At 31.5% G+C, this 72,089-nt stretch overlaps 5 protein-coding genes, 1 long non-coding RNA gene and 1 pseudogene across 8 annotated transcripts; 3 read left to right on the top strand and 4 right to left on the bottom strand.

Moving 5' to 3' along the window:
- The first annotated feature begins 2,232 nt into the window (after positions 1–2,232).
- Positions 2,233–8,920, top strand: LOC100805369 (phosphoribosylaminoimidazole-succinocarboxamide synthase, chloroplastic). Its single transcript, XM_003519140.4, has 12 exons — positions 2,233–2,653; positions 2,747–2,848; positions 3,273–3,402; positions 4,077–4,169; positions 4,245–4,333; positions 5,174–5,254; positions 6,977–7,066; positions 7,165–7,254; positions 7,515–7,565; positions 7,648–7,694; positions 8,583–8,640; positions 8,710–8,920. Exons 1-12 carry the CDS (start codon positions 2,327–2,329, stop codon positions 8,767–8,769), a joined length of 1,218 nt encoding a protein of 405 aa, XP_003519188.1. The 5' UTR covers positions 2,233–2,326; the 3' UTR covers positions 8,770–8,920.
- A 3,139-nt stretch (positions 8,921–12,059) lies between these two features.
- Positions 12,060–26,550, top strand: LOC100809440 (chaperone protein dnaJ 1, mitochondrial). 3 transcript variants are annotated; one of them, XM_041008044.1, is made up of 20 exons: positions 12,060–12,267; positions 12,365–12,473; positions 12,574–12,660; positions 12,774–12,865; positions 15,036–15,119; positions 15,271–15,309; positions 15,528–15,638; positions 15,908–15,949; positions 16,044–16,131; positions 16,831–16,895; positions 17,056–17,118; positions 17,220–17,292; positions 17,673–17,764; positions 18,849–18,920; positions 20,273–20,329; positions 20,760–20,808; positions 20,917–20,986; positions 23,455–23,544; positions 25,665–25,869; positions 26,269–26,550. In XM_041008044.1, exons 1-19 carry the CDS (start codon positions 12,241–12,243, stop codon positions 25,762–25,764), a joined length of 1,410 nt encoding a protein of 469 aa, XP_040863978.1. In that variant the 5' UTR covers positions 12,060–12,240; the 3' UTR covers positions 25,765–25,869; positions 26,269–26,550. The 3 variants fall into 3 exon arrangements, with proteins under 3 accessions (XP_040863978.1, XP_014624216.1, XP_040863980.1); XM_014768730.2 differs by having other exon boundaries at positions 25,629–25,869; XM_041008046.1 differs by lacking the exon at positions 20,273–20,329.
- A 665-nt stretch (positions 26,551–27,215) lies between these two features.
- On the bottom strand, positions 27,216–29,112 carry LOC100804831 (purine permease 1). Its single transcript, XM_003519139.5, has 2 exons — positions 28,429–29,112; positions 27,216–27,713 (listed from the first exon to the last, which is right to left on the bottom strand). The coding sequence occupies exons 1-2, from the start codon at positions 29,110–29,112 to the stop codon at positions 27,363–27,365; spliced, it is 1,035 nt and encodes a 344-aa protein (XP_003519187.1). The 3' UTR covers positions 27,216–27,362.
- Positions 29,113–29,273: 161 nt separating this feature from the next.
- Positions 29,274–30,118, top strand: LOC106796449 (uncharacterized). Its single transcript, XR_001385433.3, has 2 exons — positions 29,274–29,406; positions 29,831–30,118. It is a non-coding gene; the product is annotated as an uncharacterized lncRNA (long non-coding RNA).
- A 4,934-nt stretch (positions 30,119–35,052) lies between these two features.
- Positions 35,053–37,957, bottom strand: LOC121174293 (2-oxoglutarate-dependent dioxygenase 19-like; annotated as a pseudogene).
- A 6,646-nt stretch (positions 37,958–44,603) lies between these two features.
- LOC100804301 (2-oxoglutarate-dependent dioxygenase 19) lies at positions 44,604–51,443 on the bottom strand. The gene is made up of 4 exons (XM_003519138.5): positions 51,091–51,443; positions 50,692–50,927; positions 45,658–45,985; positions 44,604–44,942 (listed from the first exon to the last, which is right to left on the bottom strand). Exons 1-4 carry the CDS (start codon positions 51,304–51,306, stop codon positions 44,700–44,702), a joined length of 1,023 nt encoding a protein of 340 aa, XP_003519186.1. The 5' UTR covers positions 51,307–51,443; the 3' UTR covers positions 44,604–44,699.
- A 16,741-nt stretch (positions 51,444–68,184) lies between these two features.
- LOC100807828 (RING-H2 finger protein ATL11) lies at positions 68,185–69,978 on the bottom strand. Its single transcript, XM_003518196.5, has one exon. The coding sequence runs from the start codon at positions 69,523–69,525 to the stop codon at positions 68,401–68,403; it is 1,125 nt and encodes a 374-aa protein (XP_003518244.1). The 5' UTR covers positions 69,526–69,978; the 3' UTR covers positions 68,185–68,400.
- Positions 69,979–72,089: the final 2,111 nt, after the last annotated feature.

Below are 72,089 nucleotides of genomic sequence, written 5' to 3'. Positions count from 1 at the left end.
ACGATGTTCATGAGGAATGTCATATGAGTGTAATGTGAACTAAACAATTAAAAAAAAATTTGTAGGGTGAAAAAAAGGAGAGATATTGAATATAATTTGAAAAAAAAACATAAGAGATACAAGTGTAATTTACTAAATAAATAAAATATATTTTTTTAGTTGTTTAACAAGTGCCTTTTGCAATTGTACACAAAAAAAACAAACAAGTGGCATGGTTTGTATGATGTAGATATAACGGATCGTATTTATATCTAATTTTGAGAGAAACAATTTTTAAGGTCCAATAAGAATTTATAACCTTCTACTCCACACTCATACACACCTTACTTTTAGAAGAGGAAAGAACGAGAAAGAAGAAAGCTAGGAGGTGAATGAGAAGGAAGAAATGATACCACACCCATATCTAGGATTACATTACGAGTGTATTTTCATTTTTAAGGTCCAATAAGAATTTATACCCTGCTAGTCCACATTCATACACACCCTACTCTTAGAAGAGGAAAAAGTGAGAAGGAGGAAAGCTAGGAGGTGAACGAAGAGGCGAATGAGAAGATAGAAACGATACCACACCCATACTTGCTTGGCTTTGAGACAAGAAATGAAAATATGCCAAGAGGATTCAATTTCATTGGGACAAAAAACACAACCAGGAGGACAATGGATACCTTTTTGTTGCAATCTTTCACGTGTGGGCAAACAACATCTAAGAACTCTCCAAACAAAATGCTTGATCTCTGGTGAAACTTGTAACTTCCAAATATCAAGCCAATTCCCATCTATCTTGAGATGCTCGGTGTCGAGGATATATATATCATTCATGATATTGTGATAAACGGATTTGACACTATTTGATCCATCATTGTCATGCCTCCATAGGAGTCATCATGGTCCAAGAACAACAAAGGGATTTTCTGATCAATTGTTTATTCCATTCTTGACTGTCTTGATTAATGAGGTTGACAACTGTTGAATTTTCAAGACCTGTAGGGGAAGAAATAGCAAAAAGACTTGTTGACTACAACCATATCTAAGATTACATTATGACTTGCATAAGCTTTTGTCCTTTTCATCTTTGTTTTTTAAATTAAATTTCATTTTTAAAAAATCATTATGTTCAAAATAATATCATATTTATCATAAATCCAAAATATAAATTATATATTAAAAGTATTCATTCATTATTAATTTTAATTATTAAAAAATAAACAAACAAACATGTATTGCTCCAATATCCCAAAATAGACGTTAAGAATGCACTGATCATAGAATATATACATTAAAAATATTGACAATACATTTTTTTTCACATACTCGTGTTGGCATTCCTTAAAATTTATTTAAAATAATATTTAAGTCTATGTAATAAAAAATATAATTATTTATTTTATATAACCTAAAATTTAAAATAAATAAATATTTTTGAACATATAAATTATATTTTAAATTTATGATAAATAATATATATATTATAATACAATATTATTTATAATTATTAATAATTTTAAAAATATATTAAAATTCAATTTAAAAATAATAAAAGATAGATTGAGAAATAAAATACTAAAAAATTTATAAAAAAATCTCTCATTATTATTTTTTAGAAACTCCCTATCGAAAAATATCTCACAAAGACATCATTTTTTTAATTTATATACAGAGAGAATTATAAAAATATAGTAAAATTAATTAAATAAGGATATATTATACTCATTTTATATAAAAAAAGTTATATACTCACACAATTTTATAACTTTCAACCAATCTCAATTAATAATAGACAATATAATAAAAATATTAAAAATGAATCCCTATCGCTTCACATATTAAAAAAGATGTCTTTTAGCTATATGTTAATTGGATTGCAGTCTTGTAGATTCCTTCACATCTCACAATTTCATTATATTATTTTAGGTAAATAGTGTTGAAAGTATATGAAAAATTAAATTTATATTTTTAAATATGTAAAAAATATATTAAATTAATCCTAATTTTAAGGATAATTTAATGATAAATTAATTTATAAATTTTACAACTTAATATCAAATTAATAATATAACTTTGGGTCAAATTAATAATATTATAAATTAATAACATAATTAATTTATCACTTTTTACACAATTCACACTTTGTTAAACGAATTTTACTATTTATTGTATTATTTCTTATCAGACAATTTCATTTTATTATATTAATTATATTATACAAGTCAAGTTGTTCTAAATTTTTACCCCTTGGCAAAACGCAGCGTAACGATAGCGAACACAACACAACACACAGAACGCAGTGAGAGTAAAGAGAAGCAGTTTCGGTCTCACTCAGTAAACAATGGGCGACTTCACGGTTGCGTTAAACCCTCCCAAAACCTTCCGCGCCGATATTCTCCTATCCACCACCAACAACCGCACTTCCCCGGCGGCGCGTGGCTTTCAAACCGTACTCGCGTTCAAACCACCGCGCGCTTTTCGAGGAATCCGCGCTTCGGTGATGCCAAGAGAGGGTCAACAAGCGTCTCTCGGAGACGCCCTTGTCAACACTCCGCGCCGAAGCGACTTCGTTGAGGCCATCAGAAGAACCGCCGCACTCTCCAGCTGCCTCTCAGAAACGAGCCTCCACGCCACCGTTCCCGGCCTCGAGTCCAAAACCCGCGGCAAAGTGTGAAACGATTATTTATTTATTTATTTGTTCGTTTATTTATTGGTATAATGTGTCATTTTGATTGAGAAGTTGTTTGTTATGCGTTGGCAGGTTCGAGATATATACGACGCTGGGGATTACCTCGTTTTGGTGACCACTGATCGGCAGAGTGCGTTTGATCGGATTCTTGCTTCCATTCCTTTCAAAGGCCAGGTTTGTGATTCGATTCAATTGTTTAGTTAGGTTATGTTTAACAAAATTAACTGAAAATTTAACTTATTTAAATTACAAGTTTTTAGTAAAACTAATGTTAAAGCATCTCAAAAGTGTAAAATGACCCAAAAAACAAGAAATAAAATCGTGATTTATTTAAAAAGGTTAATTAGGATATTTGATGAATATACTAAAGATAAAAAGGAAGAAAATATATATAGTTAGCGTTTCAAAAAATGCTAGAAGCTATTAAAAAAAAATTATTTACCAAATAGTCAAACAAACTTTTTAACTAATAAAAAAAGCTAGAAACTAGCTGAAATGACATGTCTAACATAGCCTTAGATTGATGATGGTTATAGAGGAACACACCCTCACTAACTGTTGGCATTCGATAATCTGATATTTTGCCTCCCAATTGCAGGTTCTCAATCAGACGAGTTTGTGGTGGTTTGAAAGAACTAAGCATATCGTCTCTAATGCGGTTGTATTGGCTCCAGATAACAATGTTACAATAGCTAGGAAATGTTCAGTTTTCCCAGTTGAGTTTGTTGGTGAGTAAGTTTACTAATTCAATGACTTACTTGATTAATGCTGATTCATTTTCTGTGATTGACACTTTTATTTTCTCTCACTATATAACTTGAATGAGTGTATTGTGTAATTACAGTTTTTCCATTTCCATTTTATTTTGTAATATCATGTCATCTATTGGAGTTAGTGGGGACCTGACCGATCATATGATGTGTCTGAACTCTGAACTTAAATACTGAATCCTCACATGATCAAATTTCTAATTGGAAATGCAAATACTGTTTTTTGAGAAGTGAAAATAACAAATATTTTTGTGCTTTTCTGGTTAATTATTACTGAATGCTTTGATTGATAGCTATAATGATTGTTGATTGATTGGCATATTAAACTGGAGCCACTTAAACATATTCATTCTTTTACTGCTATGAGATACTCCGGTCCTTTTTATAAGAAACAAGTGATAGGAGTTCTTATGCTCAAAAAGGTAACTAGGGAAAAGAATAGGATAACATTGTGGATATGTCCTTGGCTGGCATTTTGTTTAATTATTTTGGAAGAGCATCCATAAGTAATTGACCTAAAAAAATTGCAGTCTCTGTTCATAATTATTTAGTTTATTTTGTGTTTTGGCTGAAGATCCACATATTGGAAAATTGGATTACCATCTGTTGACACTTATGTTATTGGCTTGTAGCTAGAGGGTTTGTCACTGGAAGTACTGATACATCTCTATGGACAGTCTACAATAAAGGCGTTCGGAACTATTGTGGAAATGTCATTCCAGATGGTGAGATTTCTCAATTGTGTCTCGTTCTTAAAATATATTTGTCTCCTTATCTAATAGGATATTAGCACATGACAGGAATGGTAAAAAATCAGAAGTTGCCTAAAAATATACTCACTCCAACAACCAAGGCTGCAGATCATGATGTTCCTATCACTCCAGATGAGGTACGATGTACGATGCCTAGTTTATCATTTGCAACCAGCTTTTTCTCTATGGCTGAAGTTACAACAAAGGATGAGTTTCACAGGCTATGTTCCATGGATACATGTAAAATACTGAGTAAGGGTATGGGATTTAAAAAAAATCTAGGGTACGGCTACAGTAATATAAATTATGCTTATTTGTGTGTTTTTTTTTTATCATTTATATAACATTTTATTTTTTTTATATATGTATATTTTTTTGAAGTTTATATTAACATACTCTTACCTTAGATTTTTGAAAAATCCAATATCTCATACCTGGTACCATACTTGTATTCATGCATGCAACATAGCTAGTTAATTTATCCTAACTTGGAATTGAGGGATAAATATATAGGATAGGTTACTGATTCTCTTATAATATTGTCTTGCACTATCAATTAGTTCCCAGACCTCCTTATAAAAAAAGGGATGCTTGTATTATAAATCGTCAATGCTGTTCTCTTCTCAATATGCTTTATATTGCAGTTTTTAAATTTTTTGTCATTCTGTGAAAATGTCATCCAAGATCAGTGAAGCTCATTCTGCTTAATAGAAATGATAAGCAATATTATGATCATAGATTTACTTGTTAAAGGTGGAGTCTGGAGTGGTGGACTAACCTGGTAAGTTGGTAAAAGGAAGCATGAATATAACTATATAAGCCTAAGATGTTCCCATGATTATTAATAGAATATTTTTGTACTATCCCTTGTTCTTGGAGTTACTAAGGTGTGATGGTGAACTTCCAACAAATTGATTATCATTTCATAATAATTTTTTATTTCACATTCTTACTTTTGTAATGCATTTCCATTGCAGATTATAGACAGGGGACTGATGACTCGAGCTGATTATGTAGAAGTTAGTGAAAAAGCATTATCCTTGTTTGAATATGGGCAGGTAATTATGATGTCCAGGTCATTTTCAAATTTGGGAAATAAAGCACACAATGAAGTCCCTTCTCATTGTAGCCAGTAATATTGCACTTATAAAATATGATATCTTTTTTCTCTTGCACTGAAATAGAAATCATTTTTAAATAATGAGATAGTATATATAAGGCAGCATTATCTTTTATTTGGTTTAAATAGATAATTTGTTAGTGACTCATTTACATACTGAAGAATAAAAAAAAGACTAAGTATTATGGTTTAATTTTTCAATGATGTTTGTTCTAAAGTTATATGGGTATACTCTTACGCTAACACCAGTAGACAATGTAAAGATTGTTGTGCTCTGGAAGAGAGTTCCACAATGATATACATATTCACATATTTTCTTTTAAGTTAGTTAGTTACACCTTTGGTTATGATATTGGGTGGTTCAACTACCAAGTTGGTTTTGCTTATTCTGTAGGAAATTATTTCTATTTTTTTCTTCACTTATTTGGTTCAGAGTGTTAGATAACCCATATTTAGTGGAATAATTAGTTAGTCTGGGAGTTGGAGGCTGAGATAATTAGAAAAGGAGGCATGTTGCCTAAATGCCTATAAATAATAAAAAGGTTGAGAGGGAGAGAGTGGCATCTTGTGAATTATGAAGAAATTCAGATTGTTGTGGGAGAGTCCAGGCCTCTTGAAAGTCCTGGGAATCATTTGTACTTTTTTCTGTTAATAGAAACCTTTTTTTTGCTTTCTTTAATTCTGATTCTGAACCATAGTGTTATATATTCTACATGAAAGGACCATAATTTCTAAAAGCTTCTATTTTATTTTTAAAAGTAGAAGGTAAAAGGATAATCCCATTACTTAAGCCTTTCTAGATCTCTTAGGAAGCACATAGGGTATAGGGATGCCTGATGCCGGATGTACCATTCTTGAAAATATAGAATATGCTGTATGCAGTGGTATGTTGAATAGTTAGATTGGTCTGGCCCCATGTTTTCTCATTTTTGTTTTTGCCATGCACAGTAGAGAAGAAATAGAAGTTAGAAACAGGAACACCATTCCTTAATTTTAAAATTAGATGGCTTTGTTAACAAAATTTGTGTAAGCTTGTTATCAAGGAAGGAAATGTGTCTCTGTAAAAGATTATTTGGTAAAAAAAACACATTATCCAACTTGTTTTCATCATTTGATGAAGGATCTTTGTTGTCCACAACAAAAGATGTCCAAGGCAAGTTGTCAATTAAAAAATTTGCATGTGTATGATGTAACTTGTTTCAAACTTTCAGTTATCCTTAAGTCAAACCACTTGTAAAAACATTATTCAATCACTGAAGTCATCATCATAATCCAACAGTGCTAATACCAATTCAGTCATTGACATAATTAAGTAATACTACTCTGGAGAAAAGTTTGCAACTTCAAGAGCTGCAGCCCACTCAAACATCTTCCATGATTTCTACCAATCTCACCTGCATACAAATTTCACTTTAAAGTGATGGAGATTTGTGTGTAAATCATCACTGACTAGTGACCAAATCTTGATTATATGATCTGTTCATCCAAGGTGCACAGTGTTCTCAAATCATTTATTTGATACTTGATAGCCTCGCTAGGAACATAGGTGGCTGATCCATCGATCGGTTACTTAATCCTGTGCGCACAATATATATTTTTACGGCTGTTAAGTTATTTCCCCCCTGCTTTGTTTCACTTTTCCATTTGGTTGACTTTGCAGCAAGTGGCTTTGGAGCATGGCCTCATATTGGTAGATACTAAGTATGAGTTTGGGAAGGCAAATGATGGTTCAATTATGTTGATTGATGAGGTTCAATGCTATCCCTGATGGATGATGCATACTGGATTCTCACATGCACTCACAGATTAAGTATATAGACGTGATAAATTTTTCTTTCCAAACTCCAGGTCCATACTCCTGATTCAAGTAGATATTGGATAGCCAATTCTTACCTGGAGCGCTTTCAAAATGGTCTTGAGCCTGAAAATATTGACAAGGTATTTTATGTGTATCAACCTTTGTTTTCTTCATAAAGTGAGTTGTGTTTTTCTCGCTAGTGTACAGATTTAATGCATGTTTGGCATATAGATTATTTTAGGAAAATAATTGCATATTTTTCAAAAGCTCTCTCAAGAGTCAAAATAAGCTTGAACCAAACATGTACTTATTGGATGCATCAGCTTCCATCTTTTAAACTTTTTTTTTAATGAAATATCGATAGTCAGCAATTTGCTAATATTTAAGAATCCATTTTTAGGAGTTTTTGAGGCTGTGGTTTATAAGTCACTGCAACCCTTATGAAGATGAGGTATTTTACATTTTATTACTGCTAATGGATTAACTTATAAGTTGTAAAGATGAATCACATCAAACTGCTGAATTTTATTTAGGTCCTTCCTGATGCTCCTGAAGATCTTGTCTGTGAATTAGCCTGGCGGTATGTCTACTGGCTCTAGTTCCTTTTACACTTGATATATTTTTGCATTGAATCTTTCGAGAAATTAACCTGAATATTATATGGTTATTACTTTATCAGACTTATTACTAATTATAATTAAGTAGTTATGCTCTGATTTTTTTTTTTTTTTGTAATAACCTGGCAGAGATTCAAGTGTCAGATTTGTAACTGTGTTATGTTTAATTCATATGTACAAATTTGGAATAGAAGAATTGTATCGTGTATTGTCCTCTTTTTTTTTTTTCTTAAATAAAAGAAGAAATTCAATTTGGAGGATAAGGGATGCCCGATATTGAGAAAAGGAATCAAATTACAAAGGAAAGAAGAAACCCTTCATTTTTTCCTCTTTGTTTTGTTTTGATTTTCTGAGCATGCTTATGCTTAGCATCTCTAAGCTGCCTAAGCTCTTCCATGCCAAAATGTATTGGTGATGAGTAGTAGTTGATGCCCTCTATGAATACGTGCTTTAAACTGCTGGTTTTATGTTATTTATTTTCTGTTACTAGCTTATATAGCCTATTTCATTCTGAATGATTTATAAGAGGTCGCGATTTATGTTTAAATGCGTTGCCAGAGCACAAGTATGAGAATCTCTCTCTCCACAATATATTGTAGCATTAGGTGATGAAAGGAAAACATTACATTGTTTTCCCATATGTGAAGAAAACTTATGGCATGTTCTTGCTTGTATGCATTAAAATGAATACAGTAATCATCAGTTTTGGTCTCCTACTTCCATGACATGTCTGTCCTATTTATGCTTGTTTACATCGATCTACTTTCTGTAAATTAACTTATGCTTGATTTTGGATACACTATTTTTCATCTTATTCATTTAAATGAGCATCATACTATTCTGCTGGACAGATACATTTTCTTGTATGAGACTATAACAAAATCAAAGTTTGAGGTGCCATCGACTGAGGTAATCCATAAATATTTTTTATTATACTATATAATGCAATCGATACTAATACAACTTTTCTCCTTGCAGGAGCCTATACATGACCGAATTACACGAAATGTTGCATCTGCACTGTCATCCCTAAAGTAGCCTGGGAAATTAGGGCCGTGCTGTAATTCTGTATTTTAATCTTTGTATAAACTATATCAAAAACTTAAATTAATGGAGAACTTCTCCAAGCAATTTTTTATTTTTCCAAAGTATAACATAAAGCAGAAAGGCAAAACAACAGATTCAGAAATTTGACACCTTGTCCTTGTGATTCCTTCTTTTTTTTTTTTTTTTTTTAAGAATAAAGAGCTGTTTCTGGAAGCAGAACCCAATGTGTTCTATGCCTTGTATATTTCCTTGTGACGGTATGGGAAGTAAATATTATCTGTTCTGTACGAGTTGTTATTTGCGCCTGTTACTACATGGTGCAATCTTTACCTTTCCTTTTTCTTTTTCTACCATTGTTTTATAATCCATTTAGCCTTCGGTAGGCAGCGCATATTGAAAATGTTACTTGTGTGTGTGTGTGTTTTATGTTACAATGCTTGTAATTTCAGTTATTAACTTATTATAACTTTTTTTTGCCAATAAAAAAAAATTGGACCCCATTAGCACCGAAGATAGATGTCAAAATGATGGTGCACTGAATAGAAGTATAGAAAATTCTCATCATTTAGATTACCCTAAAATCAATATCTGCTGCCACAACAGTATAGTGTCGATCCCCATCACAGAAACACTGTCATCATTTAGAAATGTCAAAATGATGGTGCACAGAATAGAAGTAATGAACATTCTCATCATTTATATCTGCTGCTACAACAGCATAATGTCGATCCCCTTGACAGAAACATTCATCCAAAATGTTTAATTGCTGGATAACAAAGGAGTACTTATATTGCATGTGATATTATGCAGGTTCTTCATATCATTGTAAGAGTGGCCTCAACTTTATTAGTGCCTTATTGTTTTGGAAAAGGTGGCGGAAATAAATAGTCGTACACGAGAAGACAGGCTAGCACCTTTTTTGGGTATACACAGTTTTTCTCGTTTGATTCGTTTAATTTTTCTTCAAGAACATGGCGTTACACTCGGTTTATGTTACGATTTGTCTCCATGCGTTCGAGGACAGGGATTTCCTCCAGAAAATGAGAAGAAAAAAGAATGGGTTTCCCTCACTACATTCTGACTTCACTCTATTCATTTCCATTCCTTATATCACGTTCTACATTGTGCAATACTTGACACCTGGCTAGCAAACTCGCACAAGACTGAAAAAGAAAATTAAAAAACTTGCAAAACTAATAACATCCGGTTGCACAATTCTGATGCACAGTATCATTCCAACCAATTGGAAGCCTGATATTCCTTGTTGGGCAATTGTTTCATGCCCTCAACATTTTTCTTGTGCACCCAACAAATTATTTTAAATTCTAAAAGTACCCTGCAAATAAACATATGGATTCGTAATTCATAAGAGTAAACTTACGGATTCGTAATCCATAAGATACTTGCGTAATCTGTTTACAGATTCTTAATTTCATAATCCGTAAGTAACATATTCATAATCCGTAAGTAACACCTAATGCGTATGTACATATATAAATTAATTATGATTTAATAATGTATTTTTTTTACACATATAAATTTTAAATAAAAATCATAGGTTTCATAAAAATTTATATATGTAAATAAATTAATTATTAGATTAAAATTATTTGTCACAAAATTTATTATGTAAATTTATATGTGCATTAAATATACATTAAAAATTTTAATGTTATATATAACAACATTAATTATTTTATAATATAATTAATCTATTAAATCAGTTTATTAGATCATTGTGCTAATAACACAAAAGTCATAGGTTTGAGTTCCATATGAGCTATTAATTTTAAATTAATTTAAAAAACATTGTGAATAGGTAAATTTATTAGCACCCTCTTCAACCCATAATAAATTTTGAGTCCTGCATGGCTCCCATAATTTAATTCTTTAATTGAAAAAACACATCCAGGAATGACAGTTTGATAAAGGCTTAATTTTACAATTGGTTTATAATTATAATTAAAAGTTCAATTAAATTTTTTACTTATTAGAAGGTTTAATCGTATCTAATTATTAAAAAAAGTACAATTGTACTCCTCTTGTGACAAAAATAGATATTTTTATATTGATTGTTAATACAATAAGAAATTTTTATATTGGTTAGCAATGCAACCCATACAAAATTTTCTTGTTTGGTGGTGGCATTGGCAAAGGGTGGCTGGGTTTTATTGATTGGCAACAATGGCTTTTGTGAGTTGTTGATAGGTGGTAACATGGCAACGATTAGTGGTGATGACTAGCGTTGTTGACCACTGTCCAAGCACTTGTAAAGGTGGAGGTTGGTCGAGTTCTAGTAATCAGTTGCAGCAAATGATAGTTGGTAGTGGTGGATGGCACTATGGCAGTTGGTGGTGAATGGCGATCGCATGGTGTTGGTAGATTGATGATGAGGGATATTGATATATATTCTGGACGAGATTATGAGAATGAGCCTCCTCTACCCGTAGGAATGAAAGTATGGGAATGTTACACAAAATTATTCTTCACTTTTGTTTAATTGCTAGTATTTTTTTAAATGTATTTAACATGAAAATTCAGCATTATGTAGAATTCTTAGAATGAAATAATAATATATGAAAATGTCCTTATTGTTAGTATTTAGAGTTTAAAAGGTGGATTAAGAGCAAGGAAGGAGACAGATAAGTGATCTTTTAAGAACAAAGAACATTGTATTGTATAGTATCAGACAGTTTGATAAAGATTTTTCTATTGGTAAAAGTGGCAAAACAAAGAGACTCTCAATATTATAGAGTAAGTAATTAATACTTTTGACTCATGATTTCAACTGAGAAGTAATACTTGTTGTATTAGATTCACTTACTTTAAAATTATGAAATACAATGTTTGAAAATAAAAATAAATCATAATATAATAAAAATCATGAAAAAATATTCTCAGTAACAACCAAGAAAAAAGCTTGATATTTGAATTTTCAATTCTTTGTTTACAGGTTGGATTCTCTTGTCACAAAAAAAATCTCAATCTATCACATTTTATTTTTATATGTAATATTTGATATTCTTAATTGCCTATCACCTTCAATTTACTCTTATTTATCTTTATATCTAAATTATATTTCAACATTTTATTTAAAATTATCTATATTTAAAAATAAATTCATATTACAACTTAAGCTATTCACTATAAATCTATAGTATAATCTATAAATTTAAAAATATTTATTTATTATAATATTAACATCAATTATGTTAATTATATAAAAATAAAAACAAAATCCTAAGTTTTTTTAATTTATTTTTACAATGGCTAAAAAAAACGTAGCTGGCACCAAAGCGACCCCGTTACAGCATGTCGTTCCCGAACCTAAACCCAACACGCTAAAACCCCGACTCCCAAAAATCAGAGAGTACGCAGCGCCACCGCACCGGAATCTGTTAGTTAATCGCCGATAACTCTTCATCGCCGTTCCGATAACACCACAAGCCTTTGACGCTGCGAATGAGAAGGTTCGCGTGGTTCACGCCGGTAAGTGCAGGAGGAACGAAAATCCCAAAACAATTCCCAATCTCACCGTTCCTTTCTCTCTAACATCGTTGTCACATTATCTACTCTTCCAATGCAGTATCGGCGCCATTTACTTTCGTCTCTGACTTCAGAATCCCTCGTGGATAAAGGAGAATCAACCTTCACCAAATTCTCGTCGTCTCGCCAATCGTTTTTGCTCGCTCGAGGCACGTTCCAAATTTCTCTTGCTTTTGCTTGATAATTATTATTTTCGTTTTTCTGATATTTTTTTTTACTTATTTGTGGAATTAAATGTTTTATTACCAGCTTTGGTCAATTGCGGGTTCGTCACGAAAACGGAGGAGTCCCGGATTCCGAGAGTACCGTTAAGATATCGTTATTTTCATGCCACAGGTTTTGTTGAGTCGAACCTGAATTATTACATTGTTTCTAGTTGTATATCAGTAATGTTCAGATATATTGAAAGGTTTTCATTTGATTTCTTTTTTCTGCCTGTATTGTTCCAGCATTTTCTTCGTCAGCTGACCGAGACCATTATGGAACTCTTGGTGTTCCTGAAAATGCCAGTCAGGATGAGATAAAGAAGGCATTTCACTCGGTGCGTCATTATTAGGAATCTGTTGTTTTGTATGGCTTACGGCATATGTATTGATTGATCAAAGCTATGCTTGATAGGTAGAGTAATGGTGAAGTCAATTGGAAAAATGCAATGCTTGTTTGGGCAATGGGGTTGATTCAATTTTCATCTTGAATGCTTTTAGTAGGAGAGATGAAATTTCATTCCAATTGCTTGGTACTTGGTGGTGTGACAGCAATCACAAATTAGATGATCCAGACAAGAGTTCTCAGACTAGTAGTTATTCCTGGTCACGACAGCTATTTAGTTTAGTGTTACTAAATCAGGTTTAGCTGTAAGGATAAGGAAGTCATATAGTTAATAAACCTTAACAGTTCGCATGACTTATGTCCGGACTATAAAAGGCATGTATGATGTAATAACTACTAGCCTGAGAACTCTTGAAGGCAAGACTAAATACTTTCTTATAAGGGTAGGTTTACATTAGGGATCATCTTTGAGTTCTTACTTGTTTATGCATTTCATTTATTTTTGCAAAAAAACAAGAGGAAAATGACTTGGAAGTAAAAATTGGAGAAGATGTTATACTCATACCACAATTGGGATCAATATTACAGAACAATATGGAAATTAATGAAGATGTCACACGTGATACAAGGAGAAAAACATTGGGAGTTATTTGTATTTGCAAAGTACCTAAAAAGCTTAAAGAGAAGTTTTATCGTATTGCTGTATGTCTAACTATACTTTGAAGTTGTGAATGTTGGGCTTTAAAGGAATGAGAGAAGAAAATGAAAGTAGTAAAAATAAGTATGTTAAGATGAATGTGTAGCTACACAAAAAAATGATACAAAATCATTGTACACAGATATTATTGTGACAAATTAAAGCCATTCTCATTTTCATTTCGTTATCTCTACTACTGTGCAAGCATCTAATATTCTTACTCTTGTTTGTGCCTTTACGGCTTTACCAAGGTAACCATAGTTCTTGTTGATTTACATTTTGTATGGCTTTATGCATAATCTAATCTGCATTTATCTTGTTGCTGGTCGATCAATTTATTCACATTTTGAATTTCAGAGTGTGGAGTCTTATGCATTCAGAGAGATACAACTAGGAATAATTTTTTAATACCAAAAGTGCTTGTAATGGAGAGATAGTTTCATCTAGATGATAGAATAAGATGCTACATATCTTTTAGTTATGAATTACTATAAGTCACAGTAGCTAATTCTGGGATAAGTTAGAAGTTTGGCTTCTATTCACCTGTAAATTATAAATTAGGGTCCCATTCTTGGAAATGAGATAACCTCCTCTTGTAATCTCTTAATGTAGTCATGTGTCTTCATCATTTTATGGCGCATGCTGTGTGAGTTTCTATATCAGAATATCATGTCTCTTTAATTAGTTAAATCATTAAAGGATATTTTTAGTTTTCTATATTATTTTAATCAATATATAAACTTTTTTCAATCAGCATTATTAAGTACAATGGAATATTTACAAATTGTCATTAAAATTATAATTTTTGTAATTATACTAATGTTAAGATTTTTCAAATAAGTTTTTTAAAATGTATTTCTTTATATTTTTTGTATTAACAGTGAAATAATTTTTCTTCAATATTTTTTAAACTTATATATTTTTTCACAGTTAACTTGCATTTCAAATGCCCATGCAATGCACGTGATGCCTGCCAGTATGGTGGCACATGGCCTTTTTGGTATTTCCCTAACATGTGCTGACTGCTGAGGAATTGAGCAGCTCTGTTCTATTTATGTTTTGATAATTGATTTTGCTTTGATTTGTTTTTTTTTTTCCGTTATATTTATTGAGTAGGATCCCTTATCCTCCAACATCATAATAATTATATTCAATTCATCTTAATGAATTTTTCTTGCATCCGGAAAAGAATTACACAGGGTCGCAAAAACTAATACATGAAGGCTAAAACAATTTCCACTATGTTGTCAAAGGGGTATAACTTGTAGAAATCTTTTTGTTCTGCTATTTAATCTTTAACAACTGTTTTTGGAGCTTAGTGCATACTAAAAACAGTTTATGTGAGCATTTTGGTCTTCAATCATGATATGTTCTGTCATCATACTGCTTTGATAACAATATTCCAAAATCAAATGTCTTCTTTTGGCTAATACTGCATTATGCCACACTTTTATGTATTGTGCAGCTTGCTAAAAAGTACCATCCAGATGCAAATAAGAATAATCCATCTGCTAAGAGGAAATTTCAAGATATAAGAGAAGCTTACGAGGTCTTTATTATCATTTTGTGAAAGTTTAATTTTCCCCCCTTGCATTTTCAGTCATATTTAACCCTCCCTTCTTCTGGCTAGGTTGCTTATGGTTTAAACTGAGTAAATTAACAGTGATATTTTTACATGCCTTGTTGCTATGTAATTTCAGACATTGAGAGACTCTAAAAAGAGAGCAGAGTATGACAAGGTAGTTTTCCCCCCTATGTACTATTAGAATTTCAAATTTGAACCTCTATATATGTTAAAAAATAGAGCAGAGTTACTATATGTTTAAAATTTCTGGAGCATCAGTTGGTTAAAGCTTTTCAAAATTTCTGTAATTCATATCGTTCATTCTTACTTAGGATGTTGAATTAACTAACTTTTCCCATCATTTTTTCCAATGACCGCCCTTTTCAACTGAAGATGCGTACTCGCGGTTCAGAAGACATAGAATATGATCGTGATGATGCAGAAAGGTTTAGAAATGCTTATCGTTCTCATTTTTCTGATTCATTTCATAAAGTATTCTATGAGGTATTTTTTTGCTCTCGTACATACTGTTGTCTTATATTATACATGAATGTTCAAAACTAGTTTTGCTTGATTTAAATTGACCATCCCTGTAAGATTGAATGGTCAAGATCAGTTCCTTTTACCTTGGATTATATGGTGTGACTTGATATGCTCTTTGTCTCTCTCTACACACACTCACACACACACAAACTAACAAATTCTTTACGTTTTTGGATTCATTTCACATAAGTATTTCCTGAGGAAATCTCATAATCTTCTTGATCTAGCAGATATTTGAAGAAGCAACAACTCAATTCTCATCAAATATAGAGGTTAGCTTAACCGTTGTTTCTCTGTTGTTTTTTCACTTTGAAATATGTTCCTACTTTTCCAAACTTAACTATTCACCTATTGCTATGCTGATAGGTGGAGTTGTCTCTTACTTTCTCAGAAGCAGCGAGAGGATGCACCAAACATGTGTCATTTGATGCATTAGTTCCATGCGATCATTGCAGTGAGTAAAGTTATTATATTCTGGGAATTAGGAAAGCCCTGGGTAGAATATTTTTTCTTTACAGGATTGTATATTAGCTATTTCCATTTGTTATTATTGCTTTATGAAATGGCAAAATATTGTCTTCATATAAATAAATTTTGATTGCAAAAGAAGTTTATCACATAATCTTGTGTATGTTCCATTGTAAGAAGAATTTTATTTAGGTGAGAACCCCCATTTTTTATTTGGGAGTGGGGGGGTTGGGGTTAACTGAATATATGTTATTTTTTTATTGAAATTTAACACAATCCTGTTAGATAGGAATCTTACATAGAAAAGTCTTATGATAATAGAAAAGTCTTATGATGAACCCTTTTTTTGAATGATAGAACCTAGGATGGGCTGTGGCTGCATTGACATCAGGGTAGCTTCTCTCTCCCTTTTCCTAGCTCTTGCATTGGAGAGATTAGTGATTGATATAAACATTATTATTACTAATGAAAAGGATAAGGTTTACTAATATTTAGTGCTCGCTAATCTGTGGCTACAACAAGAATTTTTATAAGCTGCAGAACTATTTTGAGGAAATAATCTAAAGTACATATTTCTGGATGTGTAAAGTGTCCCACATGACATCTGTTTATAGTGAAGTGAGCCTTTTCCTTAACATAATGATAACCCCATTTGATGCCAATGACTTTCATTGTATTCATCCAGATGGGCAGGGCTATCCACTTGATGCCATCCCAAAAGTTTGTCCAACATGCAGGGGCTCGGGTCGTGTAAGTGCCTTTAAAGATCAATGTTGATTATTAAAATGACAAAAATATTTTAAAGCAAAATTTCAGCCATTATGAGTCGATTTCCTTTTGTGGCATTAGAGTTACCAGTTATTACTTATTAATATATTCTTTTACTCTTGGTGGTGATGATTTTCCCCAGGTTACAATCCCCCCATTTACGTCAACATGCATTACTTGTAAAGGATCAGGCCGAATCATTAAGGTCTTTTATAAATTCCTTGTCAAGTAATCTTGTGAGGTGGTTGTCTGTTTTTGTGCCATAATCTTTCATAAATTTGTATTTTGTCTATCTATTTTGTGCAGGACTCTTGTCTAACATGTGGAGGATCTGGGGCGGTTGAAGGGGTTAAAGAGGTTAAAGTTACAATACCAGCAGGTTGGTTTTTGATACTTGTGACGATGTCAACTGAAGTCATATTTTGGTTAGAGCTCATCAATGTACCTGAACAAAGTGAAATAAAACTTGGTTGTTATTGTAGTAGTTTCTTGTTCAGATCGGAAATTCTTTACATACAAATTATAATTTTGACCCGTGTTTCACCTTTCATGCTTAAATTTAATTTCATATGGAATAACCTTTGGTTCCTTTTAAGGTGCTAACTTTTATATAGAAGAATATTTTATACATGGAAAGTTTTATCCATGCCGCAGACCTGCCCTACCTTGATTTTGTTTACCTTTTGCAACTCTTTATATTTTATTCAAAGAAGAATTCCCCCCCCATTATTCTTATCATAGTTTTCCATGAATTGGTAGGTGTGGATTCAGGAGATACAATCCATGTGCCAGAAGGTGGGAATGCTGCTGGAAGTGGAGGTCGACCTGGAAGTTTATACATTAAAATAAAGGCAATTTTCTTTCCAAATATTCTCACACTAACATGTGCTACCTGCTGGCCTATGAATCTGTGATTTTAACCAAACTTTGGCATTTTTAATGGGAAATGGTGCTTGTTTGGGAAAAGAAATAGGATAATGGTGAGTTTATAAATAGAGCAATGTAACATTGCAATAACCGTTACATGACCAAAAAGGAAGTTTACTCAATATTTTATAAACTAAATAACTTAATGTTGTTATTATTAGAGTATGCTGTCAGTCTACTGTGAAAACAGTTCTGTAAACTAATTGTAAGGGATGTTAGCTTTTGCTAACAGCACCTATCTTAGAGTTGGTTAGAATCAGTTAGAGTTGGTTAGGTTCTGTTAGTTAGTTACAATCTGTTACAATAACAGAACAGAGGTCTATATATACCTCTTTTGTAACCTTCTGTAATTAACTTTGATAATCAATAAAATCAGCCTTTCTGTTCAACAAGTTTTCTCTTCTCTCTCTCAGTTTATTCAACAGTTATTATGTTTTGTTAAATTGTTATGCTTTCATTGATGACTTTATTTTACCTTACAATTTTATCGTGGACATAGAATGCATAGGTTAATAGTAAATTGTCATTTCACACTGTATAAATATAAATACATGATGCAAGTGATGAAGTAGTTGCAAGATTTCGTTAGTAAGTTTGGATTAATATTATTAAATCCTAAACACCATAACAATTATGCTATCAGTGAAATCTCTTGATATAAATAATCTTACTGAAGTGTATAAGTTTCTGTTTTTTGGTGTTCTCAAGAAAAAAAAATTATAACTCTTCCCTGGATCCTTAGGTTATTTGCTAGGGTCAGGTAAGGGCAACATAATAGAAGATTAGAAGTGCTTCATTTACCTTGATCATGCAATTGTGGAGACAATTTTAACATGTAGTAGCATGTTTCAAAGTATTTGTGTTCCCATCTTGATTATATGCTGCTGTTTAAAAACTGAAACCAGGAAAAAGCTTTCTGCTCTAGTAGTATAATGTGTATGTTGTCATGGCAAATTATGATCTACCTTCTATTCTTATTGGAGCATCATTTTTTTTCTGTTGATATAGGTGACTGAGGATTCAATCTTTGTCAGAGATGGTGCAGATATCTATGTGGATTCCAATATTAGCTTTACACAGGTGAGAGCTAAATATGTTTCACACTTCCATTACTTTTGGATGTTCAACCATCTGATTAAAGAGGGGAAAGACCTTAACACCCTTGTCATTCTGCACACAAATGGGGAGCACACCTTTCTGCTGCTAGGTCTAATGGCAAATCAGCTGCTAGACTTGGGGACACAAATTCCTATTAAAATGATTAATAAGCCCTATGAAGATGATCCATAAATTGCACTACACTATGTTTTCTCCGAAATCTTTTTGTCAAGCTTAGTTTCATGTTTATATGGTTTTATTTGGTTCAAAACAATGGTGTTCTTTCCTGCTATTTGATAACAGTAAGGCCACAATATTTCATTTTACCTGAAGGAAACTCAGATGATAGAGCCATGCACTTAAGAAGTGGGTGTACATGTAGAGATCCAAAAATGCGTTTAAATAAGTTTCCCCTCTCTCTTCGCTGTTTCAACTTGAGGGAACAGATTTTCATATATGTTACAAGTCCAAGTTCCATAGATGGGCCTATTGCTGCTAATGATATTGGCCCTGCTAAGAAAAGGCCCACACGTAACAGGAAGATGCCAATTAGGTTCAATGATCACATAGTTTATAAATAGATTTCTATTTCATGTTGTTGTTTCTAGAACCTGTGAGTCACCAATAATTTGTTAGAATTGCCTTGCTGTCATATCCTTAGCTGGATCCTGTTTAGATCCTCTAGATATTTTCCCTCTATAATCGTTGTAATTTCCAGATCTGGGAAGGAAGGAAGTATTTTGCATTTCTTCTTCTCTATACACATTCTTGAGGAGGCAACTCAGGCCTGATAATACTGAGTATAACATTGAATCTATTTATAAACTATGTGATCATTGAACCTAATTGGCATCTTCCTGTTACGTGTGGACCTTTTCTTAGCAGGGCCAATATCATTAGCAGCAAGTGGCCCATCTATGGAACTTGGACTTGTAACAATATATAACATGGAAGGGATAACTTTAGTTCTTTGTTGGTTAGATTCCTTACAATTTTTTGATGGAGTTGTGTGTCTTGATCAGATTGCTGTAATCATATACTATGTACAGTATTGATTATAATACATATGTTCTTGTATATCTATGCCCTGATAACATACAAAACAGTTCCGTTAATTGATAAAAAAATCTGTAACAGCTATCTCACATTTTACATGTGCTTAATTCTCACACTTTATGCCATTGCATGCATTTTGTCAGAGAAGATTATTTAAAGGGGTCCCATTCTAAGATACTTGCACATACCATCTTTTGCACCTTAATTATCTTGGTGACTGTGAAGTGCACCTAAGTCTGTATCAGTGTTATTAATAGAACAAAGTTTTAACATTACAGGCTATTCTTGGGGGCAAAGTTGAAGTGCCTACTTTATCTGGGAAGATGCAGTTAAAAGTTAGTCAAAATTTACTTTTTCAGTATTAGTCACTTAAGTTTGCAGATCTTAAATAAATGGGCTGCCTTGTTTAAGCTCTCTAATGAAAGCCTATATGGTTAAGATGTTTTAGGTTCATAATTTTTAGGATTCCTTTATATTCACTGAGAAAAAAGAAAAAATAATATTGGTTTCGTAATATCTTTTGTCAAAATGATACCTTTTGTGCTTACCATTGAAATTCATTCTACTGTGTTGTATTTCAAATTTCTGTTCCAAATCATCGAGCTTACTGATTATCTTAGGTGGAAGAAAAACAAGCCTGGCTTGTTCTAGCCATATTGTTCCCCTCAGCAAATTATGACTTTCAATTTGCTATAGAATTATTGTTTAGATGACTGCTTGTTTTGACCCTATTTTATCTAATATTGTGTGATTATGTTCCCTTAGATACCCAAGGGTGTTCAACATGGACAGCTTCTAGTATTAAGAGGCAAAGGTTAAATGAAAAGTTCCCTCTCATTGTCAGTTTTGAACAAGTTTTTGGTCCTTTTCAGTTTTCTCTGGTGGTACTTGAAAAGTATATTTACCATAGTTGTTGATGCAGGACTACCAAAGCATGGATTTCTTGTACATCATGGGGATCAGTATGTACGATTCCGTGTTAACCTTCCCATGTAGGTTCTTGTATTCAACTCTTATTTTAGTTTAACTTCATAGACCTTGTCTTTGAGGAACGTGTTATTTACTATGTTAAAGAAGCAATATAATGTTGCTTTGATTCCAATTCCATATGGATTTTTGTTGATATTGATATTTTGGCATTGTGGAAAATGGATTACATAATTGTCAACTTTCCTATTTCCTTTTAGTTGTTTGTTATTGACATTAGCAGAATTAGTCTTTCCCATTGCCAGAGATTTGATTAAATTACCTTTTATTGCTGTATGCCTGTATCATTTTATTCATATTCTGTGGTTATAAATACGTGTTTATTGTTTTAGACACACAGTTACCTGAACCTAATATGGTATCAGTAGTCTACGAAGTTCTCCTTGCCTAGCCTGACATAATACGGGACAGTAATTGCGCATTTTCTTGGTTCTGCTGCCTCCTTTTACTGTTGTGCCCCCATAAACAGGAGTAAACATTGCCACCAACCCTTCCCTAGTTTTTGAGTCCCCAGTCACTGCTGCATGCAACCGCACACGTGCATCTCCTCTTGGTATGTCTCTCACATGCACCTTTATCTGTTTGGTGTGTGAGCCACTTTCGTACCACTCTTTTTTCCAGTGTCCCGTAGGCACAGTGGCACACCCACCTTTTGGCGACTCTGTTCCACCCACCCCCAGCACACAAACAGGATGCTTTCTGCCTCCACCCTCGATTTGTCTGCTGCCACCATTAGTTTCACGATTGTCTCTCTGTTTCCCTATGAGAAACTAATTGGGGCTGCTGCTGTTCAATTATGGTTCTAGGGACAGGTTTGTCAATTCTAGAATCTCCTCCCGTACTTGTGCTTGTTGCCATTTCTCCTTCAATCACTTATTAGAAGCAACTGCATTCTTAACCTTATATTCAGCCTGCCACTCTGGCTTTAGGTCCCCGAGTCATCCCTTGCTTCATTAAACTCTTCAGCTTCACCTTCTGAATAAAAAATTTCCATTGTCTTGTGCAAAGGTGTCAGGTCTTTTGTAATCCTAATCCCTTACTTGCTTACCATCTTATTATCATTTATCTTTCATATTATACCTTCGTATACTTTTTGGATTCAGTGCTATTTCTTAAATCACAGTTGAAGCATTGTCTCACTCTCATCCAGGTTTGCTATAGGCTACGGTACCTTACACACTAGTGTCTCTTGGGACCTTGTTACCCTGCCTCCTGGGAAAACAACTGTTGGTTATCAATGTGTTTATACAGTCAAAGATTGGACTAGATGGAAATATTAATAGTTTGAGACCTTATCTTAGCTAAATATACTCGGATTTTGTTGGCCTAGATCATGGGAACTCCTTTCCTCGTGGTCAAAATTACCTTTTTTGGCCTTTTGTTGACATTGCTTCTATTCTGATACTGATTGGATAGGTTTTTCAATTTATACAAAATCCACATCAGGATATTGTGTCCTTCTTGTGGAAATCCGATCTCATAGAGAAGTAAGAAACAAAACATGGTTGTCATTATCCAGTGTGGAGGCTGAATATGTGAACTCAGATCACATGTCTTCGACGTTTATTTCAACAAATAAAATTGGGAGATGCCAATGAGATGAAACTGATTTGCAATAACTAGGATGCTTTTCACGTTGCTTCCAACATAGTTTTTCATGAAAGAATCAAACAGATTTATCGTCACTTTGTTAGAGAAAAAGGTTCTTGCAGGAGAAACTACAACTGATCTGTCATTTCCAATGATCAACTAGCTAATGTGTCCACAAAATCCCTTAGAGGGTCTCAAGCTAAATATATTTGTAACAAGCTTGGTGTATATATGCTTCAACACGAGGGACAGTATTAGAAAATAACACATGTAGTTGAAATTAGAGTAGCACATGGAGAATTAGTGTTTCCTAATTAGTGGGGATTTTATTAATTACCTTATATTACTGGTTCAATGTATTCATTATTCTGTAATTATAACACGGTTATTCTTTTAGACACACAATTACGTAAACCTAATAGCATCATCTGAAGGACCCACACAAAAGAGTCCCCTTTCCTCTGCCTCTTTGTGTAGATTGGAGATTTCTGAATTTTTGCTTACTAATTATTATATGAGTTGTCTTTAATTTTAGGTATTTTTTTTTCTTGAGTATTTTTATATGTATATTATAATTTTTTATTCTCATAACTCTAATTTTGCTGTAATGGCTGTGTTTTTTAGGCTGGCAGCTATGTGCCACTATCTAGAATTGATAACTACGTTTTGAACTGCATTCTTGGTACCTTTTAATGCCATTTCACAATTTGTGTTGCTGTTTATGGTTGTTTATCATATTCGTTTTCAAGCGATGCTTTTTGTGTCTGAATAAAAATGGTATTTGTATTAAGTGCTTGCCTTTTTTATCATTTGGTTATTTTTACACTTAAACTCTAGTCTGCATACTGCCAAGTACTCACTTCTGGTCCACTCATCCTTTTAGTGAAATCAATGAACGACAACGTGCTATACTTGAAGAACTTGCAAAGGAGGAAATAAAGGAGGGAAACAACTCTTCATTTGAAGGAAATTGGTATGCACTTTATCTAACTTTATTTTTGGTATAATTAGGGGTGTTCGTGGGTCGATTTTAGTTAAATCCAGGACCCAACCCAATCAAATTTGATCGGTTCGGTTTTCATAAATTTTCTTTTGAAACCCAACCCAATCCAACTCATTCATGAACGGTTTGGTTCGGTTCGGTTCGGGCCAATTGGTTATCCATTTAAATTTGATCTTTTTTCTCTCCTTAGAATTACTATTTTATATCATGATTCATCCAAATATTCAATACAATTAACACAATATTACCAAATGTCTGAAAGTAGTAAAATTGATTCATTTAATACCATCAACATAATATTCTAAAATAGACTAATACAAATTAAAACAAAATATTCTTCAACGAGATTTACTAAAATTATTTGAATCACAACTATTTCCTACAGTTGATTTCTTGCAATAAGTTTTGCTACAATCAGATTTGTTGCAACCAGATCTGCTAAAACAAATGAACAAAATATGATCCATTAATATTATAAACATGACAGAAAATAAATATGAAAAAAAAGGTGAAACAAATAACAATGTACCCAGTGTTATTAAATGGCGGCCATGGCGGCGCCATGGCGGAGTTGCGTTGCGGTTTTCTGAAAAAACGTCACCGAATAGCGGTGGTGTGGCGGGTTAAAGATGGCGGCGCCATGGCGGCCGCCATAGCCATGGCGGCCATGGCGGATGTGGCGGCGAGGCGGAAAATGGCGGATGCAGCTGCAACCTTCGACCTCGAAGCTCCAACACAGCGCGACGACCCACGACCCCTGCAACCCGCCACAACCTCGGAACCACCCACACCTGCAACCAGCGACGACCCACGGCGGCGACGAGCATGGCAGCGACGACCCACGGCAACGCGAACGGCGGCGACGAGCACGGCGTGAACGACGGCAACGCGAACGAAGAAGACGACCTAGCCAGAACCGCGACTTATACTGGTGGGGGTGGGCCAAAGCCTTTTTTTTTTGTTTTTGCTGCTTGACACCCCTTTTTGCTTTCGACAGTCCCATTTTTAATTTTTTTTTCTATTTGACACCACAATTTTTTTTTTTTCTGTTCAGTCCTCTTTTTATTGAGTTTATTTGGTATTGGTACTTGATTATTGTATGAACTCATCAAACTTTTTTAGTTTATTTGAATGCAATCCTTTGTTTTTTTCAATTTCAATGAGTTTATATATATGTTTTTTTTTTTTGTCCGCCATGACATCCGCCATTTTCCGCTACGCCATCCGCCATATTTTTATGGCGGATTTTACTTTCTGCCATGAACCGCCATCCGCCATTAACAACATTGAATGTACCTGAAAGTAATATCTTAAGAAGTTCCAACACTAGTAATTTCAATACTTGGAGTCCCAATATTAGCAGTATTTAAAGTCAAACAAAACAATTCTAAAAATTTTGATCGAATCTATAAATCTAAATTTGTGATCCAACCTGTACATAAATGGTTTTGATCGGATCTATAAATCTAAATCTATGACCCAACTCGTACATGAACGGTTTTGATTGAATTTATAAATCTAAACCTATGACTCAACCCGTACATGAACACTAACTCAAACTATTCGGATCGGTTTGGGTCAATTCGAGTTCCCGGGTGACCCGTACCCGTGAACACCTCTAGGTATAATTGTGTTAGTTTTAGTTGCCTATTGTCCTAGTATGATTTGATGATTCCATGGTTATTTGGATAGGGCTAGTCGGCAATAATGAGATAGTTGAAAATCGTGAGTCAAAATTCTTTTAAATTTAAGTAACTTGCATGTAGAAAAAGTATTATAAAGCATGCTTTGCCTACCTATGGCTATTTGGTTGTAAAGGATTGAGAACAGGGATAAGTGTTCATTATGTATACTTATTCCAATAACTGCTTACAAATACTTGTGTTTGTGTATGAATTGCATGTATACCAGTTTCGGCATGCGTAGAGCTCAGCCTTTTATTGATTTAATTGATATCCTCATTAGTATGCTTGCTTCTTTTGTTTAGTTTTGTATGATTTATCAATGTTCTCGAGTCATATCTGATTGTAATGAAGATCCAAAATGGATAACAGGCTTTACCAGCAGCTATCTACTGGTTGAACTTACAGGTGGAAGCAAATTCTTGAACACACGATGGGTCCAAAGTATATGCTGGAACTATCTATGCTGATATTATTCCTTATCTTCATTAAAAAAGTGTTGAGCTGATAACTTGGTCAAAGACCAAATATGATTGCATGGCGGACTAGCCAAACACCAAATATCATTGTGATTGCTACATTCTTCATCCTTGCGAACCATTCAAACAATAAGGTGGTATACTACTGAATCTATCTCATTCACTAACTCTATCTGGTAATTTCAAGCTGTTCTTTTCTTTTTACTTTGTTGCATGCATAATATACCAACTAATGCTCGTGACTATGCCAGCAATTGATCAAGGTTGTATGCATGCACACGTCATATTGATTGGTTTTTGTAGAACTTTTCATTTATTTTATTTATTACAAATCATCTGATGATATTGAGTTTTAAGAAAAGGCAATAGGATAAGTTTGCCAAGAAATGCAAATTTCATCATGTTCAATTTCTCCTGTCCTTGTTCGGTTATCATACTAGGTCCATTAATAGATTGATGTGTAGGGACAAAATTACCTTAACTTGGAACGGTAGATAACTTTGCTTATTACTCACTTCGTCCCATTGTGCCAGTTATGGGTAGAGTGGAGCAAGTAGCAACTGACATCTGTGACGGACTACAGAAACAAACACTATCACTGAAAGATGCTATTTCTTGGCGCCCAGTCATTTTACAGGTTAACAATCTTTCAATGAATAAAATTGACAGTGAAATCACGGTGAAAATCTATTTCTTGAGAATTCTTCTACAGTTTTACTGGTTTATGCGAAGGTCGCCATGAATTACATATTAAAGATGGGAACTTCCTATGTATATTTTTTCACATGACTTTTTAAAATATATTTTATAGAGCATTTGATGTTGTAATTTACCCCGTTCCGGGGATTTGGGGTTGGGGGTTGGTTTTCTTTAATGCACTCTTTTGTGCTTCAAATCATATACCACCTTACTTTCTGGAATTCAGCGAATAATGACTGTCAGCTGCTACGCACTGAATTTTTATTAATTGAAAGAAGATAATTTTGTAGGTTATTTAGAATAAAGTCATATTTGTTAAAAATATGCAGATATAGGTTCGCAAAATATTGTTAGCCTTATTGATAACTTGAAACTCGAAAGCCAAATAAGCAAAATATGGCTGGAAAAGTCTATGACACAAGTGTAATGAAAACTACAAAAGTACGAGTGAGATTTATTAGATCTATACAGTCATTTTTAATAAATTTTAGTTAATAGAGAATCTATTGTTATTATTTTTCAATTATAAATGTCCACTCCAATTTTAAGGTGTAGGATGTAGAAGAAAGAGAGGAATTACAAGGGGAAAAATGTAGGAAAAAAATGTGATGTAAAAGAAAGGGAGAGAAATAAAATTGAAGTGAAAGAGAGATAAGAATATTGTATAGATATATATCAAAAAATTCCACACATTGTAGAACGTTATCATGTTTGTATTTGAACTTAGTACTAAAATGTTTGTATTAAAAATATTCATGACATCTAGTAGTGCAACCAAATCTGTATTAAAAAACAGCTTTGTCTTATTCATTGCACGGTTTGTCTTTGTCTTATTTTTTCTTTTCCTCTATCTGGGGCCAAAGCTAGCCTTCAATATTGACAATTCAACACAAGAAAAGATAGTGAAATCAACTTTAATTACTTGCAATCATGCATTGGGAGGAAGACTTTGAGGCAGATCTGTTTCTGGACAACGATTCTTGTTCTTTTCCCTGTCTTGTTTTATCTCTCCATAGAAATAGGACACAAACCCCCAAAGAGAGAGCACCAAAGCAACCCCTTTCTCTGCATGAAAGCTCTCTTTGTATACAATAACAGCCAAAACTTCCGTCACTGGAAGAAAAGCAGCAATTATAATACCGGACAACAAAGACGAGGCACAAAAGATAACCCCTATTGCTCCCAAGAAGAAAAACTGCCACATTATTGCACTCCACACCAACACAACGTAGTACTTTGTTTCCCCAAGCTTAAAATCTCTTGCTTCTCGCGGAATCACCTGTAAAATTGATCACACATGCACCAAAAAATTGTTAATTTCTCAACCAATAAACACTATAGTAGTATTAATTTATCCAAAGAGGGAGGCCGACGGTATAATTTTTATTATTCATTTAAATATTCATTTAAATTCATTAATATTCAGAAAATTACATGTATGATTAATTAAAATCATCGTGAAATTCAATCAATTTCATAAAATTTAACATGTTTTAATTCAATAAATAATATTAAAAAAGAATTCAACTAGAATATTTTTTTATCAGTAATTTAACTAGAAAATAGTGAAAGTACAAACGTTTTTTTAATAAATAATATATATGTATTGACAATGTAATTACAAAGTATTCTAATCATAATCAAAATATTAATATGGATAGTAAGTTACTTCACTTTTATAATAATTATTTTGAAAGTTATATTTATTATGACTTCCGATTAATTACTAGATATAGTCTAAAACATTTTATAATAATAACATTGAAATTAAATTCATGATTTTTTTTTATAGTCTTATCCAAAGACATATAACTATGTTATTTACTTTTATAATTACAACTTTAAAAAATCATATATAAAACCATTGTGCAAAAATAATATATAGATTTTTTTTTTTTACACTATAGATGCACGATTAATAGTAGTATTTCCCTAACTAAAACACACTAGTGATCGCATATAGTGAGATAAACAAAGAGAAATCATATCCAAACCTTGAAGTCATTATTGATTATCATTCCAACGGTGCAGAATAAGGTAGCAAAGAAGCACAAGACAAGCTGAATCTCCATGACCAGAGAGTACGTGATACGCTGCCTGCTCTTTTTGTACACCAACTCCATCAACGGCAAAACGAACCCATACAGCGCCGCAGCCGCAAGTATCATAACAAAACCAATCACGTACTGGCGACTCGACTCACCGGCGGGGCGGTCCCCGCTGGAACGCAGAGCCAGAACCACAGCGGCGACGGTGAGAAGCACGACGGAGTTGACGGAGTAGGGCGTGAACCTGTGGCGGACGAGGAGGAAGGCGAAGACGGCGGTGAAGGCGAGGTGGGAGGCTTGGATTAGAGAGAAAGTGGAGACCGGAAGGCGAGCCACGCCGCAGGCGTAGAGGTAGTCGTCGAGGCCGGTGAGGAGTCCGATGAGGGCGGAGGCGAGGAAGAGAGGGGGCTTGATAGAGATTAGGGCGGAAGAGCGATGACGACGTCGTTTATGAATGTAAGAAATGATTATGGGAAGGATGATTATGGGGAAGGCTGCAGTTTCAAGGAAGCTAGAGAGCCAGATTCGTTTGCCACCGTGGATGAAGTAGAGACGCATTACTAGGGCCCCACCGGAGGTGCCTGTTGCTAGAAGGATCGTGTTTATTAATAGAAGGATTCTCTTCATCATCCTTCTCTTTGCTCTTCTAACATCACTTATTTCTATATACTTGCTGCACTAGACGCTTTTGCCCTTTATTCCTTATATCCCACCCTGTTCCTTTAACAACCCTTAACCTCCTCGGTCAAGGTCAATATAGCCAAACCTCATCATTCTAGCAACCCTCTTTGTCTCTGATATGCCTTTTGCCACAAGTCCAACCTCGTCGTTGTACTGACCCTGTTGCAACCTGTTGCAGTTTCCTCCACGGTTCACTAGTCACCCAACCATCACCATTGAAGGCACCACCAAAGACACTTGAAGGTAAGTGGGTGTGCATTTTTTTGTTAATTTATGTTGGAAAAATAAAAAATGAAAAAAAAAAAGATATCAAGTATTAAATTAAATAACAAAATAATGTTAACACAGTACCTTCACAATATATCAAAACAAAGATTAATAATGCAATATAGTATACAATAAACTCAGAAAAATAATTTTAAGATAAAAGTTTTAAATAACTTCAATTGAAACATGCAAAAGCTATTCTTAAAAGAAAAAATATTCACATTATATTGGTAGGAAAATTTCAATAGGTTTCTCTCCTAAGACACAAGATAATCCATTGATTATTATTATGTATAACAAAAGGATTTCGGAATCACAATCTTGCTCTAAAAAAGTATTTTTTATAAAAAAAAAAGTGAATTTTTTTTTTTAAAAATATTTCTTTTCTTGTGTTTTTTAGCTAGAGGAGAGAGAGAATAACATTCCTTGTTGCTCCCGGTTGTACCGTTGCATATATATCATCAGGCCAAGAATAACATTCCCTCCATACTTTTTGTGAGCAGGCACAACGGAAAAAATAGGATCTACAGTTTCAACATCTTCATTGCAAAAAGGGTAAGTAAGTGGGTTTATGCTAACTCCTCTTTCTCCAAATTATATTTGTATGGTAGTCTATTTAGCACTAATCTCCAGACTAAGCATTGTACTTTTGTTGGAACTGTACGTAGCTTTCAAATCATTGTGAACATCTCTTGTGTATGGTTGTCTTCTATAGCATCAAAGATATAGCCCAAAAAGCTGAATTAGACGAATATATACCATTGGGAGGATTAGGATACTATTGCCACAAATCATGTGATTGATTGAGGTTAACGTACACTAGCCATTTTTGCATGCAAAGACTCAATATGCTTCTCTTCCTATGCAAATTGTGCCCTTCTCCACTTCAAGTTCCAGACCCACACTCCACTTTCCCACGTTCCCATGCTACTAAGTGTCGCGTGTGGTTGTGTTGATAAGGAAAAAAGTGTCGGCTGTAGGATAGCCAGAGGAGCATCCTCCAACTATACATCCTGCCAAATGCGTATCTTATCACCACTACCAATATTCGACTTGCAATTAGACCCCAACCAATTAGATGCTTCATTCCCATCACAAATTAAAACAAAGGTCAAGCCACCAAATAGAGGAGGAATTTTTCACATTTTTATCTACAAGTCCCTCCAACCTCCATACTTAGAATATAGAATTTTGATCCATAGAGCATCTTGTTGATATAAGACATTTTATCTCTACTGTCCTAGTAGAGTCTCGTTAAAGTATGTAATATTTGCTATTCCCAATTCCCCATGATCTTTTGGCCTACATATTTTTCTCCAACTCACTTCATTTGATATTTCTCTCATTCAATTCTCACATTCCCAAAGGAAATTTCTTTGGAATCTCTCTATTTTCTTCAGCACTTTCAAAGGACCTTTGAAAAAAGACATATAAAAGAGAAAGAGAGAGGATATAACAGAATTAATCAAGCACTCCCTATCCCCATAGATAAAGATCTATGCATGAACTCAATCTTTCAGTAATTTTCTCAAGATCTAGAATTGGCTTTCAGGTTTCCTCCCTTTGGGTTAGTTCCATTTGAAGGTACACAAAGGACAATTTAGTGATCATACAATTTATGATACTAGCATACCTCTCCAAAGTATTTTACCTTCAACCCCAGTAGCTCCATTTTTTTTTTATGAAAATTAACTTTAAATCTCGAGATGAGTTCAAAACTTCTCAATATATTTTTTATCGTATACACATTTGTGAGAGATGCATCATCAAAAATTAAAGTATCATCGGCATACCGAATAAAATTTATTTGAGTTGTTTGCTTACCCATATCAAGAAACTAGAGAATAAGTTTTGTTTTTCAATTGCTTGTCTAATGATTCCACATAAATCCTCCACAACTATAGACTAGCTACGTACGTACTATATATATGAACAAATTTTGTGGATTTAGTTTGATGATTTCAATAAATTGTCATATTAATTGCGTAAATTATTTTACTTTTCTGACTTCTGTTTGCTGAATCCGAATTTAGATTTATATCATTTTACCAACTTTATTGACCTTAATTCAAAGGCTCGTGTGTGAATTAATACTGTTGAGCCTTTTTCAGTCTTTGAATTGATATTAGTAAGAAGTAAACAAATCGTTTTTTTGTGCAGAACTAAAGATCTTGTGTAAACTAATAACATTTAATTTAATTTAAGTGATTAGATACAAATGATTAATAATATATTAAAATTAAGGTTGAATTATTTAAATATTATTTGAATTCGATCCTTAATAAAATTAATTCTTAGACTTTACTTTCGAATTATTCAAAACTTTTTTTTTCCTAATAATTAGGAGAATTGAGACAAAAAATTACTGTAACACCTATCATTAAGCCGACCCTAGTGCTGGGTAAACATCTTTATTTGCTTGAAAAACTCGTGTTGGAATTACAAATATGGCGGTGATCCTGCATGCTTCAGGAAGAATACCATTTTTAAACAAATAAATGCGATCGTGCGAGTTGTTATTATATATAATTTAAAGTGAAAATATGAGTCATGTTGTAAAACTGACATTAGGGTTATAATATTTAGATAACATTAACTAAAACTTTAATTTAAAGTGAAAATATGAGTCATGTTGTATAATGTTGATTATTCAACAAGCCATGCATTCACGATGCAAAGATCAGGAATTATTCTTCTCATCATCTTAATGACAAATGGTTACATTCTCATTAAAAAGTTAAATATAAAACAATACATTAATTATTCAAGTATTTAAGACAGCTGATATTCAAAATTACAACTTTAAGATTTGAACTCAAGACCCATTAACTTTAAATAATTTTATATTAGTTGATTTACATATTTAATGGTATATCATTATAATTTTAATATATTTCCAACTTGATTTTTAGTGAAATTTTTATTTATTTATTAAAGAGTAATTAATTGTCAAAATCCATGGCTTCTTTTACCGAAAAAAGAAAAAAAAATCACGACTTCTGACTGCCAGGACTTTTTTTTTTGGCGACAGTGTTAACTTTTAGGTCTGTTTGCTATTCATGATAGTTTAAGATTTTTTTTGTTATAATAAATTATTTGATACGTGATATAGGATATGATTACTTTATTCCGTAATTATCAAATTCTCGAATTAACTCGTTAACTCTTACGAGTTTACGAGTCTATTTGTCCTCTGTGAGTTAATTCTTGAGTAAACTCTTTTTTTAGTAGATTCTAGACAGTTTCTATAAACTTTAAGTAAACTCGACTCTTGAGTTTATCACTGAGTTAACGAGTTAGCAAGTTAAAAAAATTAGACCAAAATGTAAATTATTTTTTATTGTTTTCTCTCTATATAACATTCAAAGTACCTTCTTTTAGTGTATTATTCTTAAATATAAAATTTTCACCTTTAATAATATCAAACTTTTGTTCTCTAATAACATCAAACCCTCGATGAAAATGATCTACCACTATTATAACCTAGGCAAGTTATTATCTAATAGTGATGCATTATTACTAGACTTGGTTAATTAAATATTTTGAACTTTATGATTTACTATTTTGCTTTATTATATTGTTGAAATGTTTAATTAATATGTTATTTATAGATATTTTGTTATTATTTTTATATAATGTAAACTCTTACGAGTCTACGAGTCGAGTCTATGAAACTCTCACGAGTCTGCGTAAACTCTCGAGTTTGATAACCTTGTTTTATTCTATTATTTATTTTATCTTATTGGTCTAGTATAATTTTTATCTCATAGAATGAGTTCTGTTAATTAGAATAAGTCAGGACAAAATAGTGCACATGTGTTTTTTTTTTTTATATTTAATGCTTACTGTGTCATTTATCTTTAGTTTATTTTTATATAATTTTTAATTTTATTTATAAAAGGAATAATATATTAAAAGGAAAAAATATTAGAAAATTTTTATAAAATAATATACAACTTTGATTTTAAAAAGGGTAATATTGTGACATACACATTAAAAGTTAAAAATATATTAGAAAATAATTTTTAAAAAAAATTATGTAATTTTTATAAAAGGGTAATATTGTCTCACCCACATATTTGATCCGCCTCAAACATAAGATATAATAACATGTATTATCTAAGCAATCATTTATTGCATATCAACCATTGGATCAATAATACAAGAGTTTATCTTGTTTTTAGTTATCCTTTTTTTAGGCCAAAATATATTAGATGGTGGAGTACAACTAACGGGTAACCTTGTTCATTACATCCTTGTGTGTTCAATAAATAGTGTAACCACAAATCATAAAAGGATAAAGATATTTTCCATGCTAGTTTTAATCCATAACTGACTTCTTATCTATATCATTTCCACTACTTCATCTATATGTTGAGTCTTTGTTACATTTTCAAAATACACAATTAAAACTTGATCCCTTTAGTCTATAATAAATCTTCTAAGTAGATTGGATTTTGATGAAATTTTACCAATTATTACCTTCCATGTAAATGTCTTGACTTTCTAAGGGGACATACTGCACCAAAGATTGTTGTATAGTTTCCTATCTGGGTGACACATATGTACATTTGTGACGTTGGATTAGCTTGAAGCCTGATTTCACTAAATACTTGCCTAGGGTTCCACCTTCCATGTCCATATATCATTTCGCTCCTCAATTAATGCTATGGTGTTGATGAGATTAAGCAAGTTGTTAGCCAGTGACCTTTCTCGTTCAAAATAGGTCTCTTCTCCATCTCAACTTCCACTTTCACTCCACTTTGCATCCTTCCATGATCTCATTTCTTTCACCTTAGTTTAATTACTTATTTTTTGAGATGTGATATAATCTTCTAAAAGTATTTTTCATTGTTTCTTATCCAAGTTAAGTATCCAACAGAAATAGAGTGATTCCCTCCTTTCCAACCATTCTAACAATGGACTTTCCTAACCAACTTTCTCTCCATAAATCTTTTCTAAATTGATACTCTTATTTTTATTTTCCCTGTGGATTCTATTTCTCATATTTTACAACTAAGACTCTCCTCCAATGTGATTCCATTTTCCCATGTGATTTTACACTAATTGACCCAAGAAAGGCTCACTCATTCTAAACTTTTTGTTTATCGAAAGACAAAAGATCATAAGAGTAGCATTTTCATCTCGATTTAGTGTTGCTATTCCTATTTTAAAATGTGCAATTTAATTAATTAATTACAAATAACATGTATTTTAACTCAATTTTAATTTCAATTATATTAGTGTAGATTTACTTTCCCAAATTCCAAATACAATGCTAGTCCAAATTTTGTGCTTATATATGCTTAACCTACAAAGCTAGATATTAGACAATGAAACGAAGGACAATTATATCAACTACAGAGCTAGGCATTTGTTAATGCATTTTCGACTATATATGTCTTTTTTTGTCTATCTTGTAGAAATTGAAGACACTGGGAGAAAATTTCCAATAATTTACACATCTCATTTATCTAATAGAGTTAGACCCCTAGATAATACGAATCTAAATTGTATTGTAAGCACATCAATTTTAAAATTAAAAAGTAAATGTTGAAACGCAAGCATAATAATTCAGATACAAGTAATGTATGGATGCTATGCTACCCAAGGAGTTCTGTTTCAAATCCGAATACGATGCAAGCAGGACCCTTCTGTCCAGTTCATTGCTTTGCTGAAAGTGTATGTAATCTCTGTATTTAATGGCACGGTATGCAGCAGGATTATCATCACCAACCAGCTCTTGTATTTCCCATTGGTCAGTATCTGAACACAACAAAATTAAAAATGGCGTTCTAGTTCGTTTTCTCAATGTTGTAGCATAATATACAGAGAGAGACAGTCAAACTTCCAATTTGTCTACGATAAATTTGATAGCAGACATGATTTTTAATAAAACAATAATTTTATCCCACAAGATATATGAATTCCAATTTTTTTTTTCTTTTAAAGAATTTATTTGCTTTATATTGAAATAATTAATACCAATTAATCCATATTTATATAGAGATTAGTGTGTTATTCATTAGTATTCTATACTTTTAAATTTGGATTGAAAACAAGTTTACTTCTTGTAGGTCACCGTGTTTTTGAAACTTGTATTCATTAACTTTTCTAGTCACTAATATTTGTTAGATCTTATTGCTAATGGATCTCATTTGAGTTTCATTCAAACTGATGACTTTATTTAAAGGATGTAATCTTAGTTTTACTTAAACGGACGACATGTTAGTAAAAAAATAAAATAATATATAACATATAAAAAATATAATTATATCATTTGATTAAAATTAACAAAGTTATAATAAAATTTGTGAATATGTATAATTATTAGTTTTGTTTAAATAAATGGTTATAATCTAGGAAGTACTGTAAAACAACAAACAGGCATGCCCGACACTTATGGGATGCTGACACATTGCTTCATAAATGTGTCGAAGCTTTCTAGATGGTGTTCCCTTGTATTATATTTTCAGTATTAGTCGTATCTCAATGAGTATGTTCATATCGGAGTCGGTACTTAATAGGTTGTAATTATATTTTGTAGTGTTGATTTCTCACTTTAAATGAGTTAAATCCGATGAATTTATGAAGGATGAATTTAGAGTTTCATGGCTCGGTAATAGTCATATGTATTTGCTAAGAACACATTCAGAGAATACAAATACTAGTTTGATAGTGAACACACATGCAAGTGGGTAGCATGGTAGTAAATTGCATGTAAGAGTGAATTTTGTTTTACCTCCAAGTGATCCCCAGTGTTGATGAGAAAGGCGTGGAGAGGCATCCAGTTGCCGTCATGTTGAATTTGAAGCCCTCCAAGCTCGTTTTGCATCACGAGGGTCAGAAGCCCATGATCTGTGTGTGCAGAAAGGTCCATTTCAAGTTAAGGCTTAGGACAAGGTGAGTAAAAGTTGAGAATAAGTAACTGGGAGCCCAACTCTACATTCAGCATTTTGTATATGTAGTTTTCTTCAAACCCTAAGCTTAGAGATATTCCTTTAAGCAACTCTCCAACCACTTCCCTGCTCTTTGTGATTTATTGATCCACAGTTTCGCTGCAAAAGTTGAACGAGGAAAAAAATGAATAAGAAATAAAATTATAGAAGCTACTATCCTTATCTATTCTTTATATACACTCATAAATATTGTTTCTATTTTATTTAGGTAATATAAATATAATTTTGTTTAAGAATGAAATAAATTCTTTATATTTTTTTTCTTTTTTCTAACTATATATACTCATATTATTTTAATTTTAAAATATTATTTTATTTTATATGCTTTTATAGCTAATTTACTTTCGGGAAAAAACAATAAAATTCAAATCAGTTTGCAAATATTCACCCAATCACACGCTTTGTCTCGACTGATTCAAAACTTTTTTACAGGGGGATATGAATGTACTTTTCCTTCTTTTTTTTTCTTCTGAACTTTACATTAGAACAATTTGTATCATATATAACTGGAAATAGTGACATGAGTCACACGACGATGAAATCTATAGAGGAAGATTGGAATGGCCCATTAATTTTGTAGCCAGGCAAACTTGTCGTATTGTATGAAGCTAGATACATATACACAAGTGTATATACAGTAAGGCTAGATAAAATATATAAACTATAGACTGAAACCATGCATGGTTCTTTGGAGCCAAAAACACACACACACACACATCAACATTTAGTTTGGACTCACCAGTGACGGCTGAAAGGTTGAAAAAGAATAATTAAGAAGAGAAAGCACAAAACAAAACAAAAGAATAAGGAGAATATATGGTACCTAAAACAAGGGGGTTTGGAAGGAACATTAAAGTGAGGATGAACATGACATTTGAGATAATCTCTCCAGAAAAGCGCCTTGTCCACCGTGAGATTAAAGCTTGTCCCATATCTTATTGGATCAAGTACCTTCTCTCCTGCGTACTCCCTTTTTTCTTCCTCACTCAGGTCGAAAAACCTCTGGCTTGTACTAAGCATCTTATCCATTAGTGTCTCCGACACACCGTGATTTATTAGCTACATCAAAAGTACTTCAAAGTTAACAGAACAACCAAAGTTACATGCATGCATTCGGAAGATATAAGGTATTTAACATAATAAGCATATAAAAAATGCATAATAAAAAGTATGAGGTTAGAAGATATAAGGGTTTAATAGTTAAGAAATAGTGGTTGAGGCTAGGAATAGTGAAAAAAGAAAAGCGGGAAGAGAGATCGCAGGTTTAAATTTTTCTGACATTTTTAATAAAACTAACCAACTAATATTTATCCATAAAAAAATTATAAAAAAGCATGAAGTTAAATATATTTATACCATAAAGAAACCCCAATCGCGGCAAGCATGGCCTAGTTGTTGGATTGCCTGAAGCGTTCATTGGGATTGGAAGAGGTGAGTTGGAAAAAATCAATGGTTGGAATGTTCTCTGTTTCGTACAATATGGAATCTTCGGGATTTTTAAGGAAAATATAGTTAGAGGGTACAGACCTCAGACAATTCGATTCAACTAATTCCTTAACACAAAACATCTTTAATTTCTTCTCTCTTTCTGGGTTTGGGTGATACAATGGAGCAGGTTGAGTTAAACATGTGTGGTGCGCGGGGCTTTATATAGATACTATGAATTCAAAGCTTTAGCTAAAGTAACCGAACTATAGTATCATATGTGAATGTAGATTAATTAACTCGGAAGTGGCATAGATACTACTTGTAGAATTTCGTACGAAATAACATTTTCTATATACTAATTGGACGTACTAAGGATTTCAAACACCAGGACTTTTACATTTTGTTTTTATAGGTAGAAGAACTTTTAATAATAAGACTAAATCATAGTTTTGGTTTTTTTTAGTCAGAAAAAAATAGTTTTGGTTTTCTTATCTTAATTTTAAAATTTATTTTAGATTTTTCTCTTTTAAATTTAAGGTTAAATTAAATTTTTAATCTTCTAATTTTTTTTAGGTTCAATTTAATTTTCTAATTTTTTTCGGATTCAATTTAATCTTATAATATTTCAAATCGATTTAATTTGATCATTTAGTTTAAATGATAAGAAATCACATTTTATAATAATTTGGAACCGTCATTAATTGATTTTAAACTACCATAAAATTTATATTTTCTATAAAAAAAATGAATTGACTTTGTAAATTACATGACTAAATTGAACAAAAACCTAAAAACAAATTAAATCAATTTTAAAAATTAGAGAAACAAATTGAATAAAGAAATGGAGAACCAAATTAAACCTAGATAATGAATTAAAGGACAAAAACTAATTTAATCATTTATTTTTACAAACTATTGGTATCTTTTATCCAAGACAATTTTACTTGAACCGTTAAAGTGAAAATTTTCTGTTGAGACCATGGGTTAAAGTGAAATAATTTTGTACCCGATAATCTACCCCGTCAATTGTGTTTGTTATGATTTTAAAGTATACAAAAATTAAAAACTAAATTAATAATTAAATTAAAAATATCTATTAAAATTAGTAGGAAAATATGGATTATTAGATTAATTTAATGGTCCAAAAAGAGGGAAAGTCACCGTGATCAAAGTCTCTGAATCCTTCTAAAATCAAAGCTTTGGCTATGCTTTTAGATAAGTACAACTTCAGTATGGTTACAACTTGTTCAGGTTCCTTCTTTGTGCAGCTCTCCTTTGTTAGTGTATCTAGGGAAGTGCTGCAGACCATTTTTTCGTTTTTTTGGCAAAGGCATTAGCCTCTTGTACATCGAGTCCAAATACATTATTGACTTTTATACTTATCTGTATTATGACTTATGAGAACTACTTGGCATACCGCATACTTTGTGCCAAGTTGGGGTCCTTTTAATTAATAAAAGTTCTTTTAATTACCTATCAAAAACAAAATGCAAAGTCTGAGTCTTTGAAATCGTTACGATTTCCCAATAATACCTAGAAAATTTTATTTGGTAGACCGTGCCACTTACGAATTAATCTACTCCACATATAATACTATAGTTCGGTTTCTTTATCTAGCTATATAAACTTATAAAGCCCTAGCATAGCACCCAAACCCATTTGCCAAGGAAATAGTTGAAACGAATTGTCTGAGGTCTGTTCCCTCCAACTACATTTGCCTTAAAAACCCGGAAGATTCCATATTGTACTATGAAACAGAGAATATTGCAACTCACCTCTTGCAATCCCAATTCATGAACGCTCCAACGCAATCTAACAACTAAGCGATGCTTGCCGCGATCGATTGGGGTTTCTTCATGGTATAAATATTTTTGTTTTTTGGTATAGTCTTCATAGTATAAATATAATAACCTCAAACTTTATATTATGCATTTGTTTACATGTTTTCCTTAGCTTCTCCACGGGCATATTTGAGTTTGCTTTCACATGCAATATTCATGCATGTAACTTTTGAACTACTTTACATCATATAATAAATTACGGTGTGTCCGAGATACTAGGAACCTTTGTTTTAAGTCATATTCTTCTATTTCTGATGATCATAGGAGGGAAAGAGGGATGACAAAGTCTATTTTAATCCTAAAACTGTCATATCGGGTTATTTGATGATCATATAATAAATCACTACTACAATAATAGCATACTACATTGGTTATTTGTAGTTTACAATATCGGTTATCGATCATCGTCGTATCAAGCGTCGTAAAAAGTGTGGACGTCTACGACAACGGTTGTATTGAACCGTTGTAGAATGTATAACATTCTAAGATGAGTTCCTGACTAGGAATGTCTAAGAATGTACCACATTCTAAGATAGTCTTAAAGACAACCGTCTTAGAATACATTCTAAGACGGTCTTAAGAACAACCGTCTTAGAATGTATTATTATTTTTTAAATTAATTTCATTTTTTGTATTCATCTCCATGCCAACTACATTAACTAGAAACCTAAAGTACTAGTTTCTAGTGACTCACTGCTAAAAATGGGTCTTAACTCCACTATCCAAAACAAAACAAGGAATTACATATATAAAATTCAAAGTCAATTTTATAACCCAAAAGAACATGTATAAGCATAACAACATAATGAAGTAGGATATATCAATACACACTTGTTTTGCTGAAATAGGTGTTTGATTAATTTCACATACATGTGCATATTGAAACAGGAAGCATAAATTAATCAACATACATGCATAGAACACATACACTAGCATAAATATAGAAGTTCAGGAAATAAAGAAAAGGTGTTGATTTCACAACATTTTCCTTAACAGATAGCCATGCATTTCAAGGAAATAATTCATCATTTTTGCAACTAGTGCCATCAAGGATAACCCAAATATCAGGAGCTAACATTCCTATGTAGGTGAAAGGTTCATAGCATAAATTCATCTGCCAGATTTAGCAGTTTCTTCAAAACCAAAAATTGGTGATTGACAAAGAAAAATGAATGATGAGATGAATTCATTGAAGTGCATGCAAGATTAACAGTTAAAAAACCTTGAAGAGATCCAAAACTTCCTAGTGGAGATTAGAGATAGTTCAAAAATAGTCTAGAGGTAAATGTTTCACATACTTTGAAAATCCAGTTAAGGTATACAAAGAAGGAAAACAATTAAGAGGAGAAGAAAGTTACTTACCTTGAAGAACGCTGCACAGGCCTTGCCAAGTATTTGCACAACTTTGGCATGAATTTGAGGGTCGTGTGAAGTGAGGAGAGACTAGAGAAATCCAAATAAGAAAGCAAAACTAGTCAAACACATCTTAACTTGAATGAATATGATCAATGTTCTAACCTAACAAAGGAATCTATTGTTAGTTCTCATTCAATACTCCTCGTAGAAAACAAGATTACAAAAAGGATTGATAAATAATTCAAGCATCTTGTCATTTTTATCCTTGAAAGTAGAGTTATTAATTATTATAAATTGACATTAAAAAATAAAAGCAATATATGATTGGTTGGTATAGGACTTACATACAACATTACTATTTTCTAATGGCTTTGTAGCCTAATTAATCCCAATCCTACTATTAGGATGTTGCCGAAGATTGATATAAACAATTGAAAAATTGCTTTAAGCCAGTGAACACAAAGACTTAAGTTTTTTTATTTTACATAGGAAAAAATACTAAAAAACTACATAATAAATTCATTCCAGTGATATAAACAAGCTCATTAGAGGATTAAACCTTTGCAAAATGGTAAAGGCTCTAAACAGAAGTTAATTAAGTACAATCAAATAAAATTGAAAAGTATTAAAGAAAAAATGAGAATATATATATATATATATATATATTATATAACAACACTAGTTACTAATGAAAATTTGTTAATTATAAATACATTTTCTTAATTTTGTTAAATTGTAAGGATCAATTAAAATTTTCATAAAACTAGTATTATGATGACTCACTTGAGCACAATGACTCACTTGAGATTCATGACACACGTAAATTAATATATGTCTAAAAATATAATAGTAGTGAGGTTGAACAAAGCCCAAAAATAATGGATGTATCACATGATGTCAAATAATTCCAAAACAACAAAACTAACTAATGAAAAAGATTAACTATCAAATAGAAGCCACAGTCATGGCTTAACTACTTAGCATAAACAAAAACTATGTAAGGCTTAAATTAAGTAAGCATAAGCTAATTCAAGCTTAACTACTTGGTTAAAGCATACTCATCAAGAATGATTGGAAAGAGAAATCTTGAGCACTCGGCACTTGAGCAAACACAAACTATGTTTAATCATTTTGACAAAATAAAAAACCATAGCAAATAAGCTTAACCAAATTTGGAAAATGAGCACGCAGACATGTGTTAGAACCAACTTTGAACAAGTTAATTACCTAATTGAATCAACAATGATAGAGAAATCCAACAAATCTCTAATTTGAAAAGAAAAGGACACTTTCTAAAGCATATATGAGGCCCCCAAACACAAAACTGAAGCAACTAGCAAAACTTAATAATGACTTATTCTCTGTTTTGAAATAACTTTGCCATTTTAGATATCATAATTGAAAAGGAAAGAAAGTACCATCAATTGGTAAACCTGTCCTATGAAGAACAGGGTTAGTCTTCAAATATCCTGAGAAGACAACATTGATACTGCAAAATAAGTTGAACAATGTCTTTCGACTGCGTCCACAACAGCTTTTGCTCTTTTGCCTGTTATTTCAATTTATTATGTTGCATTATAGTTGTCGTCCCAACTAAGCATAAGGGATATTTTTTAATAAAAAATTGTTATGAAATGTGATGTACAAGAATTTCTTGATAGGTGCAGCCTCCATCAAGTTGTAGTATCAATTTATGGAAGCAGCGGCTTCAAAATTTGGATAAAACAATTTCCCGCATAACTTCTTTAGGTGCTGCATAGAAAGGAAACCACCAGGAATTAATGAGATCACTGGCTTTCCACCAAATTTAGATAGTCTTTTTTAGTTTTAAACCTATTTTTAAGTTATTCTATTTACTTAAGTTTAATGTTTTTTACTCTCAATTTTTTTATGTAAAGTTTGTATGTAATGTCTAAAAGATGATATTGTAATCCATCTAAATCAACTAAACTAGCTAAAACAATAGGTGCATAATATCCACAGGATCATAGGAATATCAGTTCACCTTTCTAAATATGAATATTGGGAGGTTTGTGGTGTAATCTTGTGCGCAGCAGCACGAAACGTGGGGGAGGGGGATGCACCAGAAAGATCAGTAGACCCATCTCTTGACTCTTGTACATTCGCTTGTATCTCTATTATGAGAACTACTTGACATAGCATGTGCCAAGGGGTTTATTTTTATTAATTGATTAAATTATACAGGTCCTTTATCTTATTTTCAAAATATATTTATCGGAAGAATCAAATTGATTTAAATTTAGGTTAAATTAATTCTTTATTCTAATTTATTATTTAGATTCAATTTGATTTTTTAATTTTTAAAATTGATTTAATTTGATCTTTTAATTTTTTTTTTGTGGTGGTTTAAAATCATTTAGCATGATTTTAAACTATTACAAAATATAATTTATTACAATTTAGACTCAATGATTAAATTAAATTAATTTAAAAAATTAAATAATTAAATTGAATCGATTTAAAAAATTAAAGAATCATATTGAAAAATTAAAGAACCAAATTGAATCTAAAAAAATTAGAGGATTAAAAACTAATTTAACTTAAATTGTAAAAAAATCTATAATATATGTCAATTATGATTTTACACCGTCAAATTTGATTTTTAACATGAAAAATTGAAAATACTTGAGATCATTAATTAAAATAAAATAATTTTGTACCAATTAATTTACATGTCCAATGAAATTTTTTATAGTTTTAATATATATATATATATATATATATATATATATATATATATATAAATTAATAATTAAATTAAAAATATCTTTTAAAACAAATGGTAAAACTTGACCTATTAGATTCATCTAATCCAAAATGAATAAAAGTCCCAAAAGTTACCAAAACCAAAGTGACTGAATCCAAAATTGTGGATTCAGTCAATTTTGATGCAACTTGAGGCAACTAAAAATTGAATAACAGTTGTAGCATAGCCGTCCACTGCAACTGACAACTGATTGCTAGAAGCTGCATTGTAAAATGCATGGTGCTCCACCAACATAATTGACACAAATTAAATGTAGACGAGGATGCATCAATGTGGATGTATAGAAACACATACAAATAACCACATTTTGGAAGCACGTTTTGACCTGCCATTATTCACGTCCTGGATGTGAAAATTGTAAAAGCTACAATTAATAGCGTTTAATTATATATATTCAATTAGTGGGATGCGAAAGCTTGCAAATCTATTTCCAAACACGCTATAAGATAAGAGTATAGATGGAGGTGCTTGCAAGATTGCAATTAATTTTTTTGATACATCGATATTGCCATTTTAAAAGTATGTAAAATAATTCCTTGTAAATCATGTATAGTTAATCGGAACAACTACTCTATTCAAACTTTAAATACTAGGAAAAAATTTATCGTTTATATTGATCTTACAAAGTCGAATAGAATTACTTCCCCTGTGTTCTTAAAAAAAAAACATTTTATTTTTTAAATTAACGTAAACTCCATGACCATTAATTTATTTTCATGAAGTTAATTATTAATTTTCCAAGGCAGATTTGTGCATGCATTTAAAAATTTTCAATTACACATGCGGAAATTACGTTCCAAGTACATCAATATTCAAGCTGAAATTAAATTACATATGAAACACAAGCATGGTTCAGAATTCAGATACAAGAAATGCATGGAGCTTAATTAATTTGATTCAAATGCGAATACGATCCAAGCACGACTTTCCGTCGAGTTCATGGTTTTGCTGAAGCTCGATGTAATCACTGTATTTGATGGCACGGTATGAAGCAGTATTATCATCGCCAACAAGCTCTGGTGCGGGCCCCACAATGGTGTCAAGCTTGGGTCCGTGTGCTGTACCAACGGAAATCCTAGTGGCTTTCGTGTTCGCTACAGCTCGATGAACAACACTCTTGTATTTCCCATTGGTCAGTATCTGAGATAAATATTACAGAATGAATATTCCGATTTGTCTACAAGAAATTTTTACAGCAGACATGACTTTTTAATCCCAAAAATAGTTTTATGATATTTTTTTTGGAAGGCATATATGAACTTGTGATTTATTTATTTACTTAATTACACCTTTAGTTTTGGAAATTTTATCAAAAATGTTAATATGACGATGTAAAAGAGTGTTACGTCAACGTGAATGTATTGACGTGATAATAAAATAGAATATCATTGTCACATTAACATTTTGTTCAATTTTATATTAAATGTTAAGTTAATAGATAAACAGAAATTAAAAGATGAAATTCGTTTGAAAAAAGTAGGAGGATTAAAAGTGTAATTAAATAACTATTGTTCTATATGTTTAAAGACTAGTAGCCATGTTTATATTTTCTGGATATTAATGTATGATTTATGTAGTATTAGTATTTTCTATTTTAAAATTTGGAATAGTTACACTCTAGATGATAAAATATAATTATATCTATCAACTAAAATATCAATAATTAAAAGAGAGTTATTATGGTACCCTTAGAAATCTAAAGATTTTGATACTAGGCCAATAGTTGAATTAGTTTGAGTAAACCAAAAGAGAGATAGTGACCCAGAGAGTTTCTCAGTGACATTACCAACTCTTAAATTTCTTAGGGTAGCATAATAGTAAATTGCATGCAATTCAAGAGTGATTTTTGTTTTACCTCCATGTGATCCCCAGTGTTGATGAGAAAGGAGTTGGGTAAGGGGTGGACAGGAATCCACTTGCCATTGTGTTGAATTTGAAGCCCTCCAAGCTCGTTTTGCATTAGGAGGGTCAGAAGCCCATGGTCTGTGTGTGCAGGAAGGCCCATAACAAGCTCAGGGTTAGGACATGGTGGGTAACAGTTGATAACCAGCAACTGGGATCCCAAGTCTAGATTCATCCTTTTATGTATGAAGTTTTCTTCAAGCCCTAAGCTTAGAGATATTCCTTCTAGCAACTCTTCAACCAGTTCCCTGCCCTTGGTAATGTATTCCTCTAAAGTTTGGCTGCAAATTAAGAATAAACGAGTAAAACAATGAATAAAACGATAAATCTATTTTTCTTATGGTTTGGCGGTTAATTTTCATGTATGGCAAACACTAGGGTCTAGGGACAAGTTGTATGGTTTTCTTTTGATGAAGAATATTGCGAATTTGTTCAAAATTTGAAAAAGTTGATGTATTTAAATGAAGTTTTGTACCAAGGATTTTTTTTATGATCTTGAAATTTCTATAACGAATTTAAATAATAAAGTTCTACTAATAGTTTCTTCAATCATATTTTTAACCAAAGCATTTCAGGAATAATACGAAAAACTACTATTATATTTGAATAGATAAAAAGAGATAAAGATGAAATGAAATAAAATAAAATAGTATAAAATATAATGAAATAAAATTTACATTCTATTGTTTGGATAAGTTATGATGGAATAATTTTTTTTCCATCATACTCTTCTTGAATTAGATAAGAATGAAGACATAATAGAATAGGTTACACTATTAATTTTCATTATATTTTTCTCAGCTTATGAATCTAAACAATAGAACATAATATACCATTATTATATTTTATTTTCCCCTTTCATTTTTTTTTTTGCCTTTTCCATAGGCATTATTCAAAGACAATCGGAAATTCAAACTTTAGTTCGTCATATTGCAAGAGATTATATGTAAATAATTATTTTAAAAAAAACTTAATCAAACAAACTTTAACACCTTTTTGAAAAACAATAAAATTTACATACTTATAATGAATGACATTGCTAAAAGAGTATAAATTCATATTTGTAAAAAGTTATTTATTTTGTCCAACTATTTTTTTATTTATTTTACCATGATATTAGTACAAATTTTCTCCTATCGAAAGTAGCGATCTTCGTCGGAAATTAGAAATTTGGTAGCCGATTCATTTTGATTTTTTTCTTTTTGTAAAAAATCTCAAGAAATTAAAAAGTAACTATCTTTTCTAAAATAAATTAATCTAAACATCCACTAGAGTGTTAATTTAAGTTTGAAAGGAGGTAATTTGTTCATAGAAAAAGATACCTAAGATCCATCTTATGATTTATAAGTTGTCTTGTAAGGGCCACTAGCTAATTAGAGATGGGTGAAGGATAGAATGATAAATATATAAGATGGCCATGGAGATCATTTGTAAGGATCAAACCTCAGTTTGTTGTTACATTAAACTCATACCAATTTTCTTGAATGTATAACTATACAAGAGTAAAGAGCCACTCAAAAAGGGTTTTTTTTTATTATAACTATTTATTTGTTTTTTTATTTTATTTTGCATAAATAGTTTTGCGGCTGCTTACAGATTGTTTTTTTTTTCAACACTTAACAGTACGTAGGAATTTTAGTTTTTTAAATTAAGTCAATTAGTTAAGCGCTGAGGCATAAATTGTGATATATATAGATTTAATTTTTCACAGCAAGTACTATTGCTCTCTCTTCCTCCCATTGCAAGGTTACCATGAAGCTCCCTTAGAGAATTCAGATCTCTCTAGCAACATTCATCTCCATTCTTAACTATCCGTAATTTTTTTCCTCTCTTATTAATTGTGTAATAAAAAATTCAACAATTAGATGTTAGTAACTGGATGGAATCACGTATAATGAAACCCAAACATCTGATGCCATCATTAGTAGGGGAAAACCCTAGTGACCAAACAAAAGTAATAAATTAGAGTTCGTTTATTTCAATTAATATTTGGTACAAAAATACAGTTTTGTTTTGATTTTTTTATAAAATTTATTAAAAGCTACATTTTTTAATTATTTTACAAAGTTATATTAATATTTGATTAATTTCCAAAGAAATTTATACTTGTAGCTTCCTTTTAAAAACAATCTTTTAATAATTTCAACTAAAAAAATTAACTTCATTAAAAAAATTTAACTACTAAATTATTTTTACACAATTTTAAAATTACCTTTTATAAAATCTTAAAGCATTAGATCTACCCCTGTACTACAAATTAGAGTACACGTACAATTTTAGGGAGTGAGACTCACTCTTCTCACCTTCTCAAATAGATACTTATAATATTCTTTTTCTTATTTCTTTTGAGGTGCACTTCACATCCTTCACGACTAGTCAAAGTATTTCTCTTTCAACCATTTCAAATTACCCTCATTTAATCATTATCTGAAGAATATCTGATTTTCTTAATAACTTATCCTTATGAAGTTACCAACTTTGTTTTATATCTAAATTGCATTTCAATAGTATTTTAAAGAAATTATTGATAATTAAGATTCATACTAAATAAATATTTTATTGTTTCAAAAACATTATTTATTATAAACTTTATTTTATAAAAAATAAACATTTATCTTATCATCCGTGAAAATAGTAGTTTTCTTTTATCATAAGTTTTTTTTTTTTAGAGGGCTCTTTTATCATAACATCAACCTATTAAAAAGGTAAACACAAACATTTTTACGCATGCATGAACTGTTAACTAAATCTAAAAATGCTATTAAACCATAAAAGAAGAAAGCAAAACTGTAATTTTTGGAAAACGCTAAAAAAATGTTAACCATATAATAATAATAATAATACCAATAATATTAATTTTTTTCATACTATCCTTAATAAAAAATTATTATACATGATAATTTTATTGACTTTTATAATAATCATTTTAAAAATAATATCAATGAATATTCCTATTGATTGACTGTGAAATTTTTTTCCTAATTTACTAAACTTTAAAATAATTGTATCTTAATGCAAAATATTAATAATAAATTATTCTAGTATTAATTATTATTAGAAGTTATCCAACAGTGAGTAAAATCTAAAACAATTTTTTGAAGAAAAAATACTTTAGATGAGATATTGTATATGTTGTACCTTTTTGCTAACATATATAATCATTTTATTAATATATGTGACTTTTTTACTTTATAAAAACTAATAATAAACATTTTTTATAGGTCTAAAACATTAGTTTTAGTTAGTTTATTCTTGATTCTGCTTGACTACTACACCCTCAGGAACATGGAAGCTGTTGCAGAGGATCTGAATCTCAATATTTTAAACTGCAAAAGACCTCAATCCAAAAATAGATTTTTTTTTCTTTAATAAACTCAAAAAATAGAAAAAGAATAGGGTGCCCTAATATAATATGAGTTGGCCCATCGCACACATCCTTGTCTCCCATTAAGGTTAAGGAATTCTCCTCCCCTAATAGTGCTGAACTAAGTGGTGCAAGCCGGACATGTATTCGGGACCATTTCTTAAGGATTAGAGCTATCATCAGTGTTGTCTAAATTCCAATATATTTTCCATTGTTTAAATTAAAATTTAACTGCAGACAGCGACGCAACATGCCACAAAACTTTTAAAATGTCTTTTTTTGGAGTGTTGCCATTTCCACTAAAGCTGGTTCGCCAATGGAAAGTTGCTAGAGAGGAGGTGAGGTCATTATTATCATGTGGGTGCAGCTTCGTCATTTTCACTACCCAACAACAAGAGAGAGAAATATATGTTTGGTCATCATGTAGACCATGGAAAAATTTTAAGATTAGGATCATCATCTAGCGTGATGTGTAAAAGATGATGTATAAGTATACAAAAGTGAAATGTCGTCTCACCTGCTTCATAAATTCCTTATCGGGAGATGAGGGTATTTTTTCCCTTTTCTTTTCTGAATTTCAGATTAGAACAATGTGTAAAACTCAACTAAAGGTTGGTCCAATAACGAAAGATCAATATATAGAGTAATTTGCTAGAGATCTCAAGTTTTAATTATACACAAAAAAAAATGCAAATTTAGCATAAAATAAACTGGAAAGAGAAGTGTTCTTTAACATATTTTTCTATTGATTAAAATTTATTCAAAAAACTATAAAATTAGGAGAAAGATTCATTAAATTTATGACAAGTGATATTTACCAAATTTTTCATTTTTAAAATAAATTTAAACTAACCGTAGAAAATGTATTTAAAAGAATGTAGTATATGTATAGTAAGGCAAGATAAATATTTATCCAGAGCCAAAGAGTGCAAGAAGCACTATGTTTTGGTAGGAAGATTAAGGTATAGGTCGTCGGAGAGTAGTCATGGTTCTTTCTTGCCGTCGACTATTTTTTTTGGGTCTGATTATACATTAAGGTAGAGCATATGTTGGGGTTTTTATTATACTAAAATTTCAACAACCCACCAAAGAAAAGAAAAGAAACCCCGTCTACATTAGATTAAAACAACAAAAAAGAAATAAAGTCGCCCAAAATACTAATAACATGTGAAACTCAAGGTTTTAAATTGTAAAACTGCAATTCTGCAAAGTTTCTCAATATTTTTTTTTTTACATTATATAGAATTGCAAACAAATATTTGCAAACACTATGTGATTAAAATCCTCAAAACTTTGATGTTATGATTGTAAATTGCAATTATAAAGTTTTGGACTATATAACTTATTAAAATCTTCTAAAAAAACTTATTAAAATCTAGGTGATACTCATATAAGCTAGCTCTCACTTATATATAAGTTAATTAAGCTTTATTTGGGACAACACCGGCCAGCTACACGGCTCAAAAGGTTGAAAAATAATAATGAATTATTATTGATATACACTCACTTTTTATTTTATTTAATTTTTATGGTACTTTTCTCTTTCTCTTTCTATTTTCCAAGAATGATATAGGACAAAGTATAAAAAAAAAAAAAAAAAAGAGAGAGTGAGGTGAATGGTACCTAAAACCAGGAGGCTTGGAAGGAGCATTAAAGTGAGGGTGAACATGACATTTGAGATAATCTCTCCAGAAAAGGGTCTTGTCCACCGTGACATTGAAGCTTGTCCCATATCTTATTGGATCAAATAGGTTCCTTCCTGCGTGCTCCATTTTTTCTTTCTCAGTCAGATCAAAAAAGCCCTGGCTTGTCCTAATCACCTCATCCCTTAGTATCTCCGACACACCGTGATTGATTAGCTACATAAAGTATACTCCCAAATTAACGAGACAACAAAACTTACATACATGCATGAGGAAGGAATTAAACTCCAATATGCACCTGGAGATCGAAGTTGACGAAAGTATATAATAAAAAACAAAAATGCATAATATAAAGTTTGAGGTTAAATAATATTTATACCATAAAGAAACCCCAATCGCGGCAAGCATCTCCTAGTTGTTTGATTGCCTTGGAGCGTACACTGGGATTAGAAGAGGTGAGTTGGGAAAAATCAATGGTTGGAATATTATCTGTTTCATAATTCAATATAGAATCTTCGGGATTTTCAAGGCAAATGTAGTTGGAGGGAACAGAACTCAGACACTTAGATTCAACTAACTCCTTAACGCTGGACATCTTTGAATATTTTTCTCTGGAGGTGGTTCTATTCTTTCTGGGTTTGGGTGGCAGAACTGATCGAGCAAGTTGATTAAAACATATAACTTTGTATGTATATGCTATGCAGCCAATTTTAGTATGGTGCGCGGGGCCATATATAGACAAAGAAAAGGAGCTTTATTAATTAGTAATTATATATGAAATAGATTCACATTTATCTTATGGTGCCCGTGGCTGTATATGCTATGTAGTCAAAGAAAATGAACTTTAATACTAAGTTAATTAAATACATGTGGGGTAAATTAATTCGTAAGTGGGCATGGTCTATGTCAAATAAAATTTTCAAGGTATTGGGACCTTGTAAGTCGTAACGATTTCAAAGACTGAGACTTCTCACATAAAGAAGAATCTTCATGATAAAAAGACATGCACTGGTAGGATTTTTTAAGTGACCGGTGAGAAATATTTATTAATTTTATTGATGATTAACTTTTAAATTTGAGCTTAAACCCAATTTTGAAAATTAAATGGATGGATGCAAGATTGAATGATAAGGTAGCTATATAATTATGAAAGTTAAAAGTTTATTTAATAAATATAAAGAGTTATATATATATATATATATATATATATATATATACATATATATATACATACTAACAATATGAAACAGTTAGTTATATCCTGACTATTTAAATTATTTAAGATGATTATTTTTAAAATTAACAAATTTAACATACATGATAAATTATAATTAGATGATTATATAAAAAAATGTACAATGTAAACGTATAATCATTTTCCTCATATATAAATATCATTTTTAAAATGATTCAAGAAGATATAATAGAAGATGTATTTATACAGTATATAATAGAAAATGTATTTACAAATGACAAATTAAACCTTTTTTTTAAAAAACCAGAGATTATAAATGTAAATCATTAATTTCCCATGTTACTGGGGACATAAATTAACTTATAATAAAGACTGGCGCGCATCTACTTTAACCATAATTTTTTACACACTAATTGAGTTTATTTTAGGGTTTTTATATTGAGTTGAATTTGTTTAGGTTATGAATAAATATAATAGAGTAAAGTATTATTCTATTGAACCAGCTATTAGGGGTGCAAATGTGTTAAATCAAGTCGAACATTAACAATTTAGGTTTAATTTGAAAAAAAATTCATGGCTCAAGCTTCACTCATTTCACTAAATAATGAGTCCAACTAAAAGCTTGAGCTTTGCTTATTAAAAAAAAACTTGAGCTTAACTTGTTTAATTAGTCGATTTATAACTTTTTTAGTTTTTATTTTGTTAAGAACATTCTTAATGTTTTTAACCAATTTAGTATTTAACAAAACATTTAATAATATATAATAATCTACTAAAAATATGTATTAAACAAATAATATAATATTATATTTATATAAACGTGTTACTTATGAGCTATTAATGTCAAATTTCCAAAACTCCAACTTAACTTCTTTTCCAAAACCCAAACTTAACTTCTCTACCAATGGGCTATACCACCATGGATAGGTTTGGGAAACTAGCCTGTCATGGGTGGGAAATCAAGTTTCGGTCGAAGGTAGATGTCAAGGAGTCAGAGTAGAGATGGGGTGGCAAAATTTGCTCCACTCTTAGTCTTTTCCCATCTTGTTGTCAAGCCTACCTAAAAAGCTGATTGATGCATGTTTTTTTTCTATTATTGAACAAGCAACATATTAATCAATTTAGTTAGTATTACCTTTATTTAATATAAATAAATAAATTGTCAGTATAAACATTACAAATCTAATTCATTATTACATATGAACTTTAGTAATATTATTTTGTCTAACATTTAATAAAAATTTACTAAAGATTACATATATATGATAGTACGTACATAATATATATATATATATATATATATATATATATATATATATATATATATATATATATATATATATATATTGTTAAATTTAGGGTTAACGTACAGGAGTTTGTATTATGATTAAAGATTTTTACTATGCCAATTAGTTAAAAAAAAATTGTAGGCTGAATTTTTAAAGTAATTATCATATAAGTAAGTAAAAAATTATCATTCATAATAATTATGTAATAAGATATAATAGTATAAATTTTTTTATAATATAAATACATTCTAATTAATATTGGTAATTCTATTTTGTATTTATATTATCTACATGAAAGACAATAATTAATAATGTTGAAAAATATTTTTTTTACATTATTAAATATGCCACTACATATAAAAGTACTACTATAATTTAATGATACATAATAAGCGGTGAAAAGTCACGCATATCTACCGACAAAGCACGTAACAATTTCAAACATAATGATATCTCATTGTGTGGTGCTCTATTATCCAATAATGGTACCTTAACGACGTATATGCTGCTAAAAAAATAGTCACACAAAGAATCACACTCATAAACACTTTAGAAATTAAAATATTGTTTCTAGATATGATTATTTTTTTAAAAAAATTAATTTTGCATTAATTTAATTGATATTTTTTGCCCTTTCGTTATGATTAATACTTTTTTTACTCAAACTTCATATCTCAATAATATAAATGTTACAATTAAATATTTTCAGCTTTATTTTGCAATAAATATTAAATTCTTAATTTTTATTCACATGAAAAAAATATAATTAGAAAAAAAAGCTCACTAAAGATGATTAATAAATTTTTTTATAAAGATAGTGATTATCAAAAAAACTAATAGATATTTACACTAATAACATGTTATATCAATAAAGAAAATATTTATTTTTTATTCACGTGATTAAGAATTTGGAGGAGATTTTTGAGATATTGAACGATTTGAAAGGTTCATAAATGTGAAATTTAAGAGCATTTTATAGAAAACGAACTGAAGTTAGAATATTTATTTTATCCGTAGAAATTATATATGGTACTAGGATATTTATAATACTTACACACTTTGTTTAACTAACCAAATTAAATTCATCGTTAATTGAAATTAGAAGAAGAAAGATTTTTTTTTTCTTTTAAATAAAATATAACGTTTTGATCGTTATGTTTGGAGTAAAAGATAGATTGGAATGCTTTAATTTTAAGAATTTGAGAGTGTTAAGAAAGGTAAAACATAGAAAACATGACTATAACCATTTAAAAAATCAAGTAATAAAAATTTGAGAAAAAAAAAAGGAATCAAAATATAAATTACTCACAACAGGAAAATTAAAAGCACATTTAAACTATTTTATCAAGAGAAATAATAAATGGCATTGTGTTAAAATAATAATAGAAGAAAATAAGGTTATATTCTTTCAGTTAAAAATTTAATAATTTATAATTTTTAAAAAAAATCTCAAATAATAATTGTTTTGACTCATACAATAAACTATTTAAGATTTTAAAGTCATTGTGTAATGATCGTATAGGGTTAATAATATCAATAATGTATTGAACGGTAATTTAATTTAAAAATAAAAAGCATATATTTTATAAATTAACGATATATTAAATGATATGATAATATATAAAATTTCTAAATTATATATTATTGAGTATTTAAAATTTATAAAAAAATTACGGAGCATTAGTAACAGGTGGAAAAATAAACAGTATTCAAATATCAAAATCGATGCATTTTTGTACTATGCAACATCTATTGTGGCGAGAATACATGTATAGACACTTTACCTTCTTAATTTTTTTTTATTCATAAGAATTAAATATGGTATCAATTTTTTTTTTAATATTCACTTGCTCAATCAATTAAATTTATACTCCTTTAATATTTTATCCTCTTAATTACCATATAGTAATAGAGATGTTTTTTTTTTTTTGGGATTCTTGTCCCAGTTTTTACAGCTGCCTTTTGTAAAGGATAGAATTGCTCTCCCTACTATATTTTTGATTCAGTTAGAGTGTGATCTTCTTGTTTTCATGGGTTTGGTTTATGTCCTCATGCTTTGCTAAGCTTTTTTTTCTCCTTTTTATTAATATTTTCAGGGTGTGTTGGTTTGAATAGTTGGTTGCTGAAGTGCCAACTTAGTTGGAATGTGAGTAACTCCTCCCTTGGTGGTCCCTCTCTTTTGGCTTAAAAGAATAAATAATTAATTGAACTCTTATTTTTAATAAATATTCAATAACTTATTTTTTTATTAATAACATCTTAATCAATTAGTTTGGGTTTTAGTCACATTTTAAACTTTTCACTTCCCAAGTGTATTTTACTTGCTCCCACGAGTCCAAATCGATTGGGTACTCAATAACTCGTTTTAAATACTGATAGTCTGAAACATTATGAAAGTTAATAACACGTGTTTGTCATGCATTTGATTTAGATGTGTCTCCTTTTCTCACATACAAAAAAGGCTGTTGATTGATTATTGTAGGGGTGTTGTGTTGGGTTTATCCGACTGTTACCTTTGTAGTGATTTGTCCTGGACCTTTTTTGTTGTGTTTTTTTAGAGTATTTTAAAAGATTTGAATTTGGCATGTTTACCGGATGACATATTTAATATTTCAGATTTTCCTTTATCTTTATTTCGAAAATAAAATTTCTGGTTTATTTAAACAGACTAATTACCTCAATTAGTTTCTCTGTTTTATTCCAACTACTTCAATTAGTTTTTTTCTGTTTTTATTTAAAATGATCTAATTACCTCAATTATTTTGTTATAATTTTTATACTTTCCTTATTCTATAAACATCGCCCTCTGCCTTTTGTCCGTTTTTATTCCCTATTCATATTAAGGATTTGTTAAATATGGAGGATTTATGCTTTATGCGGATAAATTCTCAAGGACGTATATCTAACACATATCTCAGGCTAATGTAATTATACGTCACTCAGTCCTATGAATCAGAAATTGAGTTGAAATTTATGTTTATCAAACATTATATGTTGGTGAGATTGTGGTTGGTGATTGAGGCTTCTTAGAACAACATTTTTTTACCTCAAACAAAAAGGTCAACAATCAACTACCAAGTTTTCGGCTGTTTCTAAAATATTATGTGCCCATGGCCCATCAATTTTTTTTTTTTTTTTGTTTCCATGCAAGCGATGTTAGAACAAATCTCTTTTAACCTGTGATATTACAAACTACAAAGAAACACAGGTTATTAATAAAATGCGGAAATTACATATCAAAACATACCTCCAGCCATTGCTATGAAGAGTTTCTTGTTTTGGTTCTTCCAAGCTCTCTCTCTTCCACTCTCTAGATGGTGTATAAGACTGAATTCGAAGGGATGAGCTTAGGGACCAAATTCATGTGCTTATATAGGCATTCTACCATCAAGAATGCATTTATCAGCCATTACCACTCATTATTGGCTGTTACAATTCTTTATTGACCATTATCATCCATTAACAACCATTCAAAATGGCTTTTAAAACTGATGAGCGTTACAAAATTTCAAAATGTTATGACCATGAATTATTACATTCTCCCACTTGGTCCAAACATTTTGATTTAATGCTCAATCTTCTTAAGAAATGAATATATGAATCATAGTGATAGTTCCTCTTATAACGAGTAATATCATCTATGTATTACAATATACTCAATTTCCCAAGCAGTATACTTAAAGTGGTAATAAAACTTCATGAATAAACCCAATGTTTATTCTTGGTCCAAAACATAATTTTTCTCAAATAAATCAATGTGCACCAAAATATGAGAAAATATCATAATATAAAAGTTTCAATTTTTACATATATGTATACAATCATAAATTGGAGCCAAGTCCCATTCTTTCTACATGATCCTTAAATTTAAACGGTGGCATGCCTTTAGTTAAAGGATCAGCGATCATCAACTCAGTGCTTATATGCTCAATGACCACTTTCTTGTCTTTTACTCTTTCTCTAATGGCTAAGTACTTAATGTCGATGTGCTTACTTCGACTTCCACTTTTGTTATTCTTAGCCATAAAGACAGCAGCTGAGTTATCGCAAAAAATTCTTAAAGGCCTTGAAATAGTATCAATTATCTTCAGCCCAGAAATGAAACTTTTAAGCCATACACCATGTGATGTAGCCTCAAAACAAGAGACAAACTCAGCTTCCATGGTAAAAGTAGCAGTCAAAGACTGCTTAACACTCCTCCATGAAATAGCTCCACCAGCCATCATGAAAATGTACCCAGATGTTGATCTACGAGAGTCAACACAACCAGCAAAGTCTGAGTCTGAATAACCAATCGCATCTAGATTGTCTGTCTGTCTATACATAAGCATGTAATCTTTGGTCCCTTGAAGGTACCTCAACACTTTCTTAGCAGCTCTCCAGTGGTCAATACCTGGATTACTCTGATATCTTCCTAACATTCCAACTGCAAAAGCAATGTCAGGCCTTGTGCATACTTGAGCATACATGAGGCTTCCAACAACTGAAGCATAAGGAATGTTTTTCATTTGTTCCCTCTCAAAGTCATTCTTTGGACATTGGTTCAAATTAAACCTATCACCCTTCACAATGGGAGCAACACTTGGTGAACAATCTTTCATCCGAAATCTCTCTAGAATTTTGTTAATATAGGTTTCCTGTGATAGACCCAAAATACCTCGAGATCTATCTCTATGAATCTTAATGCCGATGACATAAGATGCATCACCCATATCCTTCATGTCAAAATTCTTAGAGAGAAATTGTTTCACCTCATGTAGCAAACCTCGATCATTGGCTGCAAGTAAAATATCATCTACATATAAAACAAGAAAGCATATTTTACTCCCACTAACCTTGTGGTATATGCATTGATCCATGGGGTTTTCATCAAAACCAAATGAAGAAATTATCCCATGAAACTTAAGGTACCACTGACGGGAAGCTTGTTTTAAACCATATATAGATTTATTAAGCTTGCAAACCAAATGCTCACCACTATTAGAGGAGAAACCTTCAGGTTGTTTCATATAAACCTCCTCCTCTAAATCACCATTAAGAAAAGCTGTTTTCACATCCATTTGTTGCAACTCAAGGTCAAAATGAGCAACTAATGCCAAGATTATACGAAGAGAATCTTTCTTAGATACTGGAGAAAAAGTCTCTTTGTAATCTATTCCTTCCTTTTGAGTAAATCCCTTAGCAACAAGTCTTGCCTTGTATCTCTCAATGTTGCCTAATGAATCCTTTTTGGTCTTAAAGACCCATTTACATCCAATGGCCTTCGCCCCATTAGGCAACTCTACAAGGTTCCAAACTTTGTTACTCTGCATGGAACTCATCTCATCCTTCATGGCATCATACCATAAATTTGACTCTTTACAACTCATGGCTTGATCAAAAGTTTCATGATCATTTTCAGCTCCAATATTATAGTCAGATTCTTGCAAATATACAATATAATCACTAGGAATAGCTGATTTTCTTACTCTAGTAGACCTCCTTAATGTTGCATCAACATTTTCTTGGGGATCATGTTGTTCAACTGGTTGTTCATCATTTTCATGAATTTGATGATCAACTTGATCTACTGGATTATCAACAACAGTTTGTGGAATGCCAATCATGTGTTGTTCATCATCCCTTTGAACTTGAGGGGTATGAATTACAACCAATCTTTCATTTGACGTGGAAGGTTGAGATTCTATATAATCAATTTCAGAACCTAAGTCCCTCAATTGATCACTCCCACTGATCAAATCATTTTCAATAAATTTGGCATTTCTTGATTCCACAATCCTAGTAATATGATGTGGAAAATAAAACCTATAACCTTTAGACCTTTCGGCATATCCAATGAAATACCCACTAATGGTCCTCGGGTCAAGTTTCTTCTCTTGTGGGTTATATATTCTCACCTCAGACGGACAACCCCAAACGCGCATATGTTTCAAACTCGGTTTCCAACCTTTAAATAACTCAAAAGGTGTCTTTGGGACAGCCTTGGTTGGAACACGATTTAATATATACGCTGCCGTCTTTAGTGCTTCAGCCCACAAGGATTTAGGAAGATTGGAGTTGCTAAGCATACTCCGCACCATGTCCAATAATGTTCGGTTCCTTCTTTCTGCCACACCATTCTGATTCGGAGAACCAGGCATAGTGTATTGGGCAACAATCCCATGTTCTTGAAGGAACTTTGCAAAGGGACCAGGTGCTTGTCCATTCTCAGTATACCTGCCATAGTATTCTCCACCTCTATCTGATCTCACTATTTTTATTTGCTTGCCACATTGGTTCTCAACTTCAGCCTTAAAGACTTTGAAGGCATCCAATGCTTCGTATTTGTTATGAAGCAAATAAACATTCATATATCGTGAATAATCATCTATAAAGGTGATAAAATATTTCTGACCATGTGCATCCATATCTGGACAACAAATATCAGTATGAATTATTTCTAATATGCTTGAACTCCTATTAGCACCTTTCTTAGACATGTTGGTCTGCTTACCCTTAATGCAGTCCATACAAGTCTTAAAGTCAGCAAAATCTAGAGTATTGAGTACCCCATCTTTCACTAACCTTTTAATCCTCTCAATGGAGATATGTCCTAATCTCCGGTGCCATAACATAGAGGAATTCTCATTAATATTACACCTTTTAATACCAGTTTGAACATGCATAGAACTATAAGTGGCATTATTTTGTAAACCAAGAAGATAAAGACCATCAGACAATATACCATTCCCAACACATTCAGAATTATAAAATAACTCAAATGATGTGTCTTTGAAATTAAAGGAATATCCAAACGGTACAAGCCTTGAAATAGAAATCAAGTTTCGGGAAAAACTTGGTACATAAAAAGTCCTTTCTAATTTTAAAATAAAGCCACTACTTAAAGTCAAAATGCAAGTTCCAATGGCCTCCACATGTGAGTCTAGCTTATTGCCTGATAAAATGCTTTGCTCACTTCCCACTGGTTTCCTTAGGTTTTGCATACCCTGTAAAGAATTTGCAATATGAATAGTAGATCCAGAATCAATCCACCAGGTGTTAATATTAACACTAACCATATTAGATTCATAACATACTAATGAGATTGATTTACCTTTCTTCTCAAGCCATTTCTGGAATCCGGGGCAATTCTTTTTCATGTGTCCCTTCTTCTTGCAAAAGAAACACTTTGCCACCTTCTTAATATCAGCTTGAGGTGGTATTTTACCATTCCCCTTCTGATAAGCTTGAGACTTAATTGCTTTGTTCTTCCCATAAGCAGTAGTCAGTAGTGCACTCTCACCCATCTCCATTACAAGCCTTTCTTCTTCCTGAACACACATGGTCATTAATTCATTGATAGACCATTTATCTTTATGTGTGTTGTAGGAAATCTTAAATGGCCCATATTCATGTGGAAGGGTGTTCAAAATGAAATGCACTAGGAAGGACTCAGACATATCAACCTCTAGTTTCTTAAGTTGAGCTGAAATATCTCGCATTTTCATGATGTACTCACGCACACCTTTCACACTGGTGAGCCGAAGAGAATAAAACTTCATGATCAAGGTGCTTGCTAAAGTCTTATCTGAAGTGATGAACTGGTCATCAATGGCCTTAAGCAAGTCTCGGACCTTTTCATGCTGGTCAACAGAACCACGTATCCCAGCCGAGATTTTAGTCTTAATGAACATCACGCTGAGCCGGTTGGATCGTTCCCACCGCTCATATAGCGCAACGTCAGCTGGGCTACTTTCATTTGTGATTGCAGGTGGTTCGTCTTTCCTTATAGCATAATCTATGTCCATCCACCCCAATTGTAAAAGAATTCTCTCCTTCCATATCTTATAGTTATCTCCTTTGAGTTCGGGAACATCACATTGAATATAAGAAAAATTAATAGTTTGAGAAGCTGCAAAATTCAAAGGCTTATGTCAAAATTTGAGGCATACTAATCTTAATTGTATCTTTTACCAATGTAAACATACCATAAAATTGAATCTTGTGACATAAAAATTGCCTGTGGGCTAAATTTTTAATTCAATAAGAAACAATTAAACCTTGTGATAGAATAATCAAATTATTTGCTTAATATTCATGCTTTACGGGTACAATATGAAAATAATTTAATTTCTATCGTAAATTTTTACTTTATGATAAAATCGACAAATTATACATACATCATGATGCCTGTGGGTAAATCATGAAAAATAATACGTCATTTTATCCCAATTAATTATACAGATATAATAAAAATTCTTGTGAGATAAAATTCATTATATAAGTATAATTAATTACAATATTATGTCTAATTCCTTATATGATCTTTAACCAACTTAATATATAATTTTAATCAAATATAGATGCTGTGGCTAATCCATAATTAATCAAAATCATAAAGATCACTTAGACATAAAAATTTATTATATGAGAATAAATAGTATTTTGCATTTCAAAATCAAGATACAATATAATTATGAATAAGATTCTCATATAATTTTATAATTGAAGTATAATATTATGCATTTGATTTCATATATATATGCATAGAATAAAATGTTATAGAATATATTCATGCATAAATTAAATTAGAATTCAAAAAACTGTAAAGCACAATGTGTATATTATGTATTAAAAACGACAACATATCAAAAAAGTCTTATTGGTTTAGTGGTCTGCACATATATTAGTGTTCTCGGAGTCAAGGGTTTGACACCCAGCTAGCACAAAATGTAGGAGTTTTTGTCTTTTTTTTTTTTTTTTTTGTTTTTTAAAACACTGTTCATCATCTTCAACCTTTAGCGGGTCAAACCCGACCCATACGCAGACCCGTTCGTTTTTCATTCATTCGGACACCATTTTTCACGATTCAAAAGCTAAAATTAAGGAAATCAAACGAAATACATATTTCTAATTTTATTTTTTAAGAAACAAGGCCCTTCATACCATAAACAAAATCAAATCGGAAAATACCGAAAAACGAAAATGGACAAGGCAGAGGCAATTCTTGCTCTGATACCAAATGTTAGAACAAATCTCTTTTAACCTTTGATATTACAAACTACAAAGAAACACAGGTTATTAATAAAATGCGGAAATTACAGATCAAAACATACCTCCAACCATTGCTATGAAGAGTTTCTTGTTTTGGTTCTTCCAAGCTCTCTCTCTTCCACTCTCTAGATGGTGTATAAGACTGAATTCGAAGGGATGAGCTCAGGGACCAAATTCATGTGCTTATATAGGCATTCTACCATCAAGAATGCATTTATCAGCCATTACCACTCATTATTGGCTGTTACAATTCTTTATTGGCCATTATCATCCATTAACAACCATTCAAAATGGCTTTCAAAACTGATGAGCGTTACAAAATTTCAAAATGTTATGACCATGAATTATTACAAGCGAAGGAAACAAAACCAAACATTTTTATTTTGAAGAGTTATAACAACATATTTTTAAAAGAGGTGTTAGAGAGTAAGCTATTAGTATTTTAAGTTTACTTTATTAATTTGATTTGAAAATTCAGATAGAATGAAAAGAAAATTAAGAGTAAGCTTGATAATAATTTTCGAACTAGTCTAGCCATCTACAGGCTAGGATTAGCCCATGGCTTTTTACGTAAAATTTCATTTATTTCTTAATAACATAAATGCTATATAATTCAACGTCCATATTCTTACAAAACTATAAAATTCAAATATTAGACAATTTAGAATACTTTAATTTCTCTTCTCTATAGAAATAACATAAATGTTATACATAACGTCCATGTTTTACGAAAGTACAAAATTTAAATAATAAAACTTTATTTGCTCTTCTCTTAAAATTATTAGTTTAAAAATTCTTTTATATGGATTAATTATTTTGTGTTGCTAGAATTTATATTTTGATGTATTCCATTTTAATGAGAGAGAATTGTATTAAAGAATGTAGATTTTTAACTCAAAAAATTTAAACTTGAATATATTTTGTTCATACAAATATAGCACAATTTTTGTTTTTATTTTGTATAATTTTGTTTTTGTTTTTGATGCTGCCATCAATCAACTATCTCACAGAAGTGCTACTACAAGACATTTTTTTTACATGAGTTATTGTTAAGGTCTTATTTTGATTATTGAACAAATGTAAATTCAATGTAGAGAGTGAGACTTTTCTACATCGAATTTAGGATTGGTGGAAGATATGTTTAAATTTTTTGTGGGAGTGTTTCAAAAATATGTTTGAGTGTAAAATTAATTTGGGATCATGTTTAGTTTTTTTAATCCGTAAATGTTAGGCCATGCTTAATTACCCTCCAAAATAATGTTTAAATCTAAGTATTTTCTAGAAACTCAATTTTGGAGAAGTAAAACTTAAAGTATTTTTACAAACTTAATTTATAAACTTTATTCTAAATATGCAGGTATTTTCTAAATTAATGTTATAATCGATATAAAAACTCATTTTCTATATATTAATGCCTTAACCAATGTAAAAAGTAATCACTTTTTATATAGGTTAAAATCAAGAACTGATATCTTTTTGCATAGTCAAGTACGTAGTATGTTACTTTGGAAACAATGCTTTTTAAGTTTATTTTGATGATGTCAAATTAAGACTTAAGTCAAGAATCAAGAGCTAAGCAAGTTTCAAGAATTAAAGAGTCGTTCAATCAAGAATCAAGATTCAAGTGAAGATTCAAGAGAAGACTCAAGATATGCAAGAACTTCAAGAAAAACATCAAGATAAGTATAAAAAGATTTTTTTTCAAAAGAAAAGATTGAATAACACAATTTGTCCAAAAGAATTTTTCAAAGAAAAATCTTTTTCCAAGAGTTTTATTCTCTGTTAATTGATTACCAGAAGACAGTAATCGATTACCAGAAGCCCAAACAGTTTTATAACTGTTTTACAAAGTAGTAATCGATTACCATGAGCATGTAATTGATTACCGATGTTTTTAAATGTTGGATTTCAAATTTCAAGAGTCACAACTTGTGATAAAACATTTTCAAACTTATGTAATTGATTACACAACATTTGTAATCGATTATCAATGTTTCTAAACGTTTTGATTTTTAAATTTAAACATGAAGAGTCACATCTGTTGATGTGTAATCGATTACCAGTGACTTATTTTAAAAATTAAATTATCAAAAGTCATAATTCTTAAAGTGACTAGTCTCTGAAGATTTTTTTAAAAGTCACAACTTTTAAAGTGACTAGTTTTCAAAAAGAGTCACAAATTTTAAAGTGACTAGTTTTCAAGAGAGTCACAACTTTTAAAGTGACTAGTTTTGAAAAAATTGCCAAGAGTCACAACTTTTAACTTGTTTTTTCAAGAGCTATCAAATGACTATAAATATGTGACCATGACACAAATTTCAAGTGACTGATTTCATTCAATTATTCTCAACATCTTTCTAAGAGTTTTTGTTCAATACTTGCTTTGTCAAGAAAAATTCATTGGACAAAAACTTGTGCTTATTCTATCCTTCTGTTTTTCTCTTCTTCTTCATTCTTTTTCCCTTTTGCCAAAAGAATTCAAAGAACTAACCGTCTGAGAATTCTTTTGATTCTTTCCTTCTCCCTCCTGCCAAAAGAATTCAAAGAATTAACCGTCTGAGAATTATTTTGATTCCCCAAATAAAGAATTCAAAGAACTAACCATCTGAGAATTCTTTGCCCAAACACTGAATTCAAAGAACTAACTGTCTAAGAATTATGTGTAAGAAGCGGGTAGCTTCTTGGTTGTAATAGTGAACACAAGGAAGGGTACATCCTTTGTGGTTCGCTTCAAGTAGAGGATACATATACTTGGTTGTTCAAAGAGAATAAGGGAGGGTACATCCCTTGTGGATCTTTGCTTGTAAAGGATTTTACAAGGTTATTGGAAATCTCAAGAACCGTGGGTTGTTTGGGGACTGGACGTAGACACGGGTTGTGGCCGAACCAATATAAATCTTGTGTTTGTTTTCTTCTTCCCTACACTCTTTACTTTTCTGTTGTGCACTTTTTATTTCTGCTTTACTTTTGTCTAAGTTATTGTTTCCATTCTTTACTTTCTCATAACTTAGTAGTAAAGTCTAATTGAATCTAGTAATATTAATAAGGATAAATTTTAATTAGTCAATACACATTAATAATTAATTTAACCCTCCCCTTCTTAATTATTCCGAGACCACTTGATCCAACAGTTACTGTACTTTAATGAATAGCTGACACTTGTTAGTAGGGGTGGAAATGAGCCGAGCAGCTTGTCGAGGGCTTTTGGCTCAGCCTATGTAAGGCTCGGCTCGGCTTGGCTTGTTTACTATAAAAGTCAAGCTCAAACTTTTTAAAAAGCCTTTTTAGATAAAAAGGCCAAGCTCAAACTATAAAAAAAAGTTTATTAAGCTTGACAAGCCGGCTTGTTTAACTAATAATAATAATAATAATAATAATAACTTTATTTTATCAAATCTTATCTTATCCAAATTTTATTCTATCTAGATTTTATTTTATCCAGATTTTATTCCATCTAGATTTTATTTCGTTCAAATTTTATTTCATCCAATCTTATTTTATCTTGTCCAAATTTTATTTTATTTCGTTTATGAGCTTGGACTTAAAATAGATTTGTGAGCTTTGGGGCTGAGAACCTATATAACAGCACCAAGGTTTTAGTTTAGGGAGTTTTTTTTCGAATAGGAGAATAATTCTAGGATTTTAGAATTCCAGTTTTTATTATTGTTCATCCACACTATTCACGTAGAATAAAATTCGTTTTCTACAATTTCGTTTTGGCTTCAATCTACAGTTTCGTTTTTACTGATTAATGGAATACTAAGTCTCCAACATTGTTTTCTCTTGAGGATCAAACAAAGCTCTATTTGAGATTTTGTTATTACTATTGAATACTGATCAGTTTTTCCTCTTCACCAATTACTTTGTATTTGTAGTTATTAATCCATGCATGCTTAGTGCTTGATTAATTGTCTCTGCGCTTAATTTACGTTCATGCTTAATGACCAGTTTCATTCATGATTAATTGGTGTATGTGTTGTTTAATCACATAATGACAGCCTTATGTTAATTTTCGCTTAGTAATTTAATTTAGGGTTGGATTAAGTGGTTGAACTAATTAAGGATAAATTCTAGTAACCTAGGATAAGAGACTTGCTTGTGAATCAAGGGGAAACATGTTTTAATTCTGTTATTTTCTAATTCAAATTTGCTTGCTGTTTAATTTACAAAAACAAATAACCCCCGAATTCGTTACTGTTCTATTACTATCTGTTATGATTGTTGGGAGACGACCGAGGATCACTTCCTAGATACTGCATTTTTAATGTTTATTTGATTCGGGTACGGCCTCGATCAATAGTATATAAGATATGGCTTGAGTAGACTAAGATGAAATTATTGTAGATATATTTTTTTTAAAAATATTTAATATAATTATATATTCAAAAAATTGGATTAAAAATTGTTAATTTAACTAATAATAATTTTTGTTTGGCTATATTAGTGTAAATCATCTCTAATCCATACATTTTTTAATATTATGTTCTTTTTATTTTCTTTTGATATACTTTGTGCTTTAACGACTTGAATTCAATATGATTTTGTTTATAAATTATTTTTGGATTTATACATTACTTATACGAAATTTTATAAGTTTCTTTTTTTAGTTAGTATTTCACTAGGTTTTAAAATAATTAATTAATCAAAAACGTCTTTAAGTAAGCTTTTAAATAGGTTAGTGAGTCAAGCCAAACTTTTATGTAAGCGGAGCCGAGCCTTAAAAAAAAGCCTATGACAGGTAATGAGCATCAAGCCGAACTCAAGCCTAGTAAAGCTTGGCTTGACTTGACTCATTTCCACCCCTACTTGTTAGCTGTGTTCACTAGTAAGGACCAATACTATTAAAATCCATCACTCGTATGTAGACCCAATATTATGTAAGGATCAAGAATTTCTTTATTTAATTTGTTAATTTTTTTATCAGTAAGAAATATTAAACCTGTCACTTTTTTCTTATTTTTTTTCTTTCTTTTAACCCTTTACCGACGCTTATGGCATTGATAAACATTGGATCTAATATGTCCTGTAATTCATTAACAAGAAACAATGAAGATTATAAGATTCACCACACCTCTCACATGTCATCATGTATGAAACACCACTATAATTTGAGTAAGAACTATAAATAGGCCACACACACCTTAGGTATGTTAACTAATTTCACACTCTTAACCTCCATTTGCAAATATTTACTTGAGCCTTAAAGTTTTTGCATGTACAACATCAAAGTTTAAATTGCGGGTACCCCATCGAAGTTTGACTCATGCATGCCATTGAAAATTTTGCTTGAATTTCTATCTCTTAGACTAATGCTAAACAAAACATACATTTTACAAATTACATGTTTTTTTTTCATTAATCGAGAACAAAAACTTTAAAGAAAAATATGTTAATCTATAAATTATAGAAGGAAATATTTCCATCATAAGAGAGATAAAAAATAATTAGTGAAATATTGATATATAGATTATACGATGCACATTTACATTATAATTTTTTTAAAAATTTACTGATAAATAAATAAATTAAGACCCGATTTTGAAATTAAATATTTCAATCTACATAAATAACAATTTTTGTATAAACATTTTTTAACCTTAAAATTATAGCAATAAATATTTACATTACATAAAAAAAACTGTTCAAATAAACCATTTTTATCTACATTTTAAAAAAAAATATTATTTTTATATACATATGATTGTAAGAAATATCTCCAATTGCTCGCTAGATTAATTTTCTTCCAAGAGATTTGAATTCACTTAATAGTCCCCTTTCAACTGTGTTTTCTCTATACATAAAAATCAAGATTTAAACTTCTAACTTATTACTTAAAGAACCGAAACTTATCATCGCCCGAATCAACCACATGTTTATTGCTATTACTTCTTTTCACCTTAGAATATATATATATATATATATATATATATATATAAAGTATCCATAAAAATTCCCATATTTTTAAAATTAAGCACTTAAAGTTTACCATGAGTGATTTTACATTGTCTTTTTCTATCATAGGACAAAATACCCATGTTATCAATTAACGAATACAGATTATATAAAATCCAAATCCAAAAATTAAACTGAAATACTATGAACATGGAGTTTGTATATATATAAAATGATAATAAGAAACCCAAATGATTTGTCCACATCAAACCTCGTATCCTCAATCCTTGGAAAACAAACGATCAGAGGAACGTTCTCCCACGTCAACTTCATCCTTCACCCTCGTAGGCTTAGGTGACTTCACCGAACCAGTCCTACCCCAAAACGGTGGGGTCCACATGAACCCCCACCGGTCCAACCGGCCCTCCCCACCGAACCGCTCGTACCGCCCCACACTCCTCGTCCGGTAACCCCTCCTCCCACTGCTCTGCCGCTGCCACGTCACCCCACAACTCTTCGTCCGGTTCAGCGTCGCCGATCTCACGAGCCGGTCCTTCACCTCCTCCGGTAACCGCAGTGTGAACCGCTCGCAATCATCACCCGGTCGAACCAGCGAGTGACCCGTCGAGAGAGATCGCGGAAACAGTCTCGCATTTCCAATCCCGGTCGATTTAGACCGAACCGGTCGAGCCCGGTTAAGATCATCTAAAACACGTGGCGGCTCCGTAACAATTCTGTTTTGTTCACCTTCATGCTCTTCTTCCACCCGGTTGATGTCATTGGGCCCAATGGGCCGGGCCGGATCTGGAACATGAATCTCAACAGAAGAAGGCGCGTCCTCGGGCTTTGGAGCGAGGTTGGCGCGGCAAACGGGACAAGTAGAGTGGTTCACCAGCCACGCGTCGATGCAATCGGGGTGGAACACGTGGCAGCACTTGGGAATCAAACGCAGCGTTTCGTCATCGAGGAACTCGTTGAGGCACACGGCGCATTCCAGCGTCGTCACCCTTCCGATCTTCAGCGCCTTAACCTCGGAGTACACGAAGGTCGGGAACGTGTCCACCACCGCCGCGTCGAGGCCGCGGGGCTGCCGGCGCTCCATCCCGGCGGCGATCTCCACGGCGAGGTCGAGCCTCCCTCTGATCCTCCGCTCCGCGCATTGGCGCGTGTATATAGAAACAAATCCCAATGCAAAAAAAACAACTACCAGGATGACCAAAACCGCAGCCATGGTCTTGTCGAACCTTAACCTCGTGAAAGGATCCGACGATGGCGGTGGCGGTGGCGGCGAGTTTTGTAACTGAGCCGTGATGGACGGCACGAGAAGAATAAGAAGAAGAAAACAAACATGATCATGATCCAAATTCATCAACAGTGGTGCACGGCAATCCGTGTGGATGCCCATAACCGATGGTTTTTTGTTTTTTTTTTGCTGCAAAAGCAAGTGAAGGGAAATGTTTAGCGCATGAGAAAACCTAATTAATACCCACCGTACGTGTCAGTGATTGCACCGTGTAAGATGGAAATTTGGGAATGTTAATGATTTTGTATTGGTAATAACAATAACAATAACATAACATAGAATTGTTGAGCACTTTTTGATGGGGATGTTTGGAAGGAGAGAGAGAGAGACACAAAAGAAGAGAGAATGATAAGGGTGTTAGGGTTAAGGGTATTGGCTTTTGATGGAGTCGTGGAGTTTACTCTGTGTGAGAAGGCACGATAGGTAGGGTAAACTTTAAATGATTGGGTTTTGGGTTTTGACTTCTTGAATCTTTGATGGTCCCGCAAACGTTAATTTTACAAGTTTTCCAGCTACCTGTATGATAGCATCGATCAATTCTCTATAGTCTAAAGTCTAAAGTCTAGATCCCCATCTATGGTGCCACTGCAAGTGGAAACGGGGCTAGGAAGGGTTTAAATTGTTAATTGTTTGTGTTTTCGTGAGTTTAGTTGCAATATTCGCTGTAATGAATTGAACAATGACCTTGTTTTTCTCTTTTACGAAGATTGTATAATGACCTTATTTGTTGCGTACGATAATATACATTTGCGTCTCTATGAATCTTCGTCATTCTTTCTTGTTTCTCTCGTGATGGACTATTTCGTCGCCGATGCTTTGAGAAATCAGTATTTGGATTTTTTTAATTTGTTGAAGACTCATTTGTATGCTCATTTTACAACTTTTTTTTTATACGTGTAAAAACGGTAAGCTAACTATTTTTTATGAATATAAATAAGAGAACTTAGTTTTTCTCCATGATCAGTAGTATAATTTTCTTATACTATTATCCATTTAACTAATCATAAATCATTTTAAATGTAATTTTTTAAATAATTATTATAAAAAATTGACAAACTTATTATACACAGTCACATTATATTATCATTGCATTTTAATTAAATTTTACATGGAAAATAAAAATATAAATACTTTAAATAATTTTAAATTGTTGAAAACTATAAAACATATAAAATTTAAAACGTATTTATGGGAAGAAATTATTGCCCACTACCTGATATCAATCCTAGAATTATATACAACCTTTGTACTTATAGAATAATATACGTAGCAGTATTATAATCTAGAGACAGAATTTTGCGGCTTATAATAAGGTTATCAAGTGATCAAGATTAGTTGAATGCCTAATTAATATAGTGTTAGGACAACGGTGATCCTAAGCATAAAATTAGAGAACTTAAGAATATGATTTCCTATAGTTAATTATATTATTATACAACTACAGATCTGCAACGGTGATATAATTTTAAATATGTCCATTAATATATACGTGTTTAATATTTATTTATTTATTAAAACTTAACCTTATACTACAATACGTTTCTTTTTTGGTTGAGATTTGTTGTAGCTTTTAGAAAACTCCAAAGGATTCTTTCCCTAAATATGTTAGAAGTTCAAAATCATGTCAAAATGCAGGTTTAAAAAATATTCTAACGAAAACAAACTAAAATTAATAGTTTTAACATATATAGAATTTATTTTTGGTGAACTCGGCTATACCACCAGAAGTTAGAAACTACTCTATCCTTAAACAAATTTAAGCCTTTAAGGGATTGATTTCTTCCCAAATTGATTGATTCATGTATTTTTCATTCATTTTAAATCTTCTTCCTTAATTATGATCTTCATTTTGTAATAGCTTCCTATAATTTTTTTTGGTAGAGTCAATAATTTGTTTTGCAAAATACAATCCTGCTTGAGTTGGACTAAAATTATGCAACCATGACTTCTTCAAATATTTAGTGTCCCGGCATACTAAAGACTTAAAGTTAATATCACTGATTAATTAAGTTAAAATAATTTATTGTCAGTTTATTTACCTATATGTTAGGTATAGGTTCCCATAGTTTTTTTAACATTAAAGCTTCATGCCTCGAATCCTAATATTAATTTAATAGGTTACGTAATATGTTAGTGGATAATATGGAGCATTTATTTTTAGCGGATACATAATTCTTTAAAAATGTGTGTGGGGATAAAAAAAATAGCGATAATTTAGAGGTCATTTTTTTAAGAATTTAGTAGTCATCTACTCATCCGGTTAATAACATCTTCTTACTTTTAAAATTAAAAATAAAAATCTGCCGACTGCAATTTTTATAATGTTGTTATGTGTTCTTATTATATGATTTGTGTGACCATATATAGAATGTCCAGCAAGGACCTTGAACCTTAAAAAATGGCACCTGCGTACATAACCAAAGCATATATATCGGTATATCCTATCACTAGCCCCCACCCCTAATTTCCTGGCTCAGATTATTATTACTTTATTTACTTCTAAATGATAAGCTAGCAAAGACAAAATAAAGAAAAAGTCAAAGCAAGCAATCATTATATCAATTCTAAACTACATAACTTGTATTAGGTCGAGGGTTAGTCTTCGTGTACCATACTTTTTAAATCGGTCACCTGTCATCGAATATTTTCTCTAAATAAAGAAAGGG

This window comes from Glycine max, chromosome 2 (genome assembly GCF_000004515.6).
Source record: "Glycine max cultivar Williams 82 chromosome 2, Glycine_max_v4.0, whole genome shotgun sequence".
Classification (NCBI taxonomy): domain Eukaryota; kingdom Viridiplantae; phylum Streptophyta; class Magnoliopsida; order Fabales; family Fabaceae; genus Glycine; species Glycine max.
This window is presented reverse-complemented; position numbering and strand designations above follow the sequence as displayed.

Excerpts from the sequence above, each read along its gene's own strand:
- LOC100805369 (XM_003519140.4), top strand. The coding sequence starts at position 2,327 with ATGGGCGACTTCACGGTTGCGTTAAACCCTCCCAAAACCTTCCGCGCC. Across the intron at positions 7,067-7,164 it reads CAATTATGTTGATTGATGAG|GTCCATACTCCTGATTCAAG; the intron begins GTTCAATGCTAT and ends TCCAAACTCCAG. Across the intron at positions 7,566-7,647 it reads GCAACCCTTATGAAGATGAG|GTCCTTCCTGATGCTCCTGA; the intron begins GTATTTTACATT and ends AATTTTATTTAG.
- LOC100809440 (XM_041008044.1), top strand. The coding sequence starts at position 12,241 with ATGAGAAGGTTCGCGTGGTTCACGCCG. Across the intron at positions 17,119-17,219 it reads GATCAGGCCGAATCATTAAG|GACTCTTGTCTAACATGTGG; the intron begins GTCTTTTATAAA and ends TATTTTGTGCAG. Across the intron at positions 17,765-18,848 it reads GTTTATACATTAAAATAAAG|GTGACTGAGGATTCAATCTT; the intron begins GCAATTTTCTTT and ends CTGTTGATATAG.
- LOC100804831 (XM_003519139.5), bottom strand. The coding sequence starts at position 29,112 with ATGATGAAGAGAATCCTTCTATTAATAAACACGATCCTTCTAGCAACA. Across the intron at positions 27,714-28,428 it reads TAATCAATAATGACTTCAAG|GTGATTCCGCGAGAAGCAAG; the intron begins GTTTGGATATGA and ends TCAATTTTACAG.
- LOC100804301 (XM_003519138.5), bottom strand. The coding sequence starts at position 51,306 with ATGTCCAGCGTTAAGGAGTTAGTTGAATCTAAGTGTCTGAGTTCTGTT. Across the intron at positions 50,928-51,090 it reads GCGATTGGGGTTTCTTTATG|CTAATCAATCACGGTGTGTC; the intron begins GTATAAATATTA and ends TACTTTATGTAG. Across the intron at positions 44,943-45,657 it reads ACACTGGGGATCACATGGAG|ATACTGACCAATGGGAAATA; the intron begins GTAAAACAAAAA and ends TATTTATCTCAG.
- LOC100807828 (XM_003518196.5), bottom strand. The coding sequence starts at position 69,525 with ATGGGCATCCACACGGATTGCCGTGCACCACTGTTGATGAATTTGGAT.